General features: G+C 40.0%; 1 protein-coding gene across 1 annotated transcript; it reads left to right on the forward strand.

Annotated features, from left to right (window-relative positions):
- Positions 1-6,538: 6,538 nt before the first annotated feature.
- Positions 6,539-58,487, forward strand: LOC149287219 (phosphatidylinositol 5-phosphate 4-kinase type-2 alpha-like). The gene is made up of 10 exons (XM_089493156.1): positions 6,539-6,679; positions 39,218-39,315; positions 42,355-42,451; positions 48,478-48,630; positions 51,083-51,229; positions 52,348-52,386; positions 55,905-56,018; positions 56,678-56,921; positions 57,287-57,390; positions 58,407-58,487. Exons 1-10 carry the CDS (start codon positions 6,539-6,541, stop codon positions 58,485-58,487), a joined length of 1,218 nt encoding a protein of 405 aa, XP_089349282.1.
- Positions 58,488-68,343: the final 9,856 nt, after the last annotated feature.

The raw sequence follows: 68,343 nt of genomic DNA on the forward strand, positions 1-68,343 counted from the left end.
TCGGATAAGGGATCATTTCGGATAATGGATTTGGTTTGCCAGTGTCGGAGTATGATGGGCATATATTATAGTTTTCCTCTCTCTGGCCAGTCGTACAGGGCACAGCGTCACGGCAGAGAAGTCGAAGAGGTGGTGGGGAAAGGCGCTACGGGCTACAGAAAAAGTCAAGACACCAGCAACAGGAGCTGAAGATCGTATCTTTTGAGTGAATCCTGTTGATAACAATTTGATCTGTTTATTAAAAGCTAAGTTGGCCAGAGGAGACCCCAAGTTCAACTCCTAAGTCAACTCAACATTGATGGACTCAGCTCTGGAATACTCAGGAACTGCCGGAGCTCATGAGAGCAGAGGGTAGGTTAAGACAAGAAAATTGTCATGTATTGAACAGATGTCTAGTTGTCCTGATTCAGTGGCTGGTTGGCTTGGGGTAATGAGATTGTCAGAGCAACAACAGCCAGAGTGGCACAAATGCCCAGCTGTGCATAATGTGGCCATTGACATCCAACACATATCAGCTGCAAACAAAAATGCTGTTGAGTTCTTTGGAAATATGTTCTGTAAGAACCATCTGTGGCAACTGGCTCCTTCGACAGGTGCTGATCTAATCTTTGCAAAGTCTGGCGAAGATTTTAACCCACGACTGGAAGAGGACAGAATTTCCTTTAGTAGGGACATATTTTCTTACTCTGAAGTGATATATCTTTGTTGTAGGACATGCTTTCTATAATGTAACCCAAGATTTAGCTGGACAGCAGCTCAAGACACCAAGCAGCAGGAACCAACATACAATGCCCTGCTATTGTATGTATACAAGTGGAGACTGTTAAGGTTTCCAATCTCTCTCTCCTTTTATTGGTTAAATAAAACCAGAATGTTTAACCCAATAAATGCTTATAATAAATAGTACTATATGTTTAAAAACAGAGTATGTTAAAACGCCACTAATCCTTTTATAACATACAACTCTCCTTTGTTGTACATCCTATTAAAGGGCCTATTTAAGCTAAATTGCTAGCAAATATGCAAGTGGCATGTTAGTGTTGTTTACCATTTGTTTTTATTTTACCAAGAGGGAGGTAGATAAATGGAACAGCTTCTCATAGGAAGTGGTAGGAGCTAATACAATAAGGGAATTTAAACATGTATGGGATAGGCATAAAGCTATCCTGAATCTAAGATTGATTAAGGTCTAGGTCACTACATCAGGACAAGTAGGTCGATTAGATGGGCCAAATGGTTCTTATCTCCTGTCAAATGCTATGGTTCTATGTTTTTATCTCAGTCAAGTCTTGGTTACTTTTCATAAGATCCTACTCATTTATTAAATCAATCATTTTCACTGATTTACCTTGACTTGTGAACTGCTCCTCACGTGGCCATCCTAATCTAGACCCCTACTGTAGCTTTGCATATGTATAGCTGGCATCTATAATGTTACATTTTGTATACCAATGGATCAGGGTACATTTGCATGATGCTTGCTTTAACTAGAGGTTTGTGGTTTATGCAAACACTTCACTGTTGCTCTCGACGCATTTTCTTAGAATGGTTATTAGAAGACTCTTCAAGGTAGGCCTAAAAGACATGCAAAGTGGTCATCCCCAAACTGACTCAATTTAATCAATTTCATATTTATAGTTAGCATTTCTTCATACCTACGGTGGAAATGATGCTGATGTTTAAGCATTGTAAATATATACTGGAATACTTCTTTGTATACGAATTCCATATAATTCCATTTAATATAAACTGAAATATGCATTTTATTAAAATAATATATGAGTTGCTTTCCATGTATCTCAGAAGGACCTCCATTCACCTTTCCTTGAAGACCTTGCATTTGAACCCTGATCTATGAGCCCAAAACCAAGCTCCAGAAAACAATAATTTACTCTTGGTTTCTTGAGGCTCTTGTAGTTGACGGTTTTAGATGGTGGACAGATGATAGTAGCGCTACCATGCCTTTACACCAATCTATTAGACTCGGTAGATGGTATTTTCTGGCATCTCTCCACTTTAAACAGAACATCCTTTCATTTGCCATTGGGTGCATTCTCTCATAGAATGTAGAACTAATTCCATGTTCCTTGAAGCCACACTCCCATATGCTTTTCTGATTCGCAACGCACTTTCTTTGAAAGTGGATAAACTGTTTGCAAGAGTTTCTTGCAGACATGTCACATACCCGTACCGGCAAAGTTTGCAAGCTACAAAGACATACTACCAATGCACCCTGTGTTTCCACAAAAAATGCTGGAAATGACATGTTATGACTTTAATTGGTTCAGCTTAATCTCATAAAGGGCTTTTTGATGTTGGTACATGACTGAGTATATTAGTCCCCTGCAAATTCTAAAGACCAAAGGAATTTAAAAAGACACATTTTTTGTATATTTGCATTTTTTGTCCCTGCTAAAACAAACCCCACTAAACACCCTAAATCCACCATATCTTCCCACACCATAAGAGAAATGTTTATATATATTTCACTACACAAGCCACCAAAACACCCAACTCTTAAATCGACTCACAAACCTACATCCCACAAAAATCCAGATTATTCCTATTGTTTACATCACAGCACGGAATGTCATTTTGCATTAACTGGTTAATGTAGGGAACACTAAGAAATTATAGAAATTACTATTTTTTTCTGATGTCAATTAAGTTGTCAAATTCAGAAATAACTTTGTTTTTTAACTAATATATAAGTATATTCCTAAAATTGTTTTTTAATGCATATTTGATGCAATTAAATGCATGCAATCCGCGGCACCCAACAAGTTCCACCAGCCAACGAGAATGGGCTGCTCTGCAATGAGTTAGCCGCAATTTTACTTAGTAAATAGTCCCATGCGAGGCCATACTTATCTAACCACTGCCATTTCCCAAACATGTTTAGCATTATTGTTTAAATCTACTAAACAAAGAGATCAGGGGTCAGAAATCAAATTGTTAAAGTTAACTGTATTAACATCACATGAAACATCAACCTCAGCTTAAGGCTGACATATTAACCTTATTAACAGAAATGATATTAATACAAAATTATGTCAGCACTAGCTAATAGAAAAGGCAGGTTATCCACAAAATGGATTTCATCTTAAATCTACTCTAACGTGCATTATAAAAACAATTGTGGGTCTAGACTGTTCCTTTATATAAAGAATTATCTCACAAAGATATTGGATAAAATAAATAGTCTACTAATGAGATTGTCATTCCCTCTACTTTTTTCAATGGTTTTATCAGCAACAGGAGCTTATTTCATTTGTTTAATATGGAATTTAATATGGAAGGGTGGCTAAACGGACAACATAGAATTCACACAATTCTGCTTTCTTGCGGTTGTGGAATGTTATTTTTAAAATTTTTTAGGCATTAATAGCAAACAGATTCTGTACAGACGTTTGAATTAAAAACATGCAAAACATATTGCATTTAAAGGCACTTTTCTGCTGGCAATGCAAAGAGAGTCTGGGACAAACTTCAAGCCATACAGGGGAGGGAAGTTCTCAGAATCGATCCCTGTGCTCAGCCATTGAAGCAGATTCTGGTAGGAAAAAACAAACCCTAAAATGGTCAATTGACTGCTATTCTCTGCAAAACAAAACAGATGAATTCTTATTCCAGCAGAAACTTCTCTATGTACTCATAATAGGGAACTATAGAGTCGCTTGCACGGCCCTTTAACTCCAGACAGCGAACCTACGGATTTCCGCTCCCATTATCTAAGCAGCATCGCAGGGGTTAACGGGGGCGGAAATCCGTAGGTTCGCTGTCAGGAGTTAAAGGGCCATTAGAACTACTTTATTGGTCGCCGGCAGGGGCCTACTCTATCATAAACCAATTGGTTGATGCCAGAGGAGGCCCCTGCAGGCGACCAATAGAGTCGCTCGCACGGCCCTTTAACTCCTGATGGCGAACCTACGGATTTCCGCTCCCACATACACATTATGCTCACACACAGACATATACCCCAATGCTCACACACACATACACATCCAACCTCAAAAATACACACCCATACTCACACACACACACATGCTCAGACATACACATTCATGCTCACATACCTACACATCCATGCTCATACACAAACACACATCTAAGCTCACACACAAACACTTACAAATCCATGCTCATACACACATATACACATCCATGTTCACACATACACATTAATGCTCACATACTTACACATCCATGCTCATACACAAACGTACATCTATGCTCACACACACATATACAAATCCATGCTTATACACACACATACACATCCATGTTCACATACACACATCCATGCTCACTCATCAACATTTACACATCTATACTGACATGCAAACACTTACACATACACATCCATGCTGACACATTTACCCATACAAATTTGTGCTTACACACACTTAAACATCTATGCTCACACTTACATCCACATATGCATGCATACTCCCTCACTAATCACCTCATCCGCAGCTTTCTTTCTGTGAGCAGGATCGCGTCTTAACTGCGGGGTGGCCACATAACCTCCTGCCTCCCTGGTTTCCCCACAGTACATCCCTGCTCCTGGTGCACTTCCACAAAAGGGAGGAGCTTCTGGGGAAACCCTCTTCCCTGAATGGAGGAACAAGGGAAAGGCTGCCCCCATGGCTCCACTTTTTTGCGGAAGCGCACAAGAGGCCAGAATAGATAGATTTGTGGAGAAGCAGAGCTGGACAGAGCCTTATAGAACTTTTAATCTTCCCGAATGTTTATTATCACCTCTTCAATTTGCTTTCTCAACCTTTTGTGATTTAAAAATCTTATTGCATATATAATAAATTATTGTTCACCAGACTGGGCCCAGCTGATCCAAATTGGTGTGGTTGTTACATTTGCTGCTGCCATCCAAACTGACACAATATTAATAAAATGAAACCGGAACCATCATGTGACACAAAGACAAAACCGAGGATTGATAGGGTTTGAGGTTTCTAGAGCAGGAAGAAATGGCCAGACTAGATTGGCTGAAGGGTTCTAATCAACTGTCAAGCTGTAATTTCTATAGAACTCTTAGCTAACTAACTTATTCCTATTGTGTTATCACGCCATATTATTGTCTTGGAAATAGATCGCTTACATTTAAGAGATTTTTTCCCTCTAGAAAGCATTCAGCGGCGGTTGCGTGAGTTTAAGGTCCAACTGATCACCTTCACTATGCATAATGAAGGGCAATCCCTGATAACAGAGTTGACGCTGCATAGTAAATCCGTGTACATTCTATGTAGTACTGCGCATTGCAGTAGGCCAGTGTCTGTAGTAGGGACTGCCCCTCCAGGGACACTTTGATGGAATGCCATCATACTTTTATTGTCAAACTGCATACGATTGCATCCAATTTAACTAGTTTTTAAATTAAAGGGCTAGTTTTTTGGATGCCAATTATTTTGTACACAGGAATGGCTCGCAGCCCCACTCGCTACACCTAGTCTTGGAGAGCTGATGTCTTCTGCTGGTCGTTCTAAGCAGCAGCCTGGGTTAGACATTGTTGGGTTTTAGTTGAGGTTCTCAGTCCCAAAGTTGAGAAGAGCCCTCGCAGTTTGCAGTAAAACACATGTGAAAGTATTTTTAGAGGATGCGGAAGCACAGAAGTCTCCTGCCCCAAAGACAAATCACGTCTAAGTGACAAGTTACACGAGTGGAACAGGGAAATTCCTTTTGCACGCCCTCCCGCACGTATTTTGCCCGAGGCGCTGGCTGATGAAACCAAGAAACCCTGCGCTTTAGCTTGCAAGGGGCCGGGCCCGACCGCCCCGCCTTCATCCTCTCCCTCCTCCTCTCATGCTGTCACTCAAGCCACAGAAGCTGCAGCCGGCCGGAAGCGCTGGGAAGATGCAGCCAGCAACCCAAGCAGCAGGGGCTGCTGGAGAGGGGGCATCAGATACATAGAGAAGACTTCTGGTAAGGCAGGGCATGGGAGGGGTGGCTGTGAGTCTCTTGCGTGCTTTGCAGGGAGGGCTCTGGCTGCAGTAGGAGGGAGAGGGTGTTCAAGCCCAGGCTGTGCCATCATCATCAGATCATCAGCAGTCTATCTGTCTCTGTTTTGCAGCATCTGCAGCATCCGTCCATCCCTTGCTGGCAGCTCTCTAATTAGATGGACGGGATCCCCTCCTGGGCAGAGGAGGGAGAAGAGAAGGGCATTTAAATCAAAGCGATTGCTTGGCATGAAGAGGAAGGCGAGAAGGAGAAGAAGAAGAAGGGGCCAGATCTGAAGTAGATGTGGGAGAAAGATAGAGGGAAACGCCTACATAGCAAGGAGATCACACACATCTCTCCCCGAAGAGTCCTTCCTCCCTGGGCTGGGTTTAAAGCCCTCCCTGACAATTTGCTGGTCTGGATTGAGTGAGTTTATTCCTCCCCATCTATGCATCAGTAGGAAACTTTCCAGGATCTTTATGTTTTTAGTGGGGTTAGATTGAGGGGAGGGGGTGCAGATACCCCACACCTCCATTACTTTGCGGTGGATATTGAAGGTGGTGGTGGGGAGTCTTGTGTAACCATGGCTGCAGTTAACACCACTTCGTCCGGAATGGCCAGTAAGACCAAGACTAAGAAGAAACACTTCGTGGCTCAGAAAGTCAAGCTCTTTCGTTCCAGCGACCCCGTGCTCAGCGTCCTGATGTGGGGCATTAACCACTCGGTAAGAGAATGAAGCAGCTTTTTAACGGGGGGGGGGGTTAAAATCATTACGCTTGCTATATGCAGCAGCAACACATCTGGCAGGGAAAGGGTTAAAAGCTCTGCTTGTTGTGTCTGCCTGGCTGTGTGGCTCTGCATCGTGCTGACAGTATGCTGCAGAGCCTCTGACGGCCGCGTGTGCTTCGATCTGATGGACCGTCAGCTGTTCTGTAGGTTGGATGCTGGTCGGGGTGCCCTGACTTAGTATCCCCCCGCCGGCCACATACACGGGGCATCTCCCGCTGCTTGTGCGATCTGTTATCCGTCACTGAGACGTGGCTTGGCAGGGATCGCTCTTACCTGCCTCCTGTCAACTGGGAAGGGATCAGCAGCTGGGACCGATCGAGTGATCTGTGGGTCTGCTGCTTGGTTTTGTCATTCTGTTGGCTGGATAATGATGGACAAAACCAGCCTGTTGCATTATGCCTGTCCATGAAACATTTCATCATGCTAAAATACACATGTGTATATGTCTGTGTGTATATATATATAAGTATGTGTGTATATATATATATATATATATATATATAATGTGTGTGTATATGTATATGTGTGCTTATATATATATATGTGTGCATGTGTTTATGTATATATATATATATATATATATATATATATATATACATAAATTACAGCAGTTTCTGCATAGCATGGTGTTTCAGAAATTGAAAAGCCATTAGAAGCTTACACGAGTCGCTCTTTTTCCTTGCAGAAAATCTGTGTGGTGTGTGTGTTAATAAATTGTTATTTTGCGTAGGATTGTAGAAACATTCGTGTTGTGGTTTGTCATGTGTCCAGAATGTTCGTGGTTCGGGTGAAATGGGAAAGCTTAGAGGACATGCTGGTAAAGGTTTCAATGGTTTTAGCCAATATTGGAGGTCATTCATGCAGCAGCGAGGTCGGCTTGGAAAGCCAATGGCTTCCGTGACCATTAAAATCATTTAAAATCTACTACTGGAAACGGGGATTGACTGGATATACATTTCATGCGTGTGTCAGGCTGAATGTCTGATATGTGGAATAATAAGTTAAATGACTTGTTTCTCATCCCAAGAGTCCAAATGTAGAGCTCCCCTCTCCAATATCATCCACTATGCTTCTGCAGGATCTAAGGGTTAAATGTTGCTCCTTAAAATGCCAAAATCAGACTGTAGGATGTTCAGATATATCAGCTCTGGAGTATTTGTTAATCAGCCATTCTCCAATAAATATGTGATAGAGAAACCCTACTTTTAAACGGAAGACCCCTCAGTGCCCTGCGCGTCTTCTCTTTGAATAAGATGCGTCTTTGTGGCCCTATATCACGCTTTTCTGTAGGTCTAGTGGAGGTAGGTTCTAGGTAAGATGCATATATCAGCCAACGCTTATATCCAACCTTGAATCCCATCAGGATGTATTCCAGGGGGAATCTTTTCATGCTGATCGGGTTACGGAATTATTTATGAAATCCTCTTAAACGTAAATGAGAGGTTAGATAAATATCGCCCTCCGAATAACCGATGATGGGAGCAATCCAAGAAAGACAAAAGGTTGATCACCGGCATTCGCAGGGTTAAATGTCCGCCAGTGCTGATGTCATCGCTTGCATCTGTTTCTTGGTAGTGCAGCCCTGCAGGGCATCTTTTGTCCGTGTTGGTGCAGAAAGCGATGTAAAACCTAATCAAAAACAATCATTTATCTGGTACCATCCTGACAACAGTCAAGGGTCCTATTTCAACAGCCTGTGTGTGATCATTTTCCATTGCGCTCCTGTCTAATCCGAAACCGCTGCAACTCCTGGAGTGTTACCCGTGTAATTTTAATCTGATTAGTGGATAGAAGGAAATATGATCGCTCTCTGTAGATGGCTGAGCCATGAAAGTTTAAATATCTCCGCAGAATTTTTTTTTTTCTCTCCTGCACAGTTGCTTATGAAATGCTTATTTTCTTTTAAACTCAATTTCATCATGTTGTGAACGATTCTTAAATGCGGCAGATGTCGTCTGGTCTAAAGAGACATAATTAGCCCCTGTTTTGTTTTTTCTTTCCATGACATTTATCTTAAATTACGAAATTAAGGGTTGTACGTTTTTCCATTTCAAAGACTGATTGTATGTATATTTTTATATAAAATAAACTATTATGCATTATTTACTGAAAGAAATAGATAGAAACAGTAACATTTTCAAAGCAATGATTGTATCCAATCCCTGTAGTCTGGTGGTATATTGAAGTCCTACAGAGGTGAGAAGCATATTGTGGAAAGGGTTAATGTTGTGAAGCATTACGCTGATCTCTCCATAAATGTCGAATGTTTCCCATTGTTCTGTAAAATGCATTATTTTTTATTGGAGAAACAATTTGTACCATAAGATTCTGTGCAGAAACTTGCTTTGATTGTTACATCCATTACTTATTCATGATATGACATTAACGCTACGGTGCATTCCCGTTATTGGCGGAAATATATAGTAAGCTTGTAGCCTGAGCGCCCCCCTGCATGTAATTTGCCAAATGCCTCAATATAATGTTCAAAGGGTTAATTTTTGTTTTACAAATTCTAGCATCATGTATAAATTAACGCAAAGTATTTCAGGAGGAATAACTCTGTGATCACATATGTCCCCCTATTTTAACAGCGCTATGGAACCTGCAGGCGCTATATACAGTAAATAAATGTAATGGATTTCTTCACCCTGCACAATGCTTTATTGAATACAGAGCTCTCTTCACCTAATGTACCAGGTCTTAGTCTGTCAGTTCTAGTTCCGTCAGACTCTTTGTATATATGTATTGCAAGAAGAGCGGTATTGTTGGCGCTAAATAAATAGAAGATATGAATACTATTAATGGTTATACTATCACTATTATTACTACTAATATCAAGCATAGTCATGTGGGGTTATTCCTGCATTTTAATTTATTTCACCTTTTGCCAGAATTCACCAAGCGCCGATGCAGAATCCTCTGTTGGCTGCAACTTTAGTGTCTTGGGCCAATCTGTGTGTCTGGTGATGGCTTCCTACCATATATTGCTGTACTGCGCCCTTAGTCTGGCATTTGTACCCATGTTTAACCCTTTGTGTGCGGAGTAAGATGCTGTCTACTCTGCCTTCACCCATAGCATTTACTTGCAGTTTTACTTGCTATTTCTGTTATATTCCTCCTCTGTTCTGCTCCCTGTCCTTCTCTTCTGGTCATCATGGAAGCTCCAGTTTTTAAGATTAGTCCACCTGCCATAAGTACCTTCCAGTATCGTCTGTAATATTACTGCTGATGATTCTGGCTGACATAGTGGTAAAGACAAAGTCTTTCTAAAACTTTGAGTCTCAGATGGTCTTCTAGGGTTTGTTTGGGAGTAGAGTTGCAGTAGAACTGTCTTGGTTTCATCTAGCTTATTGTCATTGATTCAAGTATTATTGAGGTTTTTTTTAAGTGTGTTTAAGGCTGACCACAGAGTATTTGCCTCTTTTAATTTTGATCCCAGAAATTATTTTTCTTTCATGGCAGAAATTGACCACTAGACGGAGAAGGGGTAAGAAACCCTTGCTAAATCTCTCCTTAGGGTATCACCAAGACCAGAAGGTCTTTTATGAATAATTGGATTTCTGGGATGTCCCACCAACATAAATTCTGAAGATGGATATAATGTATATTATGGGTTTTTACAACCCAGAGGATTTAACTTGTGTTTAATGAGAAGTAAGTGATAAATTAATTGTAGGCGCCCATGGAAGCCCTGCTGTAGGCAAGCGCTTTTCTTTATTGTAGCCGGATATTATGGGTCTTCAGTGCCCTGTTTCTTTTCTCTCTAGAAAGGAAGTGGTTTGTCTTCTAGAACATTTTGTGCATGGCAACAATATAACCTCCATAATATTTACACAACTGAGGAGTTATTTTTTGGTGCAATTTATAATCCGTTGTGTCATGAGATTGAGTCATGATGACACTAGACGCTGAGATTATGTGTCTGTTATGTGTTTGCGTTTGAAGATATCATATCGAAAATGTTTTAAGGTCTGTCTGGAAGCTGAGCAACACTTTGGTAATCTCGTGTTCAATATTCGAGCGGGGAGTTACTATTTTTTTCCGGTTTTCAAGTTCTGTAGAACCCCTCCAAACGAATTTGCCCCTTTTTCCCATATTTTCTGGGCATGAGATGTGTTATACTTTTTCTTCCTTGCTATATATGTCTGTTGCTTTTCATTTTTAATCCCTTGCTTTTCTGCCCCACTTGTTATGTTTTTTTTAAAATATATATATATGTGTATGCAATGCTGTTAAAATGATAAATTGTTTAAATACAGAGGTGGCTACTAAGTCATTGAGGCATAAAGTGATTTATCTGCTAAATATTCTACTTTCAGGCTTTTGCAAGTTAAACAACTGCATTAAATGACGGAATTACCTGATAACTGGATATTTGAAAGATTAGAACTTGATATTCTGGATTTTGTGGGAGACGCTCTAAGCATAAATCCCTCGACTAGTGAAAGGATGGCACCTGGAAGGCGAAATGAAAAGTATAAAACCCAAAGAAACACGTACGTTTGTGACTTTCTTTGGAATTTCGAAGACATTAAACCTAAACAGATGCCCCGGGTCATGGAGGGATTGGCACAGAAGCCAAACAAATGCGCAAGGAATAGGTCTAGAACCGGTAATAGAGCCGCGGGAATAGGGTTATGTCTTAGAACAGTGGCGCTCCGGCTCTGGAGGGTTGCAATTGTTGTATTACATCACTTGCTTTCGGGCAAGAATATACATAATTCCTGGTCTGTTTGTAGACCACGAGGCGTGGAATTGCACCCCACTGGAGTAGAACGTCACTTTCTATCTCTGTAACATCCTATGCATGTTTAAAGTCCCTTACTGTATTATTCTCTACTACCACATCTGCTGGGAGCCTGTTCCACCATACACAGAGAGTAAAATAAAAATAAAAAATTACCGTACACCTAAGCCTTGGACCCTCTAGTTTTAGATTATCATCCGTTGTTCTAACATTTCTACTCCTATGGAATAAACGACCCTCCTGTACTTTGTTAAATCCATTGTGTAAATGTTTCTACTACATCTCTCCTCCAAGCTAAAGAGGTCCCTTAGTGTTTCCTGCTATTTTTTATTCTGCAAACCTCCTCTGAACTCTCTCCAACATGTCAGTATCCTTCTGGAGATGGGGTCCTCCACAATTATCTAGGTGAGGTCTGACCGGAGATCTGTAAGGCGGCAGAAGCACCTCTCTCTCGCTCTCTCGCTCTCTCTCTCTCTCGCTCTCTCGCTCGCTCTCTCTCTCTCTCTCTCGCTCGCTCTCGCTCTCTCTCTCTCGCTCTATCTCTCTCGCTCTCTCTCGCTCTCTCTCTCTCGCTCTATCTCTCTCGCTCTCTCTCGCTCTCTCGCTCTATCTCTCTCGCTCTCTCTCGCTCTCTCGCTCTCTCGCTCTATCTCTCTCGCTCGCTCTCGCTCTCTCTCTCTCGCTCTATCTCTCTCGCTCTCTCTCGCTCTCTCTCTCTCTCGCTCTCTCGCTCTCTCTCTCGCTCTCTCTCTCTCATTAATGCCACTAGCCTAACAACCCAGCACCCTGGCTGCTTTTCCCAATGCTTTGTTGGATTGTAAAGTAGCGTGTTAATGAGCTAATTACACTGGGGATATGTGGTTGTTAAGAGCATTTCTGCTCCCAGGGATTTGCTGACCTTCTATATCATAATAAAGTACATCAAATGATTGTGAAACAAATAATGTGTCTTTAGTTTTTGTCGCCAGCGCAGAATATTCCCAGTTTTAACCATGGAGCTTTCAGAGATCATTGCAGGTCAGAAGTGCATGACTTTTATTCTGTGATCTTAAGTGCAAACTTGGGGCTTTATCCACACCTGACATATCGGTCTCTTCCCTTCTAGAAAGGCTAGACCTGTTTTTAAATGCAGGTTTGAACACATTCAGAATTCGCTTATCCTAGATTTCAGATCAGTCACAAATTAAAGAGCAAAGACGCGGAAGACGCGTTCGTCTGGGAACATAAATGTATGAAAATAAATCAAGTTGTTCACAAATTGATATTTTCTAAATGAATGGTAGCTCTATATACAAGGCCGTGTTTTTCAAAATGCATGTTTTTTTATGATTTCACATATTTTGTTATTTATTTGTTAATACCTGATGCCAGGGGGTACATTTGCCTCAACTTGCTCCGGCGTTGCCAGCATCCGAGCATTCCAGTCTCCTGCCTCGTGTTCCTATGAGACACATTGCTCATATTTAACTCAACCCAGACATTAATCTTTTTACCTGTCACGTCCTTTCACGGTTACTGTGATCCATTACAAGTCGCCCTACCTGTCAGATGACTCCACCGCCTCCAATTTCTGATAAGTGCCCCTGCCAGAGCCCTCCAACTCACTCGTCAATCGTCATTGGTCTCTCCACCTCAATCCTATCGTTAAAAATATATAAATAAAATCTGTAATACTGAACCATCAGCGCCAGATCTATAGAATTTATAAAAAAAACAAACCCTGAATGTGATGGCGTGTAAGAGCCACCCGGTCCTTGTCTGCCATTTGTGATGCATGACAGAATAACCCCTTTCCTTTCCAATGTTTGCTTAAATCAAATCACTGTGTAAACTTCTACCCTCTCTGCTGGCAGGCAGTTCCAGTTATACATCTCTGTCTTGCTTTCCTACATAACACCTTGTTAAATTATATGCTCTTAATCGGTAAAGCGGAACAAAAGAATTGAAGGGTCAACGGGATTAGCAGCATATATAGCGTGCCGATTGGCAGGCGCACATGCACGGTATTAGGGCAGATCTCACAAGGATTTGGCTATTTATGAGGATACCTTTCTAATTACGACACTATATATTAGAGCTATTACGTTGCTTGGCTTGGGGAAACAGGGGGTATTACGCTGGCGACATGGATCATTATAATCTCTCCCTAGAGGGATATATATATATATATATATATATATATATATATGTGTATATATAATTATATGCAGCTTCTTCCTTTTTCTATATATATATATATATATATGTGACAGTAGTGTCATTAACACAAAACAGGTGAATTAGCATTGCCTCCAATAGGTGAATTCTGACAGATTTACCTGTTTTGGGCTGTATTCACTAAATTGAGCTTGCCTAGCATAATGTATGGCCATTGAGATTTCTTTGAAGTCCGTTATACAAGACCAGCTCAGTCCTTCATGCTTTTAGGCAGTTTAATAACTAAACCCCATGTTATATACATACCTGGGAAAAATGTAAATTCATAAAAATTGGAAAATTCTCATTACGTCGAGTAACTTTTTTTCAGCACAAATATAAGTCTACACCTCCTTTGAAAGCATTATAATATCAGCAATAATAATACTATGGCTGTAGTAAGTATTTAACAACGAGCGTCTTATCAATGGATCCCGAGTCTTGTGTTCACGTCATATTCTTTTGCAGTGGGAGCAGCTGTTTTGTATCAGCTCTGAAGCAAGCAGCTTAAAGGAAATATGTTCTATATTAAGCCGAGGCGACATGTCTTTCCATATCCTGCTTTCACTGCTCTATAACATATTGGTCTGTCACGGCACCCAACCCCCTCTGCTCTCGTCGAAGGGAGGTTTGTTGATTGAGTGTCATCCTTTGTCATATTCCTAGACTATTCCATTGATTGCGCATTCCAGCTTGAAATTGTGTTTCCTTGATTCCGTTTCATCTGGATGTGTGAAATGTGTAGCGTTGAGCTATTTACTCGATCTCCCATGGGGCAAATGCCTGGGGACAACACCTGTTGGCAACCCAAAATCCCAGTCCTGAAAACCAGTTATATCTCAGGACTCTCAATGGGGTTTGGTCCCTTGAGTAGGAGTTGGCCAGGGCATTGGTAGGAGAGCTGAAGCTTCAACTCATTGACTTCTCATCATGCATTATGGTCAATTGATTGAGCGTTTGCCACAAGAAGAGCTTGGCTGGCCCAGTACAATGCATAGTTAAATCGGAGGGACCTCTTCTGCTAAGTCCTTCTGACAAGGCAATGTTGCCAGGGATGACCTTTTGATGGTGAAATTGGTAAGGGCTCTCAAACCAGCTGCCACTTTAGTAAATATACCCCACGGTGCTCGCGTCACTCATTTAGCTTTCTGCATTTACATTGCGGCACAAGGCCGAGAATCCTTGTGTATCCTTGGTAGTATATGTGGAAGGATCTGCCGCCAGGCTGCTGTGCTGTTGACTGTTGTGCGGCTTTTGATCTGTTTACAGTAACTGGACATTTCTATGTCATATTGATATATTTCCCACTACTGAAAGATAACCCTTTTGCATCCTCATGGTACCCACACCATGTCAGTCTGCTTTAATGAATGAAACTGGATTTTCATTTGTTAACCCTTTGAGAGACAGACAAGCAATGCAGCAAATACACCCTTGCAATCTGATTTTTAATCATGTGCATCACCATATTTATTTATAATTTCCTGATTTAATTTAAGTATACTCCTTATTTCAAGTCCCCACATTTAGAAATTGATCGATTAATGTATCCTTTCCTAGCTCTTTTCTGTTATATAACAAATGAGATATTTATATTTCTTAACACTCGTTATCAAACAAGGGTCTATGTTAACATTACACATTAGTTTCTTTATATAAGTAATGTATAAAGGCACATCTATATTCACAAACCTATTATTGTTCTCTAAAAAAGAAATGTTTCATTTTATCCATAGACTGCGGTGTTTGTAGGACTGTATACATTATCAGTCATTTCTGTGATCGTGCTTCACATGTATGCAAGCCGCAAAAGTATCTGAATTATAAACCAACGATGAACATAATCAGCTAAGGTTTAACTTCTGCTAATTAAATAACAAATGCTAAGAAACCCCGTCTTTCAGGTGGCTGTACACAAAAGTGTGATAAAGAGCTAAGACTCTGAGAAAGCTGCTCTTTGAAGTCGAAGAGTTCATCATCAAAGCCCAGCTGCAGTGAAAACGTTGACTTTCAGTGACCATTCTGCAGGAAAACAGTTCCCGAGTTAGGAGTTTATTAACTAAACCATGGGCTGCATGTGAGTTGAGGTAGAACGAAACCTTTCATCCAGTACCAGACTGAAATCGTAAAATTGACTCCGACACTTTAATGCCAGCGGCTGATAAATCGCATCCGTGTGGCCGTAAAACTACATTTGTCCCGTGTGCCGGTCGGCCTCTCTTGCTTACTTTGATGATACCACCTAATGCGGGGCCGATCACGGAGAGCTTTTCCTGTAAGAAGGGATGATATGGCCCTCCACAATATCTACTCAAGCCTGTGAGAAGAAATGTTTTCTCATCTTCTTTTTACCGGCGCGAGTCCAGTGATCGGACCATGATATGTCCCAGCGGTGGAACACTGGAATGGCGTCTTTGGATAGCTCTTTGTGTTTTGTTCATCAGCTAACCCATAGAACTCATGTCCACTCGTGACACGTTTTTGTCACTGTGACCAAATTACAGAAACTTATTCTGCACGGCCATTACAGCTTAGCGTATAACGCCATGCTGAACCAAGGAACCAAGAGAAGGTCAGATACCAGCACGAAGCATACATTGCGATTGCTGGCGCGGTTATAAAGAAACTGTTACCGCACGTGAATCTTTTCCTTATAACATTGTTTCATTATTGGCAGACATTTCTTTTATGTAAGAAGAATAAGCATGACATCATGTATCATGGGTTAACTGTCTGGGTGAAGAGGTAATCCGTATAGATATATATATATACGATAGGTCCAGATGTTACTGTTTTTAACGTTGACATAAATTTGATTGACGTCTTATTAATAAAACGGCTCCATCTGTGCCATTATCGTATTGCAATGGCTTTGAATAGTCAACTCGCTATTACAGCTGCCCGAAACCATTGGACCAAACGACCGAAATATATATTACTGCCAACGTTGTTTTGTGCCAGGTCACATATTGTAGACGTCAACACATCAACAATATTTCACTAGAGCCTGGTGCCGGACTGAAATTTCCACTTCAATTTTCTCTTAAAATACTTTTATTACATGACTTATAGATTAATTGTACATGTATGTTCCAGATCCTATTACTGGAGAAAAAGATGTGTCTCGGGTAAAAATTCAATTCACCAATTACTAATGCTAAATTGTGTGTCTGTGTAACAGACTCCAGCACCTTGTTGGTTATTATGCCTTGCTTGGGGGGGTTAAGAGAAGGGGTTAATGCTGAAGTAAAGGAAATGTGCTGCTTGCATTTACAGACCAGAGATAAGACCTTTTTTCCAGGCCAACGACCAAACCTTGCTTCTCTTTTCTTAGTAATGGAAAGTGCTGTTCCTCATTTACTTTACTCACTAAATACAGCTATGAATGTTCGTCACGTTGGTAGAAATACGGAACCGCAATTGACAACCAACACAGAAGAGAGATTATTATAGCCATTTACATGCCTAGTTCCATGACCCCTTCTGTTCTCGGGATTCGCTGCCTCCCTTGGCAAACTAATTTAGCCCCTTGGCTTACAGCAGCACCTTTATGCCAATGGCTCCCAGATCCTCCTTTCTTCTACTTGTCGCTCTCCTTCGCTCTTTGCCTCTGTTTCTAAATGGACGTCTGCTTGAGTCTCCCTACAAATAAACTGCTTGAGCGTCTTCTTATTATTACTGTTAGATTTATATAGCACCATCATATTCTATAGCGCTGTACAATGGGTAAACAGGACAGTTTAGCACATAGCAATTTGGATTTATGGAAACCAAATTATTTCCTATAATATTGACATTAAATTGGCAGCAGTAAAACCCCCGAGCTCGACTCCTCCGCCTTAATGTTGACTCCGACTCCCATTCGCCCCTCACACTCAGTCCTTGTTTTTCCAGATCATACACTTATCTCGTTGTTTAGGAATTATTGTGAAGCTATATCCAAGAAGATGTTAAGTTTTAGGGCTGTATATGCTCTTTCAATCCCATGATACAATGTAATCCAATGCAAGAAACAAGGTACCATAGGTACCAATACAGTTTATTTTGTATGACATGTAGGACCTGTGCACTGGATGCGGTATACGCTGTGTAGACCGTGTGTGTGAGTGTGTGGTGCTAGCGTGTTTGTTACAGTATGGCATTAGCCTGAGTGTGTATGTAAGCATATAGTGTTAGAGTGTGTGTATGGTGTTAGAATTTTAACATGTGTTACTGTGAGCGTAAGATGTTGCTTGTCTCTGTTAATAAAAGCATGATTGGGGAAGAAAAAAAGTCTGGCTCCTAACTTTTTTGACTGGCTCCTGAATACAAACCAAATTTTGGACCCCCGATTTATTCCCTCAGTGTCCCTTTAGTATAACAATGGAGTAAGCTACTTCTCCTTACACATTTTACTTTCACCCCTCTTCTCCCCCATCGCACTGTTTCTCTCTCCCCCCTTGGTCTTTTTCCATTCTCACTTCCAAGATGTGTTTCCTGTTTCTGTAATGGGTTATTTGATCACAACGCTGAAACATGAATTCATACAAGACAGAGACACATAACAAAGCTTAGAACATGCTTCCACATTATGATCATCTGAAAGTCAATTAAAAATCAAGTTTAAATCAGTTGCACAAAATACAATACATCGTAAAGAAAGACAGGAGCCAACGTGAACATCTTTTATTACGTGGTCAATATTTATTTAAAAAATCTTTAAAAGCCGCTGTAAAGGACACGTCATACTCTCCGCTCTCGTGATAAACTTACTGCAACTCCAGTGCTGGCTTGTTCAGACCCCCCCCCCAATGCGGATGCGCTGCAAGCACTCCCCTTGATTTTAATAGGAGCACTTTCCTGCCACTGGTGTTGGACCATGGAGGAAGAGGGCAGCTGCAGTAATAGGGCTGCAGCTTCCAGGTCGGGTATTTCATTTATTTAATTTCGAAGAATGCATATTAAACTACTCACAGAGTACTTTAGTATCCATTCTTCTTTAATGGGACGTTAAACTTTTCCTTTAAGCTGCTGAAACAGAGTTTGGGGACCTCGCATCACACGTTTTTTTACTGTTGGCTGGAACTTTGCAAAAACTAAAATATTAGCCAAGAGCATAGGGTGGCTGGAATAATTCACTGTTATTTGTACGATAATCCCTGAAAGAGAAAGCCTTGTAGATACTGGAACAACACTATTGTGTACCTTGGAAAGTAACTGTAGGCGAGGCCAAGATAAACATTGTTCATGTTTAGTGATCTAAATGAAGCATCAGATCGGTTTAGTGCTTCATGCCTTAAATCTAGCACCGTAAGCTCAAGAATTCACTTAGAACATTCTATATAATGTTAAGCGGTGCAGTGAGATTTTTCCTTTTTTGTTTAGTGTCCAATTACCATAAATAAAATGTTTTTTAGTATTTTGCTCCTTGAGCGGTGTTCTTCTTGTGCTTGTTATTGTTTATTATGTTGCTCGGCCTTTTCTGTACGTCTGTATTAAATGTCAGCCTAATGTGTAGGTAAATGGTAGATGAAGCCTATTTTAAAGGGACAGTTTAGTGTGCCTGACGGCACTGCTAAAGAAAAATGAATATTAAACTACGTGTGGTAGAAACTGCAGCCCTCCTTGGTGGTCTGACGATTTATGCCACAGATTGGCTGCTTCAGGCAGCCAATCAGTGGCAGGGAAAGCTCTACCTTTGAAATCAATGGAGGCTCTTTCCATGAATAGACCCCAAGGCGTTCTCCAAGTAAGCGCTGGAGATGGCTGGATCACGTCTTCTGGACAGCTACTAGCTGGAGTGTGGGGAGAGGGGTGAATGCATATGAGGGGTTTCCCAATACATTTGCACAAGGGGAACCACGGAAACTTAAGAGGCCACACACCTATGAGGGCTGGAGTGTCCCTTTAAAACTGCCAAAGAGCGTGGGGCATATTTTTGCGGCATAGACTAGAGATTAAAATGCTAGAGTTCTGGAAGCAATTAAACAATAATGTGATGTAAAAAAGTCTAAGGATTACTCAGTCAGGCTGTGGATCATCAAACAGACAATGATGACAACGTCTGACATTAAGTTTAAAGACTTAAGTTTACATATTAGGTAACTAAATATGACCCACAGGCTCACTAGACAGTCCAGTTGAGTTAATAACTGTTGTCAGTAAAACAATAACTCCTAAATCAGACCCCCAGACCAGGAGTTGCTTCATTGTGTTGCCATAGCGATAGCTATTAAAAATCCATGTTGCGTCTTGGGGAATGGTTTGGCAACATGGTCTGCACCACCTAAATTTGGAAGAACAAGTCCCTACTATAGTATAGCGAAATTCAATGATAAAAGAATTTTCGGCGGCGGATATGGAGTGTGTAGAGGAATTTTTTAATCTTAGCTTAATATACTTTCCAAGGAGTTTGAAAAGGATGAGTGCATGTAGGCTCGGCATGCGAAAAAACATGCGGTGTTGTCACGTCCTATTGCATAGTTCACCAACGATGATGGAAATATGCATCGGAGATACTCCTGCTGGCACAGTTTCACCCCATCTCCCCCATCTACGCACCTGCCACCGGGTATCTCAGTCCAAGGGCGCAGTGCTTGGTGGTAGAGCAGAAGGGGATCAGTTTTTGGCTCTCTGTAATACTTTAACTGATGAAGAGGACGCAAGAGGAGCAGATTTCACCGCACACACAGGCCAGGGATGGGGAGCTTCTCGGCCCCTTGGGGCCTGCTCACAGCTGTCGCCCTTGCTGGCACGCTTCTGCCTTCAAAAATTCCCACTAAAACATGGCTGGGAAATATACTGCAGCTGTCGCTGAAGCTCCTCTCATACGTTATGTCAGCAGCTAAGCTCTGCTCTTACATTAGCAGTCCAGGAGTGAAATAGTTAACACAATTATTATTAATAAAATATGTAGAATATATGCTTCTGGAAATTTAACTTTTCAAACGTTAGTTATTGGTCCCTAACCATTAAAAGAACGCGCTGTCTGACCACATTGGACTAAGCCCTCTTGATATACATTAATGACCCCTTTCTCATATAGGAGGAACATGATAGTATGTGTTTGGTGGGTATTTTTCCGGCTAATTCCATATAGAAACGGTAGATATGGACCATTCAGCTCATCTAGTCTCCTCGTTAGAGACTTAGACCTGAATCAACCCTTGGTCTAGTCTTAGATTCAGGATAGCTTTATGTATGTTTAAGTTCCCTTACTGTATTACCGTGTACCATTTCTGCTGGGAGGCTGTTCCATTCATCCAACAGCCTCTCGGTAAAATAGAATGCATAGATATATATTTTATCATGTCCTTGTAATGATTAATATTGTAAATGACATAAGAGGCAACTAAAAATGTCTTGCAGAAGACCTGGTAACGTTCTAGGTCCACCAGACTTCTTAGGAGCTGTTGCTGTATACCCCAGAGACGGCTCGTCTGGACGGTTTTGTACATACTAACAAACTGTCTCCTTACACAAACACATACTGTCCAGAAGGATCATTTCAAAAGCTTTTGTTTATCTTCAGAGAAGTAAAATCAGATTTACAAGACTACATTAAAAACATTGTGGCAAAAGTGTAGCTATTGGTGATCATTTTCAGTAACTTTACCATGGCATCCTTTGGCATGTGCAGTAAAAGCACTGCAAACACTGCAGAAATATGTCTGTGTCACAGAGAGAGCTGCAGCTTCACATTCACACAAACTTGGCTCGGTGTATTTCCTATTTCCATGTGCTTTTTGGACACTTTCATACATTGCATTCCTAAGAATTATGCATTAAAGATACAGATACTTTAGCGGGACTCTTTCCTCCTGCTCGGAAATCAGATTCTGAAATTAATAAATGTTAATTTGTTGTTTTTTTTAACCCTTTAACTATCAGAGGCAAATGTTTTCATTGAATTTTAGCCCCAGCTTGCAGCCTAAATGTGCCCAAACATTAAAACTACAGATTAAGGGGTTAAACCTCTAGATTGTAAACTCTTTTGAGCAAGGCCCTCCTCACCTGTTGTTTCTGTAGGCCAAGTTGTTATTTTATACATATTATGTCTACCCTTTGTACAGCGCTACAGAATATGATGACACTATATAAAACAATAAGTAATAATAATGGCCCTGGAGGGTGCCAACTCATTATTTTACCATGTTTATTGTGATACACAATCTAAATTGTTTAAAATACAGAAGGATCGCGACACTGTGAGTTCCCCTAGTGAGTTCTCTTATAGGTAAAATATAACTTCTCTAATTAATAGCAAAAAAACCAAGAATTTCGTAAACAGACCCCTGATGTAATTGGTTTGAAAAAAATATTTGATAAAATGTGAGTGCAGTGCTTAGATGAGAAATGTGACTGATGTTTTTTTGACCCTTTGGGTGCCAGCAAATCAATGCACATTGTCCACCGGCACTCGGAAGGTTAAATAGTCCCATAGATTCTGGTCATGCATTGCATGGTTTGTGTCAAATTTAGATTTTGCTTTGTTTTTTCAAGGCCTTGTTTGGATTAGTTTTCAAACTCTATCAAAATCATACATTCCTACCTAAATCTTAAATGCCAACAAAGTTAAAGGAAATATCAACTCTAAAGAGTTCCAGATAGCAATCATTTGTTGCAAACGTGCAGAATATTTTTGGTTTCACTTTTTATTTTTTATTTTTTTTGAAGCATAGAATTTGGAGATAAAAGCAGTTTAAAGCAGGGGTGGCTAACAGCCCCCTCTCCAGCTGGCGCTGGCCGACATTGAGCCTTAATGATCCTTAGCCAATGTTGGCTAAAGGACTTGCAAGAATCATGGTGGCCGCCGTTGACCCACAGCTAAAAGACATGTTATTTTAGTCTTTTGTTCTATACATTATGTACAACCAGGAATATCTTATGTGGCAATTTAATGGTCAGTAGTTTGCTCTGGAAATGTTTGCTTTACTGTTCATAAAACTGTTTCCCTGACCCTTATAAGACACTCAGCGCCGGTTAATTACAGATAAAGCCTCCTCAACAAATAATGGATATTAAAGTACTATGTAAGTACTTAAAATGCATTTATTAAACCCGAAATCATATAAAGTAATTCACAGAGCTCCAGTTGTGCTCGAATGTTTCGTGCTTGATGCAGCCAATCAGTGGCAGGAAAGCTCTACCAAAAGAAGAACTTGGTGCGCACGGGAATCTCATTAGAGCCCCGGCTTGAACCCTTCCTGGGCCAGCGCTGGTGCTAACTGGTGATGAACATATTACATGTTTGCTGAACGTACCTCCTGCTAGCCAAGCGATATGGGGCAGCAGGGTGCGAGCCGGGCTCTCTCCACCTAATGTATCGGTTTGTCTTAGTCCTGTTAATTCTCGTCTTGTCAGACCCCTTGAACATATGTATTGTATATAAATAAAACATAATAATAATAGTATTGGGGGGATTCTGAAGAATCTCTCTATGCATTTGGATATGAAATGAAGTGCATATGATGGCCGGGGTGTTCCTTTAATATAAATCACGTTGCCTTTTTATGGATCTTAGAATCAAGTCTCTCCATTTGGCTCCTTTTGAGGCTTTAGGTTTTTCCCCTTCTCTGTGCCCGTAACATTTCCAAAGTTTGGTTTTATTGAGTTCAAATGTGAATCAAACACAAATGTTGGATTGAAAAGGTCTTTAACTATACAACTTTGAGGAAGGACCCAAGATTTCCTACATAGCATCTGGGGTGTTTTTATTGTGTCTTTTGATGTCATAAAGGCACAGCTATATTGGGCTAATAAAACAATGCTGCCCCGGGGAATCATGGAGCTTGTGAGCTATACAGTGAATTTAACTATTTAACTATTTTCCAGCTATGAAGACTGTAGCTTGAGTTTGTAAATGTTAAAGCTGTAGTAAAGAATGATGTCCTACACAGTGTATTTATGTTTATACTGCCGTGCGGAATATGGTGGTGCTATATAAATCACAATCATCTGTTTTCTTCTCTTTTATTAGGAGATAGGTGACTCTACAATGACAATAAAAATATCAAGGATACATTACATCTGCACTCATACCCTATGTTCTGGGCAGCAGCAAGACATGGAATATAGCAAATTGTCCTTCTTTATATATAAAAAAATAGCTCCTGGCAGATATCTGCTATGATGAAACAAAAAATGATGAAAAGAGTTGACCACTTATTCTCATACCGGGAAACTTTTGGCCTGCGGCTCCATGGAGCCTTCCCTTGCGGGACGCGGCCAGGACTGCCTGCTGATGTCGGGGGCGGTCCCGCTGACATCAGCAGGAAACACCCCTAATTCAAGGGAAAATGGCCGGGGAGAGGGGCGTGTCAAGACCCCACTCCCGCAACCCAGAGTATTCGGGTCCTGACCCGGGGAAGCGGTGCTTCACCCAGCAATCTCCGTGTCAAACCTGGAAAGTTCCCTTATTCTGTCCTAAGGGCTAGATTTCAAATTAACCCTGGGAGTCATTTTACCTGGAAACAACTGCTTATGATGGGTTCTGATGTCCGTTTCCATCTGTGACCAATGATAGTGTTATAGGAACCTTCATGGGCATGTCGGGGTCCTCCAAAAACTGTTTCTGTGTACAGTTGTCCAGGCGTGACCTGTATTCTCCTCGATGAAAGACTATAGGTGCTGGAAATGTCATAGTAGGTTCTCCAAACCTTTAATAAGACAATATTTGCACTTCTACAACTTTGAGCAACTATTTAGAGCCTTGGATTCTACCCATCAATATCCTAACATGTGCCACAATACACAACAGAGAGGCTATTCTAATGCATTCAGGTCACTGTCCTTTCTTGTGCTACAGCAATTGATACCTTTTCAATGGCTAGTACCTCCAGTGACACAACTTTAAGAGGTTAAACTAATCCCATTTTCTTGTCTCCTTTCGCTCGTTGCAATTTCAGCAAACTAACCACACAGAACATTCTTCTGCCATGTCTTCTTCAAGGACATTGACTTTTCAATAAGGTCTAACTTCACAGATTTTATTTTCCCAGGCAAGGGCAATTTTTAAATAACTATGATTTATTAAAGAATCTGTCTCAGGAATTTTAAGAAAAAGGAAATTGACTTTCAGATTTTCTAAATTGTTTAGTTTAGATTTGTCATTGAAATAGCTTTTTTCTTAAACCGGAAGCTATTTGGAAGCTTCTGCTTTTCTTCTTCCGTTTGTTTGCCCTAGATTATAGCATTACCTGCTATTTTCAGTTGCCTTTCTGTAAATTAATATATATTATGTGACTTTTTATAGGGGTTAAATGGTATTTATTGTCTGTTATTTAGCTAATATCATAGTTTTTATATTGTAATCCCCATAATGTTAGTTGCTTTTTTCATTGATTGACAAAATCTGAGCATCGGCGCAAAGAACATTTATTAAGAGAAGAAGAAACAGGTTGTTTCTCCTGTGAGTGATGGCCCATTGAATCATTTAAACTCCCCAGATTAACTGTGAACACTGAGCCTACCTGCTGGGTTTTCCTGTAAGAAGAGCCACATTGGATCATAATTATCAGAGCGATTACCCTCATAATATAGGCAGAGTCGGACTGGCACTTTGAGACCAGTGGCCGTCTGATAACACCGACTGGATACGCTCAGGCAGCATGCGGTGAGGAGTATCCAGCCCATGGGTACACTCTGCGGCACCTGATGGCCAGTCTGGGCCTGAATATGGGGCTATCTTGGTTCTTGTTTTTAGCCAAATTCATCAGGGATGGTCCTTCATAATGTGTAGAGGAGTCAGTGAGTTGAAATTCACCTACAAACTCCTACATTGAATAAAATCATAAGCTGGTGAACGATGAACATATATTTTTAAAAAGGTTACAACGCAAGTTCTTAATCTTGGTGTCCTACACTAACATGATCAGTTCTCTGCTTGATGCGATATGATCACAATATGCTGGTCAGTTTTCTTGCCTTTGAGCCTTGGTTGGCGATGACATTCTGTGAAGAGCTGTGTTGTTCCACCGGTCTGCTTGCAGGGTAGTTATAATATTGTAGAATAACCCCATGAAGGACGTGATTGTTTGGCATGTTCTAAATGAGAACGTGGTTGGGTTACCCCTTACATTTTAGCTGTTCTGTCCAATGCATTTCTAACGAGGCACACATCATTTTTCAATGTAGGAGTCTGTTAGTGTTCCCTATCTGGCATTAAGTGCAGGCTTGCTTTGTATTACTTTCTGATTTGGAGCGCAATTCGGTGGTATAAATTACATAATGGCTTAAGGCCATCAGACAAGCAGCTGGGCCACCTCTGATTACCTTACAACAGTAATGTAACTGAACACCTCGTTCACCTTCTGTCAACCTATATCTGGAATCTGATGCCTTAACTATTTTAAATATAAACATATGCCACTCGTTCAAGCAATGTCAAGGTCATCTCCCCACCAGTGGACCATATTTAACCTCTTTGTAACGATTCAAAAGCAATTCTTAAAGCACAAAGGTGTCTTCTTACTTACTGTGATTTACTGATAAAAGCATGCAATCAATGAACCTTTTATTGTAAATATCTGAACCTCTACTTTGAAACGTTTCTTAAGTGCAAGATTAAGGGAATGACACATTCATGCACACGTATTACATTGATATTGTGTACACAGGTTTTTTACCCTGAACTGTGAATTGCATTATGAAGAGCCATTGTAAGGAGGGTTGAACTTGCCCTGTATAATGTATAGGAAAAATTATTATTGTCTCCTCCGTTCAGCCATACATTGACTGCGGTACTGCATATATCTATACACCAGTTCCCTGCTAGTTTATTTTCATGCAGAGGGTCAGTCTGTTCTTTTTTGTTGACAGATATTATTCAATTAATTGTCGGTTGTGTTCTGTGGCCAGTTTACTATACATTAGCTCGTTACACTTTTCAAATGTAATTTATTATCATGGTATTTCCTCTCCGTGATTGTAAGCTTGTTTTGAGCAGGAGCCTCCTTTTTTTATTTCTGTAAATATTACGTGATGTACTACTTGTTATGTTCTGTTTATCCATTGGTGAGCAATAAGGAATCTGATGGCGCTATATAAATCAGACAATAATTTTATCATGCATAACGCTAAGCCTTCTTGGCACCCCCTTGCTATAGAAACATCACTCGTGCAGGTCATTCATAATGCGCAGCGACAAAACACCTATAAACCCCCATATAAGCAATGTTTGAGCCCTTTGAGTGCCAGGAATACATGAGCTATGTAAATCAGCTATAGGCTCTTGGTGGCTATGTTCTAAATCCCTAGAGATGGGCAAGCCTTTCCATGATCCCATCAGCAGACGCATGATGCCCTTCTTCAGAAGGATATGACAAGGACATAGGTTAGGCTATACTTTCAGCATCCAGCTTTAACTCCCTCCAGTCATACAAGGCTTATATATAATATAGCATCAATTAATAGTTGTGTATGAACCGAAGAAAGCCCGATGAGTGGTGGTGCATAACATGGGGCATATAGGAGGTCACTAATGGTCAGTGAGTCCGTGGTCAGAGTAATTCTGCTCACCACAGAAACCAGTAGAATGTCTCTGCCTCTTGGTCCACATTGAAAAGATTTTGCTCTCTATAGACAATCTCCTTTGTAATCCTAGTCTTGCAGCTCAGCAGAAGAGATCCCCATTTTGTTCACGCACCAGGGCTCCGTATAGATCCCTGACAGCTCACTATCCTTCGATGAAACATTTCTTCATTCTCTGTTTTAGTCGCTTCAATCATACCGCTCCAGAATGATGATTTACATACTTCATCTATTACAGAATAATTGACACATTTTCTCCCTATCTCTTGGCCTCTTTAAATAAATCTTTAATGGCAAGATTTTAATATGGCTTTTAATAAAAGAAAAAAAAAAGAAAAAAATTCCCTGTGTTTCTCTGCTATAAATCCATGTTGGAGATTATTTGTGTTTTGCTAATTAGTGTAATTACATTTTAAAGAATGTAATTAATCACTGCATGGGAAAAGCACCAGCAGAGATACAGCTGCTGCAGGATTGGCAAAGTTGGGAGTTTTAGAGAGGAGTCCAGGACAATTTTATTGAATTCTCTTGCTAGCTGTACAAGAAGCGACGTTTTCGACATGACAGATTTATTTGAGAGACCTGACATCGCTGCCAGCGTTTGCTGCAAATGGAAAAAACAAGACAGCTCTTCAGGTGACTTATGTCTGAATAATTAATGTTTTTATCAACCGGGGAATTAGATGTGATGCAAGATTTGTTAACTATAATAGCAATTAAAGCTGTGCAGCCATCAGGTCCTGGAATCATTGTGAAATGTGTATTTATAAAACAAAGAGGTTTATCAAGACTTAGAGGAGATCTAATTAAACTAAATAAGCCTATTGAATGATGTCTACAGATTAAAATGAGCTATATGTTAATTAAAAAAACACCTTATGTTTGTACCAACTTGTGTTCTTATGAATAATACATATTCTTCCCCCTCTCCCACCTTATGTTAAGTTGCTGATTGCGGTTGATTGGTTCAGGCTAGGGTAACCCCATTTTATTTCTACCATTCAAGACCACAGTATGGAGCGGATGAGATTACACACAGGCATAAATTATACACACTGATTCACATATGCACACACTGACACATACACATAAAATACGTTTAATATTATATAAGTTATTAGGAAACGTTGGGAACAATGTTGATTTTAGGTTTAATATATGTATATTAGAATATATATACAGCCATTATCAGGCATAAGCAGTTTAAGAATGAACCCCTCTTATTACTAGACATGAGCAGTTTCAAAGAATTAACCCCTTTTTTACCAGACATTAGCAGCTTCAGAGAATGTACCCCTCCATTACCAGACATTACATAAACACACAAACAAACACAGTCACATACATGCACAGTCTCACACAGTGGGTTTCTTACTCATTGCTAGCTGCAGCGTGCACTGGGCTCTGTGTGAATGAGAAATCTCTCCTGACTGATTGAGACCTCATTCACCCAGAGCTTTCATTCCAGGGCAATGCATTGTCCTAGATTGAGGCATTGAAACTTGTGCCTTCAGGAGAAAAAAAACAACTTTATGTGATAGATATGGAGGTCATAGAAACATAAAATGTGATGACAGATTTCCTGACTCGGGTGCTAATCAGTCCTTAATCTTTTTGATGCCTATCCTATACCTGTTCCATGACTGTATTAGCATCTACAACTCCTGACGGGAGGCTGTTCCATTTATCTACCACGCTCTAAATAAAGTGAAACTTCCATACATTACATCTACGCCTCTGACCGTCTAGTTTTAGATTCTGACATCTTGTGCTAACATTTTCTCTCCTTTGACATAAACTTTCCTCACACTTGGTTTTTACTTTATAACCACCAGGCCCACTGAAAACCCTGTCCTTTCTACTACATAATGTCTGAAGGAGATCTGTTCCACCCAAGATAATGGTGTCTCTTCTCCGAGGACAAAACAGGTTAAGGATGTGACATCCTGCCTTATGTTGTTGTGGTTTTTCACTCTTGCAAAAAATAGGCCGACACTATTGGGACTCTATGAATAACATTTATATTTTCAAATATTTGTCTTTAACAAAAGAATGTAGAATCTGTCACAGTGCTAATTATATAATACCTGTGTAAAAATAAAATGCTAGTTTTTGACAATACAATATCTTTCAATGATAAGTAAAACAATACCAGATGGTTCGTCTTTCGTTCTGCCAACAACAGAGAAACCCAGAGAGTCTGTTTGCAAGATCTTCCAATCTCATTCACCAAAGAATTTAATTAAAATGAGCCGACCAGTCACCGTACTGCAAATGTAATATTCACTCCTAAACTAGTCAAAGTCAGGACAGGCAGCAGCATATAGAGGGGTTTATTCACTAAAAGGAGTGTTGACGTCTTCTGGAAGGAGCTTGGCTGACCCTGTTGAAAGCGTTGTATCAGTGAGATTTCTCCAAAGTCTCCATCACTTATTGAATTATGCATTATACAGGGCCAGCTCAACCATTCTTGCTGGGTATATGTGCCATAGTTTGCTATTAATAGTCTATGGTGACATGAGGGGGGTTGAAACTACCACTGTCCTGCTTCAGATACGAGGACTTGAGGCATTTATAGACTTTGTATACATACTAATACGCACAAGGTTAGCCTGACAGGCCGTGCTTCTGGGGGCAAGTGTGACATCTCTAAGTAAAGCTACGCCAAGTGATTGGCAAGGTTCCAGGTGCCACTAAGTTTAGCCCTCACGTTGTAAGAATCTTGGGTTCTCTTTCTCCTAAATCAATAAACTCCTTGATGACTTAGTATTTACCACTGCCAGGCCTCTCACTTGCCACTGAGCTTTGGTCCTGAACTTGGCTGTTGGCACGTGGCCTCGGCATGTCCATAGTCCAAGTTCAAGTTATTCTGAGCTATGTTTCTTGGCTTTTGCAAAATAGCAATACTAATAATATGCATTGTATTACCAAATCTGCAGAATTTAATTCTGCAGGATTTAATCCGACAAGGAATAAGACAAAGCGAGGAACAGAAAACACATGTTCGGTTTTGCCTTTTAAACAGTAATTAAATAGACCGTGATTGTAAATAGTTCTCACCTTCATTGTCTGATAGGTACTTCCCGAAAGGAACGTAGTACTTGAAGCCCCACATATGGGAACAGTGTTACTCAAATATTAACGGTATTACTCTATTGCCTCCGCATTATGGGCGACATATAAAAAACATGCTTCCGGGAGACATGCACCCAGTTCCAGAGCTTGTATGTCTGCCGAACGCTGCGAGAACCCGGTCTCTAAGCCAGGATATGTCTACTCGCTACACTTACTGTTTGCTCACATATCACTCACGTTAGGTCGAGAACCACATATGTGAACGTTAGAATTGTTTTTAACTTGAGAAATTAATAGAGTTTGTTTAATATTTTAGTTTACATTTAAAGAGGATTGCTAACATGACACCAAAAGGCACAGAAAAAGGTACAAACCGCTAGTCCGCTGCCCGTTTACTAATATTCCAAAGTATACAATATAATCAACACATTCAGAAAAGGAATCGGATATCCTTACTGGCAATAATATGTTACAAACTTAAGTTAATCTTCTTGTGAACATTTTATTAGTTGCTTAAAATATTTGGTATAATGGTAATATTTGTATTTTCTCTGTGAATTTAATTTTTATCTTTACATAGATTGTCTAAAAACCAAAGTTTGCGGTTTTTCTGTTGAGGCCACACGTTTCACTTCACACAGGGCGCTAGTAAGCTGACCCTGCCTCCGTTAATTATGCTTCCGCATCTCGCATTATTTCTCACCGGCCATTAAAATTTACACAACAATACCTGGTGGTTTACACATAGTTCCCCTTACCCCATAGTTCAAACTTTATCAGACTGACGAGGTTGTATGAACTGCATACGTATTCCCAGTGACATTTGCTTAGAATCAATAAGATAAGTGGATATAGGAATATCCTTTGAGCATCCTATAGATCTGTCAATCACTGAATCCTATACTTGGCAGTCTCTGCACAGACTCATTGACCACTCAGAGACCGAAGCAACAGATGGATGAGAATTTCAAGTTCCTTTAAAGTTCCAAGTTCCTCTTCCAGTCGCTCCATTCCATTGGCTGTTCATGTTTTTTCGCACTTGGTTTCCAGTTTGTCTTGTAAGCTAGTATAATTATATTAAAGTGGACAGCTAAGAACAATCACCCTTTTCTCATTTATTTTAACTGGAAGCAGGACAGAGTAATTGTAGCCGCGAGGGTACAGCTATAATTAAGCACATGTCAACACCATAATCGCTTATGTTAAATAAACGCATTAGCTGTAAGACCTTAAATGCACTCCTAATAATTTGGAAGTCTTCAGATATACCGTATTGGCTCGAATATAGGCTGCACTTTTTTCCCCCACTTTAAGTCTTTAAAGTGGGGGTGCGGCCTATATTTGCATGTCCCGGGCGTCGGGCGCTAGACCCCGAATATAGGCCAAATTATTAGGAGTGCATTTAAGGTCTGACATGTGCTTAATTATAGCTGTACCCTCGCGGCTACAATTACTCTGTCCTGCTTCCAGGCAGGCAGCGGGGTTAGGATACAGATCCCCCGCAGCGGTGCAGGGGACCTGCATCCTACTCCCCGATACGCTCAGACAGCCTCCCCTGCCAGCACTTCCCACGTTTTACCTCTGCCCCCCCCCGACTTACCGGAGCAGACTCCCGAGTGTCTTGCGGGGCCGGCGGGGGACATCTACGCAATACACGTATACAACTTCCGGTGCCGGCACATCCGCTGAGTGCCGGCACCGGAAGTTGTATACGCGTATTGCGTAGATGTCCCCCGCCGGCCCCGCAAGACACCCGGGAGTCTGCTCCGGTAAGTCAGGGGGGGGGCAGAGGAGGACAGTGGCAGCATATTCCGGGGGGGGGGAGGAGGACAGTGGCAGCATATCTCGGGTGGAGGACAGTGGTAGCATATCTCGGGGGGGGGGAGGACAGTGGCAGCATATCTCGGGGGGGGGAGGAGGACAGTGGTAGCATATCTCGGGGGGGGAGGGAGGACAGTGGCAGCATATCTCGGTTAAAAATAACTTTTAGGGTGCGGCCTATATACGGGGGCGGCCTATATCCGAGCCAATACGGTAAAAAGGAACCCCTCACCTAAACAATGTTCATCCTGCTCAATGTAGGCCATAAACACCATATACACACGTTGAGCTACAAAATTAATACACAAAGGAAACAGCAGTTAATGTAAAGTGGCCCTTCTCCCTTTTTTGACACCATTATAATGTTTATTTCTGTAAATGAGCAGCTGCAGGCAAGAAAAATTAATTTGCACGTGAGGCAGAATTTTCAAAGAAGTGAATGGAGCCCATTTTATACCCTCCTCCAAACCTATGCATTAACTTCTCCAGAGCCATGGATGGAGCCTGGTAAACCCAACACTGGCGAGGTCATTACTAGAAACCACAGGGCCTTGGTGTACAAATTGCCCCAGGGACGCTCAACGTCACCAAGCAACATTTTCCTTTGCCCCAAATAGCTTGGGTGCCATCTCCATCTCTCACCACTTACAGATACATGCACACACACAAAGACTTACACATACACATCTACATTCACATACATACAAACATACTTACCCCTCACCTCTCCTGCTGATGTCGCTCCAGTTCTCACACACTGTGTGAACAGCCTCAGTTTCACTGTGGGGTCAGAACTTGACCCTGCTGCCTTTCTGTCTCCCAGTGCCAGTTCAAAATAGTTTAGAAAGGGCCCTTCCGACCTTATAAGACGGTACAAAGAGACAGGGACAAGTGGTTGCAGGAGTTGCCTGGGCCCCCTAGAGAGACGGGTCCCGTTGCAGTTGCGACCCCTGTTGTTACGCCACTTATTATAATTATTTGAATGATGATAGGGTATTTTGCTGATTGTTTTATGCAGGCCTGACTTGTTTCTAATAGGCTTGTCCTGTATTCCTTAAAAAAGATTGTAAGCTTGTGACCAGAGCCCTTTCTAATGTATCGATTGTCTTTACACTGTCAGTTCTAGTTTTGTCATTCTCTTTCAACGTATGGACTGTAGTAGGGCTGCAACAACTAATCGATAATAATCGATAATGAAAATAGTTGCCAACGAATTTCATTATCGATTAGTTTAATCGATTTTTATCGATTATAAAATGAGGGTTTTTTCAGAGCAAACGCTCTGAAAAATATCCCTCGTTTTATAATCCGTTTAGTGTCTGACTCACAGCAGCAGCTCCCACTTACAGTTCCTCCCTGCAGTCACTGCCGATTGGCCCGCCCACTTCCTTTTTCCAGTCCCTCCCTGCAGTCACTGCCGATTGGCTGCATGGAGGGACAGTGGGAAAGGGGCGGGGCCAATTGGCAGTGACTGCAGGGAGGGACAGGGAGAAAGAAAGGGGTGGGGACAAAGTGCCTATTGGCCCCGCCCATTTCATATACCCTCGACATGGTTCAAGAACTCACTGGTGAGTATAACATTTATATTTGGGCTGCTGAAAGTTAGGGGCAGTTATAGGTAGTGGGGTGTTTAGGGTTAATTTAGGGGCAGTTATAGTTGGGTGTTTAGGGTTAATTTAGAGGGAGTTATAGTTAGGGGGTTTAGGGTTAATTTAGGGGCAGTTATAATTAGTTGGGTGTTTAGGGTTAATTGTGGTTGATGGGGTGTTTAGGGTTAATTTAGGGGCAGTTGTGGTTGATGGGGTGTTTAGGGTTAATTTAAGGGCAGTTGTGGTTGATGGGGTATTTAGGGTTAATTTAGGGGCAGTTGTTATTAAATAAAGTTAATGTAAGGTGCAGTTAGAGCTAAAGAGGGGAAAACTGAGGGGAATCTAAATCCTGGGGGCAGTGAAGATTAACCCAGTACTTATTTATAAAAGTATTGTCTGTGAACCAGTCTGCAAATCTATGAGGGCACTATGGCATATGGGGGTATACGGCATACCTTGGGAGGACGGAGTGACATATCTGGGGGTATAAGGCATATAGGCTATATAAGGCATGCCTGGGAGGGCAGTGTGGCAAGCCTGGGCTCAAATGTGCATAACTGGGTGGGGGGGGGCAGGTTGGGAAATAAAAACAAGAAATGCATTGTTATCAGTTTTTTTATTCTGCTGTTTGTTTCTTACATCCTACGCTACTTTATTCAATTATTTTAAATAAATGAAAATTTTAAATTTTTTTATCCGATTAATGGAAAAAATAATCGGCCAACTAATCGTTACTTACAGCCCTAGACTGTAGGAACCACCACAGAAATAAGATTTATCAACTAAAAGGCTCCTTTGGGGTTGTTCGGTAATTCTTAGTTCATTCAGTAGACCGCTATGGCTGACTGGCACGTTATTTGCTAGCGATTTAGATACACAGAGTAACGCAATTACTGACCGGTCAGGAGACTTTTACAGTCAAGCACAAGAACCAACATCTCAATGAGAGCTTAAAGTTCATTTTAAGTGCCAGGTACTTCTTCCATTTGCTATCATCCTGTAACAGGGCTTGGCTATCACTTAGGAAGGCTATCCAATATAGTTTCCATTGCTAATCTGATATCTTCTTTCATTACTGAATTGAAAACTTGTAGCAAAAGGGGAATGCTTTTCATTTAATTGTTTCAAGGCTCTGGAATGAAAACATGTTCTATTGGAAAATCTCCCTCTCACGCTCTCTTTCTTTCTTTTTTTTCCCTCCCCTCTTAACCCCTTAAGGACAATGAGCGGTCCCTAAACCCATTGAAAACAATGCATTTTGAGCCTGTACATGTACGGGCTTTGTCATTAAGGGGTTAAAGAAGTAGTAGGATGCAGGGTTTATATTGCTACATTTTCATTTTTTGGTTTATACATAATGTTCCTTTTCACTTTGAGAATACAGAAACTTTTGAACACATCTGGAGCCAAATCCTTAATAGGGTGATAAAAAGGGTGTCCTTTACATGGCTATAATTAGGACACCACATTAAGACTGAGCTCAGCATTCACTATGTTTCAAAATGCCAAAAGCCCTAAAGAGATCATCCAGCTTCGGAGTCCTAAGTACTAAGGAGGCAGTTGCGATGCTGTGAGTGAATACGTTTAGTATATTTCTAAACTATTTTCCCCCATTCCTTGCTGCATACTTTTGGACAGTTGGCGATAAATGTCATATTCCAGATTGCATTCACTTTGAGGACCCCTTCACATTCATACTTTGTATATGTTTTACATGTTTTTTTGACAGAGGCAGCCAGGGAGGAGATAAAATGACAGAAGATTAATTTTCTAGCTCTAATAATTTAAATAACTATTAAAATGCAAAAAAAAAATGCATTGGTATTCATGGAAAACACATTAAAAAAAAGAAGTTTTAAAACAAGACTGTTCCTTTAAAGGTGAAGTTTTTCGGGGAAAAAAATATTTTTCTCCTTGAGTATAAAATACAGTACTGTACACAGTTATATTGGTAACATTGACAAAAACCCTGTTGTGTTTCATTTTGTTCCAATAAACATTCTTATCTGAAGACGTGGAGGCTGCCATTGTTTTCAGTAATCTGATATTTTGGATGACTTTCCCTGTGATTTACCGCACTGAGCTGATTCTTTATGGCAATGCTAATGAAGTCCATTCCTTCTGTTAGTCATAATGTGTGCCTGAGTGATTTCTTAATTACTCTTAATCCTCTTGGATTACAACATCAATAAAAATGTGTTTCAGGTTACATTATAAAGCAACTGCTTTTCAGTTGCAACCACGTCTTCGGGGCACCCAGCACATATATGTTGCATATTCTCTAATGTATATTTACCGGGAATCTATACATTTTGGACCTTAAAGGGACAGTCTACTGCCCCACACAGCTTCACCATCACCATCATTTTAATATGCATTCTTTTCCACCCCCCAGGGGGAGAGCCCTACGTAGTGAGATCATTAGACCCCCTGGAACTCTCGCAGTAGCCAGCTTTTTAGTTGGCTGGCTGTAAGTACGCCCGCATGCACGCTTCTGCACATGAGATATGCTTGGCCAAATACAATGCTCCAATGTTAATAATTTGCTGACTTGAAAAGAGAGCAACTGCATAAAGAGGGTTCTCATGAATCACTAAGTACATGGCAAACCCTGTTATTTTAATAATTTAAAGTCATCGTATGCATTAACGTGGACACGATAACTGGATTGCGCCTTTAATTAGTAGATATATAGATATATAGGTCTTCAGGTTCCATACTACAACTATGTTAAGTACCATTATTAAATGTCACTTCTTTTTAAAACCAATATGTTTAGCTTCCTTTTGCACTGAAGAGTAGCGACTTTTAACACAATTTTTATTTTGTTTTGGGTTTTTTTAGCAATGACCATAATCATTGTTTTTGGCTCTTGAAGTACATTATAGCGAACATTTCTGGCATCCTGAGATATTAAGGAAACACACAATTTTGGAGTTATTTTATTGCATCCTGTTTATCTTTGCAACTAAGAGATGACCAGTAAGTACTATGAAAGCGGGCATCTCACTCAAAGAAAGAAAGCCTCTTCCTTTTACCAGCTGAAAAATGTTGCTACATTTACACTAGGTTTTTAATGACAATTTGATATTGTGTAGATCTGTTTTTATTTATTTATATATTCTAACAGCTAGCAGCGGGATACTGATTGTCGTTCTCCCTGCTGGTCTGTGGCATAATTTTACTATGACATCATAAACTAATGACTGAAACAGCAAAAAAAGAAAAGTTTACCTAACAGATCAATGTTCATGAAATATTTATTTGCAGCCAGCCACCTGTTCTTGTTTAAACCCCTTAATGACAAAGCCCATACATGTACGGGCTCAAAATGCATTGTTTTCAATGGGTTTAGGGACCACCCATTGTCCTTAAGGGGTTAATATTATATTATTCTGCAATTGTCAAGTAGGAACGCTATTACACTAGCAGAGAAGTATTTTATTGGGTGCCCTTCTGTCTTTTTAATAAGCAACCAACACTAGCAGGAACTTGATGGTAACAAGAGAATGTCTATTGGATTGTGAACGAATGAGGCTCCTTGGGCTTGATTCTATTGTTGGAGATGAACTGTAACCCAGATTTTTATGACCACTCTGTTGCAGTGTACTGGATAATTGATATTCAGTATTACTGTCGCACAATGTACCACTTAGAATCACTGCTTGTTACTTGGCTAAAGGTTGCCGGCGGGCATAATGCCAGCGCAACCACGTGCATAACAGTGGTTGCCGCTGGTGCATTCATTCACACACAGAAACATGGAAGCAGGAGGCTTAAGTTTATTCATATTTCTTATTTTTCTTTGGTCAGAAATATATCTTTATAGGACCCTCTAAAGTGTGGGTTTCTCTTTGCCAGTTCTATTTTTGCCATACCCTTGAATGTATGTGTTGTAAGAAGCCCTGCGTAAATTGTTTGCCCTATATGAGAATAAGAAGGTACACACTGCAGTTTAGATTCTGCTTACATACGTAAGGGGGTGGGGAGGGTGTTTGAATGAGTGTGTGATTGAGGGAATGAATCTGTGAATGAATGATTATATGAATAAATGAGTGTGTGTGTGTGTGTGATAGCATGGATGTGTAAGTGCTGGAACCTAGGCATGATGGGACTGTGATTGCTGTTAGCAATCACACTCCTATCATGCCAAGTCAGCCAGTACATGCTGAAACCTGGCTAGCTGCCCCCCTTGTGTAGTGATGCTGCCAGCAGTATGGTGTCTGCACATCACTTACAGCCACCCTGTACCAGCATGTACTGGCTGACTTGTTATGATAGGAGTGTGATTGCTAACAGCGAGCACAGTCCCATCATGCCTAGGTACCAGCATTTACTGGTTGCCTGGGTATGATAGGAGTGTGATTGCTGTTAGCAATCACACTCCTATCATGCCAAGTCATATTGCTAATTTTGTCCAATTGTGTGTTACCTACTTTTATTAAACATGTGAGTTTTTATTATTATTTTTAAAGGTGGGGGTCATTTTCGGTTTTGGCTAAGTGAACCCTGAATGTTTTGGTCCAGAATTTTCATTTTAGTTCATCCCTAGAATAAATCTAGGGAATCCTGAATTTGTAGTCGCAAAACTTTCAAGGCCCAGAAATCAGTGAGAGGAAGAGTAAAGGTTTTGTGTAATTTTACTTTATTTGAATCTGCATATTTTATTAAAGGCCATATTTTTTGTCACAGTGAAAAATGAGTGCGGCCTGCGCACGTATACAATTCTGATGAAGTGGCCCACTGCAGAAAAAACTTGGACACCCCTGGATTATGCCCTTTGTACATGCGCCCCTTTTTCTTTGATTTTTTTACAGATATGATTCAATATGTAAATTGAATTTGTTGAATTTGTTGAAAAAAAAATGTTGGGTAAAAATCATGTTTTTTGGGGGGTGAGGGGGTGGGGGGGCCCTTAACAGATTCTCGCACCCGGGCCCTGAGGCGTCTAGTTACGCCCCTGAGATGAGGCATTGTTGGGTCGGGTAGGGGAGATCCTTTTCATCTCTCTACCCAGCCCATGTTGACTGCTCACAGCAGGGCAGTTGGAAGGTTTGCTGCTGAGTGTTTGCAAATAGAATCCTTGCTATTGTCAGACAAGCTAGAATAAAAAATTGCTTTGCTTCCGAATGTTTGCTGGCGTACACCCCTGCTGTGTTGCTCTACTGCCGCTCCCATTAACTTCCCACCAAGCTACTCTAAAATCTAGGGCATCTTGTGGTGTTGAAAGCAAGGTCTCACGTCTTTTATGTACGTATATGAATTCTCAGTGCACTCTGGTATACGGTAGTTCATGCACATTGAGACATTACTGTCCGTTACATGTGACGTTTTAACCATTACTTATTGAAATATAAATAGGGAAGCAGTTGTTTGCATCAAATCTCTGTCTGTCTGCTGCTGAGCTCTTGAACCTTTTGTACGCACATTGTAGGCTTTGGTACCAGTTTATAACATAATTTGAAGTGTTCTTGTATGATATTAAAGATCTGTTGGTTCCCCTCCTGAATATTTATCTTTTTTCACTTTATTCTAGATTATCGAACTCAGTCATGTTCAGATTCCCATTATGTTGATGCCAGATGACTTCAAGGCTTATTCCAAAATCAAGGTGGACAATCACCTTTTCAACAAGTGAGTCATATAACCGTCTGCATTATTCCACCTTCTTATTTTGCCGGAGGCAGATGTAAAAAGAAAGTGCATTTGGACCGCAATTCAGCAGAAACTATAATAAGAACTATTTTGGTATCCTTACACTTTTCAGGACTCTTGTTTCAATATTCATAAAAAAATGTAGCAATAAAACTGTTTAATATACTTGGTTTTCTTATAAAGGATACTTTATTGCCAACACAATGTTACACAGTGTACAAGAAGTCATTTTTCCAGGGAGAAGGTCTTAGACTTGGTATGAATGAGAGCAGATCAGACAGTGAAGCGGCTAATAATCACACAGACTTTTAACTTTTGGCTAACAAACTATTAACCCTTCGCAGCCCTTTTATACAAAGGGGGCTCTTGCTTCCAGCACCTTGAGGATTGGCCATTAGTGAAGTGCCACTTCTAGAAATATCATTAATGTACAGAATGATTGCGTTCTGGAGAGAAAAAAGTCACCTTTTCATTCATTACATTTACATTACATTTACTTCAAAAGCCAAAGCATGTTGGAGAGCCCTGGCAGGGAGCCCATTTATAAAACTACTTGTAAAAAGGTTTCACGTGCATATTTCCACTCGTCTTTATTCCTTATTCAAATGTTCTTTTGTATTTCATACTTTAGTCTTATAGCTGTCGATACAACCACAACTCTTTGATTAAGGGGATATTGTATTAAATTAAATGAGAAAATGGATTTTTTATGTGTTCTAGAAGTCATTATGAGCCTCTTGAACTTAACCAAGAGCGAGTCCAAAAGACTTTACCCAAGTGCAGAACATATGTAATAAATAATTTACTAGATTTTTGCTATCGGAACCTTGGTTTGAGAGCGAGGATCTAAACACCTTTCTCTTCTTCAGAATAAAAGGTCAGAGTCCACAGTGGGCATTTAGTGGAGATTATTGATGAAAGCCCTCTGGTGCCGTAGGTGCTTCATCCATAGAAGAAGCCTTCATACATTTCATCTATTTATTTAGTCTTCTCGCTGAACTCAAAAGCAAATAAAAGAAATTCCAAAAGCTAACCTACTGTTAGTGACCTGAGAAGAATCATATTACTTCGGTAAATGACTATCGATGAGTCAACCAGCATTTTTTAACCCTAGACAAGCTGCCTGGTTGGAGTATTACTTAGCTCACCCTAGGCTGACTTATCATTTTAAGGTTATTTTGGAGGATATACACTAAATCCTGACCTATGACACTGTATATATAATTATGACTGGATAAGATTGGCATGAAGTGTGAGTTATTTGCTGAAAAGTTCTGTTGAACTCCTTACATCTCCAAATGGGCTGGATTATAGTTAAGGCTGTTCTCTTACAGCATTTCAGACCCAAAGAAAAGTGAAAATTGCAACCCTGGAGTTCAGTGAGCTATTAACTTATGCCCAGCAAACGCTCAAGTAGTTAAGTCCCTTACCTTGGTAGTAAATTGACGTATGTGGCGGATTTGACATATTTTTTAATGATTTAGGCATGAGCAGCTTATATTATAAAGCACTCTTGGCTACTCAAAACATTTCTATCAAATCTATAAAGAATGCCCCTACTTTGTCTCTGTCTGTACTTTTTTTTTTTTTTATTTCTTTATTAATCGGGAAAGTGTTACTTGAAATAACAGTAGTAATGTGCAATACGACTACAATCAGCATTACAAATCAATACAATCCATAGATGGAACATGAGTAAAGACATCAATATCACGTCAGACACAAATAAATGAATGACAATGAAAAACAGAATAATTTGCGTCAGTAGATAAAGAAATGAGGTAAACAGGAAAAATTAAACAGAAGGCTCTCCACCTCCATAGCCGGACCTCCATAGCCGGACTCCCCTGGACCATCACAAAATTCCCTGCCCTAGCGCGATCATCCCTGGAATCAGCCCCAAAGACCTGGATGCAGCTCACAGTCCGTGTACTTTTACATCTATGGGGCTGATGCTCAAACAACAAGTAAGAGGCTTAGTGCGTTCAAAGCATAAAAAAAAGGAAAAATGTTGCATTTCTGTGTCTCAAGTGACAACTCTTCCCATCTTGTCTTCATTTTGGGAAGCCCATTCTTTGATCTCACGATCAGAGCTGTATCTTTCAGCTTCTAACAGTTTGCTCAGAGGCCAGAACTGACAACAGCTTAAATTGCATTCATCTCTGCCTGGTTCATCACCCAGCTTTACAAGACTCTTCCCTGCCGCAGATTCCAGGTCTTAAGGAGTTTAAGGATCTTAAGGGTTCCTTCATTAGTTCCACGTACAAATACAAACTTGGTATTATTGTTTTTTAATAAATATATCTTTAAGAACTTCTGTTTAGGTAAGCAAGATTCTGTGTTGTCACAGCTGATATTTCGATGAGTTGTGTACCCCTGCTTTACAAGCTTTACAACAACGACCTATTATGAAAACCTGCACCTTAAGAAAATGCCCTGGTTTTCTTCTGGTTTCTCACACACGTTGCCTTGTGTTATTTGTATCAATGTACAATAGACAGCCTGTTTGTTACTTCCTATGTGTCTCTGTTGGGACAATAAAAGACCTTACAAATACATGACTTGTACACACAGTGAGAATGGTGTTACCGCACAAACACCCAACTATTTGTTTTCTTCCTAGATTAATCCTCATTTTATATTTGTCCTTGTTTTTTTGGCATATCTTTAAGGAACAGTCAATACCAGGCATTAATCCCCCAGATCCGCCCATCACTTAATGGCCACCCTCCATATTGTCTTCTGCTACGGTGAACATCTCTGGCCTCTTCCAATATTTACCTTCCTTGTTAGTATTAAGCGTGGCTGCTGTTGATAATCTTCTGTAAATTTTTCAAAATCTCACTTTATGTTTAAAGGATTTTTGTGGATTTGAGAGATTTGCAGGTTAGCATCATGTTAACCTTTAGGGCAGGTGACTTTTAGGTGTCACCTAAGATAGAAACATCCTTCTTTAACTGTAAAAACCATCAGATCATCTAGAATACTTAGCTAATTCTACTTTTTTTCCTGTTGCAGAGAAAACATGCCAAGTCACTTTAAATTCAAGGAATATTGTCCCATGGTCTTCCGAAATCTGAGGGAGAGGTTTGGAATAGATGATCAAGATTTCCAGGTAGGACGCTTTTCTATTGCATTTCTGTTTTCTCTTTAGTGCAAAAACTGTGCTCACGCGGGCCGCTTAAGTATTAAAGACCCTCAAACGGCAAAAGCCAGCACCCCCCTTTGGGTAGCAGGCCCTTACGAGTTGGAGACTGTACTTGGGATATCGCCTGTAACTCCTCTACATTGGATATTTGTATGATTTTTTTCTATATGATTTAAAATTTTTGGTAAATCATCTAATTTGAAAGCTCAGTAAACGTGCCTTTGTGTTTATATATTTAGGCATCTTACGTTATTAATATGAGCTGTAACAATTAAAGGTGACGGCTGCTCAGAATTAGCTGCCGTTTCAGCATTCGCTTATCTCCCTGTGTTCTCTGGAAATCGGGTTTCGTTTCCTGTATAAACAGCAGGAAGAGAGAATAAAAGGGGTCGCATCGCATTTTACCAGGTTTCTGGCTATAACGATGGAGCCGTTTGTGGTGACCAAGCGTACCCGTGAATGGAACCATCGCCTATGGGGTTTATTCACTTAGCATGACATTATGCAGAGTTGTGGTTTCAACTTTATTTCACTATTCCTTGGGGCCAACACTAGCAGTTTTCTCCAACAAGAAGGGCCAAGCTGGCCCTGTATAATGCATAATTCAAATGGTTAGGAGACAAGCAATCTCCATGATTCATTATACAGGGGCTGTCAAGACCTTCTGGAAGCAGATGTTCCCTGGCGATGGACCTTCATAATATACCGTATTGTCCGCTTTTTTCATGTGGCCTATAATCGGGGTTTTAGTCCCATTGGAGGAACGGAGGAGAGGCTGTCCGCAAAAAGAGCGAGTCACGGGGACAGCCTCTCCTCCTTTCCTCCAATCGGGGGGAGCAGATGTGCGGCGGGGGTGGAGACTGAACACATGGGGACGAGCGGTAGACAGCGGATAAGGTAGGGGACAGTAAATACTGTTTTAGCTTCCTAGTAATGTCTTTTTTATTATTAAATAAAGTTTAAACTTTAGGTGTGTGGCATTTAATTCGGACGATACTGTATAGTGAAGTGACATTTGAGAATGAAATGTATGCCCTTTCTATATATAATTGCTTGATCGTGCATACATTTCCCAAAATAATAGTTTCTTCCTATTGAAACAGAAAAATCTATTTACAAATTTGTGTTGAATGTGTTTAAACCTTTAATAGAAAAGAAGAGAAAGCTCAAATAATATTTCCTCTAAGTGGGGAAAGCACTGCTACCTGTGTATAAAGGAAACTCGATAATAAACTATCATTTTCACATAACCGACCTAGACGTCGTAAAAATGTCCCCGATTTAATTCCAAGACAAGCATGTTCTCAGACAATTGCCCGGTGAGTCACGCTTGACTCATGATTTTCAGGCTGGCAGCTCTGCCTCCGGTTGTATTACGGAGCGTTTATCCTGTTAGACTGACATCGTGAGATTCGTATCTCTGTCTAAATCCCTGCAGGCTTTGTGACAACTGAATTAAACGTGACCTTTTACACAAAACCTAAACTTACGGATATTTATTCATTAAACGTACCGAGCAAATGAGCAGGTAAACTGCCGGCGTGTGTGTAATAGGCTGTGTGTAAAACAACGGGCGTTCTACCGCAGAGCAGATATATTTGGCTAGTGCTTTAAGGCAACATCGATACACACTACCATTCAAAAGTTTGGGGTCGCTTAGCTGTTTTCATGGAAAGCAAGAACATTTTGAGCTGTAACATAATTGCAAAAGGGTTTTCTAACCATCAATTAGCCTTTTAAACCTAAACTTGGATTAGTGAACACAACACAGGCGTGATGGAAGTAATGAAAGGCCTCTGTACGCCTATGGAGATATTCCATTAAAAGGCTTATATCTTGAAACCCTTCCAAACAACTTGTGGTGAGTTAAATGATGTCAGATTGTAGTTGTGGGGACTTTCTGACCCCAAGACGCAACTAACTTCTGCAATTCTCCAGCCATGAGACTATTTGGCCGCTCAAATCATCTTCTTTACAGTGCCTTGAGACAATACGGACTGACGTCCTCTTCCAGGTTAATTCATAACATTTCCAGTTGACTGGAATTATGGCCCTGATGGTGGAAAATTCCTTGGTCTTACCCATTGTGATGAATGACTGAGGGAATTTGTGTTGTTTTCGATGCCAGTTCCGTTTTTGTTCATCACCAATTTTCAATGTTCGGTTACAATTCGGCGGCTATCAACGAAAAGTTTGAATTCACTTAGTGTTATTAAAAGTCGGCTTTTTAAGTTGAGCTGATATATTCAAGGCGCTTGGTTTGAATATATACAGCTTTCCCACAATTTATGCCAGGGATCACAGGGAGACGGGAGTGTTTCTGGAGATGGTAATTAAAGTCTAATTGAACCGTGACTCATATTTCAGATGAGAAGAGACTTTATTTCTCATGCTAAATTAATCCTATTACAATGTATGTTAAAGAATTCCAACCTCATCTTATTTTTGTGTTTCATGTATCATTATCTCAGTCCGTTCACAAGACACGCAGTGTAGAAAAATGCTTTATTACGAGTGATTTGGAGCTTGTAGATTTTTTTCTGTTTCCACTGGGCGTTGTTCCCTGATAACCACAAAATAGTTTCTTTTAAATGTGTCATGAAGGTGTAACAGGTCAGCGGAAGACGCTTGCTAGAAAGAAACCACACATTTTAGAATTTGAATAAAATACAGCACTAGATCAGAGTCTATTCACTAAAGGGAGAGCTGGCAGGAGAGCTGTGCTTCAGCTCGTTGACTTCACTATACGCTATGACATCCAACAACAGTGAGCTTCTGCTTCATGGCGAGCTTGGCTGGTCCTGGATAATATGTCGTTAAGTCTCCGCATCCCGTTGAATTATACATTATACGGGGCCAGCTCTGCTCTTCCTGCTGGAAAAACCAGCTGTGTTCGCCCTTCATAATAGTGAGAAAAAGGAGTTTAAACTACAACTCTCCTGTAAACTGCCCTCACAACTCTCCCTTTAGTGATTAAACCCCACATACATTATTAAATGCCACAATGTATATTGGCTTCTCCCGGGAGGCCTTTCTTGCCCCAGTTGGCAGTAAGGTATTATTTCATAGTGTTCCCCACTTTTACCAGCTTCACTATTACACAATGTCGCTGGCAGTTATACATGGCAGGGAATTCGCCCAGTGACGTGGATTCCATAAGCCCCAGAGCGTTAGAATGTGCAGCTCTATATTATACGAACCTGGTAAAGAACATGGCGCATGTTGAGAGTGTTCTCATTTAACCATTACTTTGCGGGAGAGTTGAGCATTTCATTTCAATCACTACTTTATGCATCATTAAGGATCAACCCCAATAAGCTTATCCTACGAGAGAGCTGAATTGGCCCTTCACAATGCATAGTTAAATCGGTGAAACGTCTTCCCCGAGATCATCCCGTATTAAAGAACCCTCCAGCCGTGGCGTGCATTCAGTATGTTGGCTGGAGTGTCCATTTAACATCGTATTCATTCTATATCATGGACTGTGCAAACAAAATGCTTTTCAATGGAACGTCCCTCCTGTCCTTGGAAAGCATAAGAAACAAGCAATAAAAAGCTCATGTTACTAGAGTGTAAAGAAAATCGTCAGGAAAGGGTTAACTTGTATTTCCTGATCTGGCTGCTTGTAGAGAGGCAGTTGTATTTTGGCTTTGATTAGGGCCGTTCTATGCCTGCCTTGGGATGATGGTCTTTACGTGATGTGACTCCGGGTCACTGGGTGTCTGTTCTTCTTCTTCGTCGCTGCGTGTGTTATCACGCTCGATAGATGTCAGGCAGATCAATATGTGCTGGGCTGGTTATTACATCCTGTATGTTGGGCTTCTGGTTAAATCCATTAAGTGTTTCTATCAGCGTATGCCTTATCTGTATGTACAGAGCCGGTATACTGTGTGCGTCCAGATGGCAGCCCTGTGCAGTGATGAATCTGTAGAGCACAGAATACGTGTACGTTCTGTTATATATAAAATGATTGAATGTGCTTCAGTCCCCTAGTCCAACTTCCCCGATGATTTGCAGTCAGCTGAGAACTCCGTTCTTAAACGTTTCTCTGTTTCTTGGCAATTAAACCTTCAGAAAGAGGAACAAAAATGGCAGATCTAGAGAAATGAAAAACCCCAGATTTACAAGAACTGAGAATCGCAGAGTTTTCTGATAACATGCAAGCTGTAAATATATGCATGGCTAATATATATTTTCCAGAAAAAGTGTCAACCCTACTCTGGAATAAATAAGGTTCTGGTTCTACTATGAGTAATGTTGGTTGAAAATTCTTAGATCTAAGTCCATCAAGTTCAACCCTTCTACATATCCTTCCTGCTTTTGATCCCAGTTAAGCATTTTTCTTATTTTGCCACTTAAGAGAGAAGAAAATCCTTCTTGGCTCCAAAAGGCAATCAGATTTCTCCTGGGATCGAGAAGCTCTAAAATAATACAGTTTATTCTATCATTTATAGCCCTGGCTCATATAGTACAGAATCGTTACAAAAGCGGACCTAGATAGTCTCTATTTGACTTGTTAGCCAATAAATGTATCATTCTTGCCAAATCAACTCTTTTTACGGCTAACATGGGACAGCTCTATACCTTTTTTTAAAAAAAACACAAAAACCCTGTATGTTTATACATCACTCACCGTAGTGTTCAGTGACATTTCAGATATATATATATATTTTACTAGAACATAAAGTAATCAGATAAAAATGTTGTATTTAAGCAGAAAATGATGTCATGCACGGTCCTTTAATTTTTTTTGGTGCCCACACGCCACCTGCTGGACATTTCTTGTACATCTGCGAGTTTTTGGTTTCCCCTCCCCCACACACCTCCCCAGAGACCAGCCCTTTCTATAATATGGTAGCGCAGAAAGGAATGTTTATGTAGCACTTAAAGGCATATGAATATTTATGAAACGATTAATGCAGCCTTCAATTTAAGATGATTATACGGTAAAATAATGGCATCACATCTGGAATATAGCAAAGCAGGGATTAAATTAAATGTTTGTCCACTCGCAGCCACGCACCATCAATTTTTATTGGGTACTTAATGATAGAGTAGAAATGTTCGCATCATGATTAAATGAAATATCACGACTAGAGAAGATATTTGACGGAATGCAAATAGTTAAAGTATGCATGGATTTTTCATGAATGGAAACATTGGAATTCCCGTTGTTTCTATGGATTTGTTTTATTGGGGCTCAGATTCTTGTAGTAAAAGCGGAAATCCCATGAAAAGTAATCGCTGAGCATTAAATACAGTGCCATATACAGTAATGCAGATTATCTGCATGCGGGTAGGCGGTCCCGCTGATTGTGGTGGGCGGTCCCTCTGGTGTGGCGGGACACACGCCATTGTTGGAGGGGGAGTGGGGCGGGGAGTGGGACGTGCCGCGGCCTGGAGGTTTCCCGTAGTGCCCTGGAGACCCTGAGAAGCGGCTTCACCTGGAGTCTCTGGGCAAAATCCAGAGTGTTCCCAGGTATGGAGAACATAGGGCTGAAACCACAATTCTCCTGCAAACCCCTGTTTGATGAATAGACCTATAAGCCATTTAATAAGCTTTTTTTTTTTTTTACTGATATCTTATTTCATTAAATGAGCATATTTTAAGCACATTTACTGCCATATAAGCACATATTAATGTGCGTTTTATTCCAGCAGAGGTTATCTTAAAATCAGTAAAAATATGAAAACCGACAGGGGAAACTTTTGGAATTTTGAGATACGTGTTCAGTGTATTTGCCATTTGTCGAGCTCCCCTTCGTTTTGTGACCATAGATTTTGAATAATAATAGTCAAATATGGGGCTGTTACAGGACGTCTCTGATGCAAAGTCTACTAACTGAGGCCTGCATTTCTACACCTCAAGCCCACTGAGTGTGATGGGAGTTGTAGTGCTGCGGAAGCCTGGGGGGGTACAGATTGTGTGTTTCGGAATATTTAGCGGTTTTGTGTCCCGTGTTTCGGCATACTTTGCGGTTTTTATCTTGCAGAACTCCCTGACGAGATGTGCCCCTCTAGCTAACGATTCACAAGCCCGGAGCGGCGCGAGGTTCCACACCTCCTGTGATAAGAGGTACATCATCAAAACCATTACAAGCGAAGACGTCGCCGAGATGCACAACATATTGAAGAAATACCACCAGGTAAATTAAACCAACAAACTGCTTTTATAGGCAAAAAATAATTCCTAAAACATGTGTTTATCTGTTAATTGTTTTCATACTTCATAAACTATATAAAGCATGTCGTTATTTACTCCTGGTGTATAAATAAATGATAATACCATTAATAATAATAGTGATAATTACAATAATACCGGGCCTGAAGAGAGCGTCATCTATGGTACGGAATGACTGTAAGAGGGTCACCATCAGAAAGGTGCAGCCAGTTGTATGGGGGTCCAACCTGTGGGGTCCCCACTTTAATCCCATGAAATGCATTTTTAGAGATTAACATGATGGGATGGCAGCCGGGCCCTAAATTAATACTGGGACCTTACAATTTCTGGCGTCCGCCCTGCCCACTGACGTATTTTGATAAGTTAGAATGATTGTGGCTACCGGGGTGCCCAGCATCGCAGTATAAATAGAGCATAAAGTATATATTGTAATTTAAAATATGAATCTGGTGCAATGCATGGAGCCAGTGGATTGCATGAGACAGCAGCAAATAGATAAATGGACCTGGACATCTTATTGGTTATATCTAGGGCTGCAACTAACGATTATTTTCATAATCGATTAGTTGGCCGATTATTTTTTCGATTAATCGGTTAATCGGGTAAAAAAAACCAATATGCACATTTTTCGTTTATTTAAAATAAAAACGTATAATTTACAATGGCATTTCACGATTAAAGCTCTATTTTAACAAGAACCCCCAAAATAGCAAAAAAGCTTTACTAGTAAATATTCATGTAAACTATTTTTGCCCAGTTTTGCCCAGCTTGCCTCTCTGTCCCAGAAATGCCTTATACCCCCTATATGCTACTCTGCCCCTATATATGCCTTATACCCTCCTATATGTCAGAAATGTCACTGTGCCCCCTTATACCCCCCTATATGCTACTCTGCCCCTATATATGCCTTATACCCTCCTATATGTCAGAAATGTCACTGTGCCCCCTTATACCCCCTATATGCCACTCTGTCCCCTTATGCTGCCCTCCTTTCCCTTTGCATTAGCTGAATGTTATACGGTGTACTTTAGCGGAAATCCTTAGACTTAACAAAAATTCCGATGTGTTTATTCTGGAGTGAAGGATCTACACACATATAATGCTGTCATACTGTAGTAATTGTAGTTAGGAACTATTTAATTAAACCAGATGTATGGGCAGAAAGTATACTTCCTGCCCATGCTCAGTAGCATTCCCATGAAGGTCAATCGGTAAGGTCAAATCAGTATGTGTGCTAGCAGAACACCAGTGTTCAGGTATCCATTGACTAAACAGGAAGTGCCACTGAGCACGTGCAGGAAGTGTACTGAAGAATGCTCCCTGCTTTCACTGGAGGCAGCTGGGGGAGGAGTTAAGTGGTTTGTGGCGGACATTCTGTGTCGTCCTTTGTGATGATCACCACTGTCTGATGAGAGTCCAGTCTCCCCTCTGTCAGCAAGCATCACCGGCACTCAGCTAACAGAGAGAATATATCAGCGACATTGTTTAAATGCCTGGATGAACATTTGGCCGTTTGTTTCCTGCTGGGTCACAGCTGACACGGCAAAGAACATTCTGGTGCCACATAAAGCTGCGCTCAGCAGAGTGGGCGGAACAGCACTGTTTGAAACAGCTGAAGAAATATGCGGAAATGGTTATGTTTTTTTCTTGTATTATTTTCCCTTGCGATATGTTTGTCGCATGTGAAATGAATCTGCATTTCCAAAGCCACTAAGCTTAATAAGTGAAGATCTGTGCTTCGCCTTCATAAACTCTCACTGCTCCTTGAGGCACATTTCGGCTGAGTGTGGGTTCATCATCTCCACGCTGGTCAGCTGCCAGCTATGGTATGAGAAACACAGGTTTGGATCACGCCGCAGGTTATCACGTTAAAGGTTTAACAGCACACACATGTCTGCGTTTAATGACTGCGTTTGTATTACGCCTTGTTTGCCGGTGCATAATTTAACGCAGGAGAAGCACTTTCTCTGTGGAGAGATGCACTGGGTCAAGGAAGGGACACCCGCAAACCTCTGTACGATCTAATAAGAAATAGAGATGGGTTTAATACACTGAATATATCATACCAATAGAAATGCTCTTCCATAGCGGAGTAAGTCGCTCTAAACATCGAAACATGGAATTTGATCAGAACCATTAGGCCCATCTAGTCTGCCCATTTTTCCCGATCTAAAGACTCAGATCTTAATCAGTCTTGTCTTAGATTCAGGAGAGCTTTATGTCTATCCCATTCATGTTTAAATTCCCTCACTGTGTTAGCCTCTACCACTTCTGCTGGGAGGTTGTTCTGTCAATCTACCACCCGCTAGGATTCAAAGCGTTGTATGTGTGTTGTGAACGTGAAGTTATTCTCCATAAACATATTTCTTTGGGTTGCTCATCGGTTAATTATTGTGACTTTCTGTATATTCTTGCAGTTTATAGTGGAATGCCATGGGAACACGCTGCTCCCGCAGTTTTTGGGCATGTACCGGCTAAATGTCGATGGATTAGAGACATACATGATTGTTACGAGGAATGTGTTCAGCCACCGCCTCTCCGTCTATAGAAAATACGATTTAAAGGTAAGAAACCATCCCCACGTTACCATATTTTTGGATTATATGCAAATTGCTATTTCCAGCCAAAAACAAAATAAATAGAATTTTATGGATTTTTGGGATCAGATTTCAGCATGCAGGGAATTCAACTTAAATTTCTCATTTTTCTTAATTAAACAATGTTGTTAACATGTCCTTTGTTGAGTCGCCTGTAATAAATCCGGTGGGTTTTTTATATCACACTATTTATTTATAATTTCTAGGTAAAAAAAGCATTAAATCACATTTAATGAGATATTAATTGTGAATTGGAGTTAAATCCAGATAAGAATTCAGACACACATTATATTTCTGTTTATATAAGCATTGGTAATAAAAAAGATGCATGATCAAGGTCCCCGCTCGGGGTATGTCACCAGACCAAGGGGGAATATGCCGTCCATGTGGGCCGCTGTAGCCATTTCTCCATCAGCACTATGGAGTCACCATTCCTTCCCCGGAATTCCTGAGCAGAGGATCGTCGCTGAATGATCTTGTCCGTACAAACGCATGTAAAGAGGATTTGCCTTCATGATTTAGCAGACAGCGCTCTCCATCTCTCTGGTCATCATAACGTAGCTTCATGATTTTTCGCACGAGCGCCCCGTAACTCATGGATACAAAGCTGCCTTGGGCAGAAAAAAAAGGGAAAAAGTGGTTAAAAAATAGCCTAAAATTCCAAGCTTTTAAAATCCAATCAGCGGATTCATTAAGCCTTCCGTGTTCTGTATGATATGCCGTCTGTTTTAGAAACCGAGTGCCTGAATCCCAGTGTAAATGAACTAAAACTGAAACAATGCAAAATAAAATATAAAAAATAGCATTTTCTTCAAAGGATAGAAACTAAAATAGCCTATGTTATTAACAATAAATACTTTTGGACATGTAATACATTTAATGTAATCTAAACTGATAAGAAACTACTTTCCCAGACGCATCGAGTAAATTTGAGATAATGACTAATGAACCCATTGGCACATATATTTACATGAAAAAGCTTAATTGTTTTAATCTAATTTACATGTATTTAATTGTTTTTATAAATAGCAACAATGCATCACATTTTTTTTTTAATGTTAAGTAATTTCCTTTCTGTTTCCCAGGGCTCCACCGTAGCTAGAGAAGCCAGCGACAAAGAAAAGGTACTGGGGAATTTTATTCATTTTAATAGAAATTATTTTTGTATGTGTTTTTATGTAATTCCAACTGCATGTGGCCTGTGATTGGAGAAATTCTTGGAATTTGGAATAATTTTATATTTGTTTAATCATATCTGTTGTGGAGATGCTAGAAAATAATGTTATGAGATAAAATTGCTGAGGAACTGAAATCTACAGAGTACAAAGTTCCTGATGAAGTCACCATTGCAATTAAAGTGTTTTAAGGATGGAAGTAGAATATGAACATGTCTTCACGTAAGGAGCAAAAACCAGACTCGCCATACGATCTATTGCTTTAAATACAAAAGGCGGCTTTTAGGCTAGGTTTCCACTTGGGTTTTTTCTGCTAAAAACGCCCATAATAACGCCAATTCAGCCAGATGTTAGCTGTTCTTCAATAGGAAATCGCACAATGCCATATCCACTTGGCGTTTTTCTGTTTGGCGTTTTTTCTGTCCTCTTTGGCGTTTTTCTGCTTTTTTGGGCTCTGTGGCAGTTTTTCAGAATCGCAGGTTGTTGACGCTCTGGCGTTTTTTGCAAGGAAATCTTGGCGTTTTTCTCCAATAGAAGTCTATGGGAGAGAAAAAAAACGCCATGAAAAAGCCATGTGGGTTTTGCCTTGGCGTTTTTTATGGCGTTTTTTTCCACAGTTACAATGCAGAGGATGGACCCAGTATCTGTGTGTCCTACGAGAAATAGGCTGGAAACAAACAGTTTCACACAAAACAAAGTTCATATTGAATTTTACACCATTTGGAACAAACATGCCATTACAAACAAACATACGCGACGCATCAACTGGATCCTGCCTGCCAAAAGCAACAGCAAACAATTTGCACCATCATTTGGGGCCAATCTTCCTAGAGGAGCAGACATTCGGAATAAAGCATGCCTTACAAACCACAGAAAAGAGACAAAAGGGTCCGCCGGGGCGTGTAAGTAGAACTCTACCAAGGAAATGACATCAGGAGGGGGCAGATACTTCCAACGTGTAAAGGCTGGAAAAACTGCTTAAGGTCAAAAAAGCAATTTCCACAGAAAGGCTAAAACGCCAGAAAAAACTCCAGAAAAAACGCCAAAACGCAGGAGAATGCAGTGGCAGTTTTCCTGGCGTTTTTCTTGGCGTTTTTTATCAAGAAAATAACGCAGGACAAAAACCCATGTGGAAACCTAGCCTTAAAATAACAATTACTTGTATAAATCTGAAGCAACATTTTAAAGGTGCTGTCCTACTGAGACAGAACACTAATGTTAGCAGAGTGATCTAGGCAGTTATACAAATTAAAGTAACCAGATGTCTAATTTCATAATTTCTTCAATAGTTTTAAACATTTAATAACTATGTAGACCCAATATGTGCCGCTACAGCAACAAAACATTTAGACTTATCATTTTCCTTTCACTGTGTCACATGACTGCAGGTGTAAAATATTATTATTATTATTTATTGTTTTATATAGCGCCATCATATTATCAATATGTTTTCATAATGTGTGAAGCAGGAGAGTTGCTGCCATATAAAGGGGGGAAGGAGTGAGGCACAGATTCTCTATCGTTAATATTACCCCTTCTGCTGTGTTTGGGAGGTGGCAGTACCCGCTGGTCACGTGATACATCTCTCTCGTTATCACGTACACGTCACGTACATCTCTCTCGTTACGGAATAGCATTTTTTGATTCTCCCTGATGTGATTTTCACATTCACAGATTTTTATATATATAATCAAAGCCACAATTGCAGACTTCGGCAAACTCTGGCCTACGTTTGAGACTCAATAAAAAGTTTGAAACTAAAGGGACCATTCAGTTATCATATTCATTAAAGTGCATGGAGTGACCACTTAAGAAATATAGTGTTTGTTATAATGTGAAAAAATGCAATAAATTGACTTTACATAGATTATGATACTGATTTTCAGGGCTCGTCATTATATTGCATTAGGACAAAAAATGTCATTTCTAATATAAGAATTTGAGTGATTTTTCCGAGGCGGTTCTTAGTATGTGTCCCCGGCATTGTGGCCAAAACACAATGTTCCCATACGTGATTTATATATGAGTACAGAAAATGACAAGGGAATCTGGCAAATGCTAAGCAATGTCTATAGAAATGTATCCTAAAAACAAAGGTGTAATTGGTAGGAATTGCCAGCGTTTGGAGACTTGAGAGGCAGTTTATGTTCTCAGTAGATTGGGAAGAAGCCATAGCCTCCGGACACGTTCGTATTCTTTCGCTAGATATCTTGTTTAGTTTGGCAAATGCAGCATTTCTTGCATGTTTATTTTTGGGGGGGGATGAAATCTCTGTAGTGGAAGGCAGAGACGTGGCTCTGCAGGAGAAGCATCAGGACATTCTACAACAGATGTCTTCTGGGCTTCTGAAATGACATTGACCAGTTGTCACATTCTTGCATCTGTTTTGACTTTCTTCTTCCCGCAGACGATTTCTTTGATAGAACAAATCTCAGGAATCCATGGCAGATTCTGTCTCTCCAAAGCATGATAGGGAAGCATTTAGCATCCCTGGTGGCCTGCCTGGTGGTGTAGTTCCAATGCAGTATAAAATTAGAGGTTATCGTTCAAGTTACTTCTTCTTTAGTACTGACAGTCTGGGCAGACAGCCAGAATTTAGGAAGTGTGGAGCTCAGTAGGCAATTAAGTAAGAAGGGGAAAGGGAAAAAAGATGACTGCCGACAGGTTAGAGACTGAACATTGTGCTAAATGGATTTTTTTTTTCAAACAAATATTATTTAGCGCACAGTGTCCATTGTTACATCTGTTACAAATGTGTTCCTGTTATAAAACCAATGCATGTCACTGGTGATGTTTAGGATCCAGGTACTTGTTCAGCTATCGTGGACACAGATCTAGCATAGACAGTCGGAATATTACTCCTACTATGATCAGATCTGATTAGAGTGATCTAGAACATGGGAGCAATAATATCACAACACCAAAAAATATTGAATTGACTGCTATGGTAGCCATAACATATGTTAGGTAATGCTGATAAACATTTTTTAATTGGTTTGAATCATTCATTTTAAAACCTTTTATCGGACCCATTTAGAAAAAGATCTAAAGTTACATATGGTCTTCTTTAGATCAAATAAAGAAGAGACCTCTGAGATCCTAAAAGGTTATGGATAGGTACAGCAATTAAAAGGGCCAACTTAAATATTTTTTTTCTAATACAGCTACATCCACGTTTTAAAAAATTAACCTAAAATGTATCAAGCGTACATTTTCTTACAAAAATGTCTTCAGATAGAACCAATAGTATATGGTCATAGTATCAGGTCCCTACCTGAAGCCATGTGTTCATAGTTGTCCTTAAACACTACAGATGCAACGCTGCCCCTACCTCACGTCTCCTATGACCGTGTACATTGTGCTTTGCTATTATTATTACCATTAAAACCATCAACTTGCACGTATTTGGTCATTTTTATTCGATGGCCTGTATTCTTCTATACTCATGTTTGCTTGTTTCCTTTAAGGCCAAAGAACTGCCAACTTACAAAGATAATGATTTCATAAATGATGGCCAGAAGATCTGTATCGACGAGAACAACAAAAAGATGTTTCGTGAAAAACTCAAGAAAGACGTGGAGGTAATTTCTTCAGTTGTAGACCATGGGTTGGCTTTTACTGGACTATTCAGAATATATTCTTCATACTCGGAAAAGTAATGTGTTTATTTGAAACAGAAGCCTGTAATGAGCTGATTGTTTTGTTTACTGGAATTCTGGAAACCACACTTTAAAAAAAATAAATAAAAAAAAAATCAACAATAGTCATTTAATTTCAAAGAATAGTTACTTCCGCTCTTACAGACTACAGCAATGACGTGTCCAAAAAAAACATCCCCTGGTGGGGTTTCCAGGCAAGATCAGATTGGCAGGCTTTTTGTTGAGGTGCATATAATAAGGTTTACAGTTTTGACCCAAGGTCACCACCCTATATTTATTATTCCATTTTAGGCCAGGGTATATTAAAATATATGAATTATAGGCATAGGAGTAATTGCCAGCTCAATCACACAAGCAGAAATTGGGAACATTGGCAGTTACCTACTAATAGGGACAAATCATCATCACAAATCATAGCATCCTCCATAATAAATAATGATGCATAAAGGGATGTTGCTTTAATTGGTCTCATCCTTGTCCTCATTTTTTTGTTTTTCATTTATGTTTTATTCTTTTCTTCTTTGAGTGTGCCAACACATTCTAGATACATCATAACGATGTTGACTTCTGATGAACTTTAGTTTTTAGCTCAGTTGAAGCTGATGGACTACAGTCTGCTCGTGGGAATTCATGACGTGGAAAGAGCTGAGCAAGAGGAGGTTGAGAGCGAAGACAACGAGGGTGAAGATGAAGGAGAAAGCGATGGGACACATCCCATTGGCACTCCACCAGACAGCCCTGGGAACACGCTGAACAGCACAAGACCCCTAGCTCCAGGGGAGTTTGATCCAACAATAGATGTGTATGGAATTAAAAGCCATGACAGTACGTTGCACCTTTGTGCCACCTATTAATGTGTGTTTTACATTTATTTAGCTATAAGTAGTAAGACAGAAGTATTGTAGGTAACATCCACAATTACACTAAAAATCAAAAAGGTCATGTGATCTCAAACACTCACACTCAGTTTTGGGTCAAAAGATACTACTGTAAGGACTTAGTCCATATCATTACATGTTGATCACAGTTTATGGAAGAATGGAGAAAAACATTTTTAATTTGTATATGACCACATATTATGAAATATAAAAGTATTAGAATGCCAGATCGGACTTTTCTGTACTTGGCTAACTCCAGCAGCGTACAATTATATAATACTGAGTTAATCTTTTTTTTTTTTCTTTCTCCAGATGCACCAAGGAAAGAAGTCTACTTCATGGCCATTATAGATATATTAACTCACTACGATGCTAAAAAGAAAGCAGCTCACGCAGCAAAAACTGTAAAACATGGTGTAAGTATTGATGCTTTCACAGCTCTCGGTTGTAGGTCAGCAGCGATCCTTCTCTAGGACTTTGTAGGTTTGTAATGTTTCTGGAAATCAAAGTTGCTTTTGTGGTGTGCCCATGCAGATTATATATTGTGTTTTCAAGGACAGAGGGGGCATTTTCTTATACCATACAGACTGTAGTCAATCATTTATTTATTTTTTATTTTCTTTTTTAAGATTTGTATTTATTATATGTTTGAAAGAGAGAATATTTGATCTCTGTTGCAGCTGATTGCACAGTGATCAGGAAGCGGGGTCCTATAGCACTTTACTAACACTGTTACCTCTTTGGTAGCCTCCATTTACTACTAAGCCGAGTCATGACTACCCCTTCTACTAGCCTTAAAGATTGTGACTGCAAGTTACCCTTAAGAGAAGAGCGCCACAATTAGACATGAAATCTGTGTACGTTGTCTCTCCTTTGCCCAATGTCTGTCCAACTCTGCTTTTTCATATAACCTTTACTTTCCTTCTCCCTTACCCCGAGCCAGTTCTCTTCATTCAAGCCGCCTCTCCCCTCGAATACACCCCCTCTGATCTTACCTGGTCTCTATCATCCACTTTTGTGCCAACCCTAACTTACATGTTGTGTAAATCCCTCTGCACTGGATCCTTCAGGTCTTCAAAAAGCCATCCCTGAACCCTACTTGCTGGTCAGACTACAGCCATATCTCTCTACTTTCTCTCACCGCCAATGGCTTGTGTATAGCCGGCTGAATGACTGAACTGGCTTATTTAATGAAAAAAGTCCCTTGATGAAATCATAAAGCTCAGTATTGCCGGATATAGGAATCACTGTTTCCCATCGTAATCTGTTATTTCACGTATGTGCAGATTTGCCTAATTTACTGCTGAAGCCAACTGATTTTGGAATAAAGTATAATATTAAATATATTATAAAATATATAAATCAGGCTAAAAGAAATGTGCAAACTTTCTTTCTGTTGTGTCGATTAACTTAAGTATATTTTCATTTTTAGGCAGGTGCAGAGATTTCCACTGTTAACCCCGAACAGTATTCTAAACGCTTCTTGGACTTTATTAACAACATTCTGACGTAACCTCTCCTGTTACCAATGAAACATCGTAGAAGGAAGAAAAGATACCGATGCAACGTGGGTGGATAGATCAACAGAACTCTCTGTATCTAACGCTCGCCATACACTGAGGATCCCCAATAACTTGCATCTTCTGGCAAAGATGGTACTCGCAGGGATTACAAATCTCAGTCGCTTCCTACTTACCTTTTGACTCGATCACGTTTCAGAAAAGAAAGATAAACCAACTCTACAACGCGAGTTGCGTGAAAGCAAATGCACAGACTGTAACGATATTACAGACAGATGAAGAATTTCTTATCCAGCAACACAAATGCATGTTTATTAAACCGGTTTAATGCGATAAACTGTAGATCAGTTTATTTTATTTTTTAACCTAGAGTGGTGAGGGTGGTATTTCATTACAGAGAAGAAGAGAAAAGAAAAAAAGTTGGAATTGTACTTTTTTTCCAATCTGCTTTTTTCTCCTCTCACCGCAATTCAAACTCTTCACATTTAAGTATAGCTTTCTGAACGCTATCCAGAAATCAGAGGCAGGGTTACTGAGGACTACAACCACGGACGCTTCAAACTTCATTTCTACTCTTTTTGGACTCATCAGTGCTATAATAACGCCTTGTTACACGTCTGCACTCTTTTCAGCGTAATAATCTGCACTCAGACTTCGGCCATAACGTATTTGGTCTTAAGGAGGCTGTCGGTCCCGGTCTGTGTTACGAGAGCTTTAAGCTTGTGTAGTTTTAGGCAATACTAATAACCCAGAAATGTAATAGTTTGGAAAATGGCAATGGGACATAAAGGGTTATTTTTTTAATGAAATGTAGGAATGGCTGAATTTCTTCTTCATATTTTTCCAGCCTCAGAGCTGTTCCCCTTGTAAAACGCCCCGGCGGTTAAGGGGCTCATGGACAGGGGGTAAGGAAAGATTTTTTTTGAGATTATTGTTTACATTGTTAGAACTAGGGCATTTTATTAATATTTCCAGTGTGATGCCTAAATGTCTGTATAAAACGTAACCGTGTTGCAGTAGAAAACACATGGACACGCATAACACAAAGAACAAACACGTCAGGGGTCACTGATATTTTACTGTTCTATCATTTTGTTTTCTGTCCATTTTTGTATGGGGGCGACCCTAACAGCGCTTGGAATCTGTGAACACACTTTTATGTGGGTCGAAAAAGTATCCCGCATTGCTATGAACCCCTGATAGCGGGCATTTTGTTCGGACCTACTTAATTGCGTAGGGGATCTGTTCCATATGTGACATACATGTTGCTCTGTTGTATTTCTCATGCCGTTGGTGTTCAAAATGTTAAATAAAGCCCTGCGACCTTTCTTCAGAATTTAGCAGCTTGTTGCAGATTGGTGGTAGAAGTGGTAAATATGTGCCCATGAGCATACTGGGGTTAGTGGGAGTTATAGTGTAACAGCTGCATAGCCACAGTGCTGCTGGAAAGTCATGGAGACGTTTTCCATCTGTGTACCGATGTAAGTCCTGCGCCCTTTATATATAACATTTGGTAGTCAGAACTTGAGCGCTGCATGACTGCCTTTTACAGAGCACAGGTTTGATGTGTCATTTGTGATATTTCAATCACATAAAATAATAACCGTTTCATGTTTCTTGTTTAACTCTTAAAAACATCGCCATGTAAGCGTACAAGCCTTAGTTACTAAACTCCTGCATGCAGTGCGTCGTGGGACCGTTATGGGACCGTTATGGGACCGTTATGGTATATAGAGTGTGTGGGAACGTTTATGTCGTTAACATTTTCTAACATCTGTGGTATACTGAATTCTCTCAGAAGCAACGATCCGCTGCCCGCACCTAAAGCATAGTGAAATTCACAAAATGTTGTATTATGCCGTATAAAGAAATGCTTTGACTCCTTTATAACTCTCCGGGTGAGACAGGGCTTTGGCTTTAGTGATTTACAGTTTATAAAGCACCAAGTTCCCAAGGCAAATAGCTGATACGGAGTGGGCATTGCACGAAATAAGATTTATTGGCTGCTGGCAGAGGATCATGGGAGTTTCGGTACAACATCTGGACAGCTGCCGCCGATTTAAAGTCGTTTTTTGTCAATGCCGACCTACATCACTGTATACAGCGCTTTACATTATCCTCGAGGCATTAGTTTCCCCTGTAAAGGTATATATATAGAATACACGCTGAATTCTGCATCAGTTCCACCCATTTTACTGCATGAAAACATATACATGAGTTTGTTGGCAATCCTTATGTCTTATTTACCGCTCCTTTTGCCCTGAAGTGCCAGTGTTCAAAAGCCTCAGATTTCTACCCAAAAATTCAAGAAAATGCACTATAATCCATGCAAAACAGACTCCCAATGTACATAAAATATATACCCATTTAGGGGCTGTAGTGTTCCCTTAATCAAACAATTTGTCCCCTTGGCTTTATACATCCCAGGTACTGCAGCACTTTACATGTGTTGGGGGCAAGATTATTTACAATATGTGTCCTGAAACGAGCGTTGCGTGTATTTATACATGTGCACACGTGCTACTTGGTGTATTCACTAAACAATTAGAACTAGTGTACTGGTCCACTTCGGTAGACTTAAAGTTTTAGATAGATCTGTTGTGATTAAGAAACACATTGGCGCCCTTTCAATCTGAGCCCCCAATAAGATATTTGGCATCAAACATCCTACATATTCCGTAACGGAGCGCATCGGCGTTACCGATGACAATAAGCAAGAGTTTCCATGCCTGCATGTGTTTTTAAAGCTCGGGCTGACCGTATAGACCGGATCATTATTGGTGCGCACGTTTTAAACAAATTGTGGGTTTTAAAATCACTAAAGGAGTTAGTAGGAAAATTCATTATGCATTTTCAGGGTTCCCTTCTCTACAAGAATGGCAGGGCTGGCCCTGTTATAATGCATAGGTCAATCAAAGGTGACTTCCAAGAAATCTCTGATTTATAAATGCTTTATACAGGGTATTCAAGCTATTCTTGAAACTGTATCTCTCCTGCAAACTAAAGAAAACTGTTAAACATGCTAAAGGAGTAGACGCTCAGTTACTGAGGTTCTGTTCCCTACTCGAGGATCACGGACCCCCTTTTTGTGGTTTACCAATATACTGACAAACATGAGCAGTAGAACAAACCTATAGGGAAGGAAGTACCTATTTGACCTACATATAATGTTTATTGTGGCCAATATATATATGCGGTTTACGATTTTTCACTTCTTGCATTTTTGTCTGTGCAAAGCTCTGTTAGCCATTATTGTTCAACTTTGCTTAATTGGATGGAATGAGATAAACCCATGTTATATCTCTTAGTGCTCATCACAACCTCATACCAACGCAATGCTTTATTCAATAAAGCACCTTGATGATGACTTACAAGCAGTGTTCTTTTTTTTTGTTGTTTTGGTTTTTTTTTGTTTTTTTAAACATAACCCGTGCTAATTACTCTCATTTACCCTTTTGGTAGAAACAAAAGAATCTCCCGGCCACAAGGGGGAGGCAAGTTACTTATCCCTGAAACAATGGGTGTTTAGTGCCAATTTTCCTTTACGTTCTTTATCTCTCGTGTTAATAAGTAGCTCTGAGGTCCCAAAAACATATGTGACTCAACATTTTTTTTTTTTTATGTTGAATCAAGGCAGACTAAAAAAAAAAAACTAAATAATGCTGATAAAGGATCACAGTTACAGAAACAAATATTCCCTCCCTCCAGGTTTCTATCGTTTCCATACCAAGGATGGGGACCTGGTACCAGCCCATGGAGATGTCCGGTGGAAGATCTGATGACTGTAGCATAAAATAAGTAGATGTCCTTAACCTGTTTCTCTATGTCAGTGATTAGTACTTGGTATTATAACCATTGCTTTTCTTCGTCAGCTTTCTGATCTTTAATGCTCAATCCTCTGGTATAAGTCTTTTTATAGCTTTACATCACAAGCCATAAATGTGTCAGGTCCACAACAACTGATGAGAGATAAGATAACACCTTTTGTCTTGGATTCATCACATTAGAAGCTAATGTCTATTCAACAGTTTTATTGCTCAGATGTGACTCTTGACCACAGAAGATTTATATTTCAAGAGAAAAGTGAGCGTAGGTCAATAAGGCTGCCAACCATACAAAGAGTCTCTTTCATCTAATGAATTTACAAAAGCACCGATGTTGTGTTTTTGTTTTTCTATTTCTTTCACTGCACTTTTTCCCGTTTAAACAGCCACGTGTAATAATTAAAATGTTTCTACGATCCACGTTGGAAACACAATGGGGGAAACACACAGTAACATAGTTTATAGTTTAGAAAAAGTCCCACATTAATCATTTTAATCTATCGCACATCGCTGTTACTGTTGTGTAACTTTGTGTGGAAATTTTTGAAGTCGGCTTTAGGAGCATTTTTGAAATTCGTTAATTCCATGTAGATCTTTTTACTAGATTAAAAAATGCACAATATTTTTGGCCACTCGATTGCAGTCTAAGTTAGATCCAGGCTCACTTAGGTCTGAATCTGATCGAATCTCCATGGGCTTTGCATTGGTTTATCATTGTTTTCTTTTTACAGCTCATATAGCGTGGATTTACTTACTGTAGTTAGGACATTTCGATAGATAATATTCCCCCCCCTGTAATAACTGCATCAGAACATCACCTGCTCATAGAATATTACACAGACTGCGCATGCTCTTTTTTTGTTGGAAATATGGCACAAGGACAGCGAAAGTAGAGCAGTCTTTCCATGCTTAGGTAGTATTAGAAAGGGAGAAGAGCTCCCGAAAGCTTGTAATTCCAAAATTCTGTTAGTCCAATAAAAAAGGTATAATCACAAGATACTTATTCCATCTGTTATTTGATGGATATATATATATATATATATATATATATATACACACACACACACACACACACTAAAAGCATCTAATGGAATGAAAAAATTAAAATGTATTTGTTTGTTGTAACCGCCATTCAGATAAAGGTGATAAATAATCCATATATGCGCTAAATCATCGTATCTACTAAAGGTAAAGCTTCTCTGGTTATAAAGACAGGACAGCATTGTCCTCTCTTCTTGATGTCTTGGTTCCTCTTTGTCTGTCGGTTGTAGTTTTTTCAGAAGCTTTGAATATGTATTGTAAAAATCTCTGCCCATATTGTTGGTGCTGTAGAAAAGATAATAATAATTATTTTTAGAATGTCGTACCACTTGGAAAAACAGCCTACTGGAGTGTGAAAACGAGCCTGTCATGTTAAATTGTTTTGAGTGGCTAACATTAAAAATAATAGATAATAACGATGTTGAAAAGTTCCTACAACGCAGTATATAGAAAGGAATGCGTGGGGTCCATCTCCAAAAAACGCAAGCCCAGAGCCCACCAATGATAATCCCACACTATGTCAAACAGCTTCTGATTGGTGAGGAGGAGACCACAGTGCCCTCCCGGTAACCTCTGTGGATTTCCAGGCTGGTGGCATAAATCAAAAATGAAAGATTAGGGGTAGTTTACAGTTCATCGGTAGCTCAGCCATTCCACAACAAATGAGCGGTGTGATGAGAAAGCAAGGGACGCAACACAAAGTGTACCACTAACCTTCCAAAAGCCTTCACTTCAAGACAAATGGTATGCTTATCACGATTCAGTAGAAATTTATTATTTCTGGAATTAACAGGAAAAAAGTTCCCGATCGCCACTGTACGGTGCCAACCAAATCATATTGAGACTACGGGCTTCTTCAAAACTAACGAATCGCAGAGACGTAGAACAAAGTAAACAAGAAGCTAATCTGATGTGACTGCCAAAGAAACCAATAATATGATATATAAAACGTATTTTCGCCATAGCAACCAATTCAATGATCCAGTTACATACCTCCCAAACTTCTACCCCCTGCAAATCGGGACGCCGGGGACAGGTCCTGGAGCATCGGTGGCAGCACCGGGCACACATCCTGCATATTCACAGACATCGGAGAATGAATTCTGGACTACGGGATCGTGGTCCCAAATGCCGCTGTTATTCCAAGATCTACCTCGGTCCCAAATAGCGTGACAGCGGCAGGGCTCTGCAGGACAGCAGGGTATCGTTACAAACTGGGACTGTCCCGTGGAAATCGAATATTCCATTGGTTGCTTTCATGAGATGATGATCTACAAAGTTACACCAGCAACCCTTTTTACATGTATTATAATTGTTACTGATTCATATAGCGCCATCATATTCCACAGCCCTGTACAGTGAGTGAACCAGACATAATAGGTAATGCCAGAAGGTGAGGAGGGCCCTGCTACAAATGATCTTACAATCTAGAATAACTAACAATGTATCTGATTGCTTCAGATTTAGTACTTGGCCTCGTAATTATCTTGCCTTGATAATTGCCCCTTCTGGATTCCCAGGGAAAAGGAGCTACGGAGGCGTCCTACATGAATTTAACAGCCACTGTCTGCTTTTTAATAGCCCAGCACTGAAAGAAGTCTGAAAGATTTATTCACTGGAGAGTTGAGTAATGAAACCTCGGTGTATATCAGAATCCTTGCAGGACGTAGGAGAAAGTGTAATGTCATTAACAGGTTATCAGAAAGGCCATCTTGCTCCAAAGAACCTTCTTGAGGACCAATGTGTGGTTTCGGCCACCTATACCTTAAATTAGCGGTCCAAGAGCATAGACTTCGTTGGCCTGTTTAATGGGCTCTTAACGAGGTGTGAAAAAGAGATGGATCTCTGCTGATTGAGAATCCAGGTGGGAAAAAACACTCATATCCACAGCAAGAATGTCCTACATAGAAGGGATTAGGTAAAACTGGATAATCTGAAGTCAATATAAATATAATTTTCAGAATTAAAAAATGGGATTATAATGAAGTGAAACATGAAATAAACATACATTCATGTACATAGATAAAAGGGAATCTATATTATAATATTATATATTCCCACCTTCATCAGTAGGCATTAGAACGAATGTATTGTATTAGCATCACAGTGACATAAGTGTTATTAATGCAATGTTATTCTTTGGCGCTATCGCGCGGTAAATTTTCATTAGACCCTTTGATGAATCGGCTTAGTAAAATAGCGTATCACAAAGTAATGTTTTCGCAGCGGAGATAAAATAGCACCATTTGGGAAATGAAGGCATTTAAAGCCCATCAGCTGTGGAACAGATGTAAGTTCTAGGATTGGGGTGTTTAGGAGACACTTTCATTTGCATGTCAGAAGCCACTGGCTTGATTTGTTTATGTTCACTAACTGCCTAATTACTGATCATGAAAATGATTCCCACCATGGGCCTTTTCCTTTGAATGACCAGATGTGGAAAGACAAGTGCTGGGTGGTTTCAGCAATGTAAATTGAAGGGGTAATTTATCATTATACTGCCCCTTAACTGATCTAAAACCTAAAGGTGGGAGGTCAACAGCTTTATGGGAAAGAGACCTTGTTGATATTTGTGTTATACGCACGCAGAACATGGCAGGAATTCAGCGCATACCCAGCCAATACCATTCAAAAAACATGAATATTGGGGATTCCATCACACTATACGGCCGTATATTGCTTACCCCCCCACTAAGTCAAAGTACCCCAAGTTTGGCGAGTCCTATCTATTTTTTTCATGGCTATATTGCTTACCAAGGAGCTGAATCAGTGGGACTCCTCTGCCTTTAAACCCAAATCAAAGTCCACGTCTGGACTCACCTGGACCCCACCGACGAGGCCCATGAGCGACGAGACGCACATCTGGGGTTGTTTGTTCTTCTGTAGAGTAAATTTGACTCGCAGTCGGTTCTGCACTGGCCCCTGGAGCAGAATCAGACTGATTTGACATTTTTCCTCTGTAATGGCGCAAGAAAGCTAAAATTTGAGGCGCTCCGTAGGGTAGGTTATTAATTTCTGTTGTTGGTGAGTTAAATTAATATAATTTTAAATAACATATTTTATGTTATTACCCTGAATAACATGAGGGTTGTTATTAATTCCAAGGCAATGCATCTTTTTAAGAAATCCCAATGTTATTTGGGATTGTGCTGTCAATCACCACCATTAAGTATGATGGAATCTTTTTAATTCATTCCGAGTTATTGATTGGAAATGCAGGCAGACTGATGACGTTTTTATGTTATACTTTGTATTCTCTGATTTGGCTTCTAAAATCTACAATAGGAAGTTGTCTACATTATAACCGATGTGTGGGAAGAACTGTAAGTACAGCCTGTCTCCCTCCGCTCTGTTACTCCAAATCTTAATTACTTTTCAGGACAAACCCTTTTTATAAACAAATATATTTGGATCATGTTGTTCTGCATTCTTTTACTTAAACTAAATTGCAGCTAACAGCTTTTTTAAGTACCAAACACTGCAAATTATTTACAAGCTGAGGCAGGAGCCCTCAAAGGACTGGGATTTATTATAAAAGTTAACATTTCAGGGAACATGATTACAGTGAACTAAAACGTTGACATTATAATATAATTTATTGTCCACTGATTGGCTGCTTGAAACTGTCAATCAGTGGCAGGAAGACTTTGCACAAGCAGCTGTAAAAAATACCATATTTCATATACTTTGTCGTGCAACTCAAAAGACAAAAAAGGAACATTCACCGTTATAAATACTTCTATTTTTATAAACCTTTTTATTTACGCTCCTGTTTCCACCTACCCCGTATCACTCAGTGTCATACAATGCGAATACCATCGAAGTCTGAACAAGCATCCTGTATATGACATCAAAATAAGGGATCTCTATGAGTTTTGCTGAACCATAAATAATAAGTGGCTTGCTGCCCGCACAGCCTATTTTATAAGTGAACCTGTATTGTAACTTCATATTTATAAAAATGGCCACACAGATAGTGACGGCAGAATTTTTTTTTAATTCTTTAATCACATTTTTAACTTACACATTTCAAGCTTTTTAAAATTCTTTATAATAATTTTGTCGTCAGCACTGAATGTATTTTCCATGAATTTACCCCACTTTCTGTAAAGGATACTTTTCCCACCTTCTAACTTTAAATCATGCCTTTGTTCTGGCATTTTTTATTTTAAAGGCTTCTATTCCGTCTTCCCATGTGGTCTGCACGTTAAAATGTATTTGTCCGCAGAAAGCCTAAGACATATGATGTTAATAGTTGCCGGACTAACCTCAGGTGCTGACTGTTTCCAACGGGAGTTGTAACAAAAGCGTGATCGAAGGTCAATGTTGGGAGGCTTTTAGAATCACTATGGAGTAATTGTACATTCATCTTAAATGTTTACCTTCCTTACCCAGAGTTTATTATTTCACAGCATTGTATGGTATGTTTTATTATATATACCGCTAACTGCTTTGTGTTTTATTGACTCGGCTTTGGTTCAGACGTTCATTATCCCGGTAAGCCGTCAGGCAATGAGTTGGTGTTTATAACCTGATTGTCTTTATTTACAACACAGCCGACTGTTTTTACACCTATTGTATCAGCTGTCATTACTGACTGTAAATTATTGAAACCTCGACTGGTTTATAATATTTCAATGACAGGGTGGCCCTTACCGGGTATCCCGTGTATAGAAGACAACATTTACCAGCATACGTGTGGCTAATCAGTTTGCGTCTTCTTTTAAACCTTTGTTTCTGGTTCACTAATCATGAAAAAATAGGTCATAATTGGAATGTGTTACTAATAATGCCTTTAAAATTACTCAACGTATTAAAATAAACACCCTGTTTTGTTGGCTCTACCCACTAATACAATTTCTATTTTATTGTGCCAGGGTCACAATAACCATTCATTTTTCATATACTTTTATGTTTCATATAGCGCCATCAAACTCCGTAGCGCTGTACAATATACTTATGGTATACTATGAACTCTCATCCC

Source organism: Sceloporus occidentalis, unplaced genomic scaffold, assembly GCF_023333645.1.
Source record: "Sceloporus occidentalis isolate IW3139 unplaced genomic scaffold, rSceOcc1.0.p SCAF_63, whole genome shotgun sequence".
Taxonomy (NCBI): domain Eukaryota; kingdom Metazoa; phylum Chordata; class Lepidosauria; order Squamata; family Phrynosomatidae; genus Sceloporus; species Sceloporus occidentalis.

Bases quoted from the DNA above. Each gene is read 5' to 3' on its own strand.
- LOC149287219 (XM_089493156.1), top strand. From the start codon at position 6,539: ATGGCTGCAGTTAACACCACTTCGTCCGGAATGGCCAGTAAGACCAAG. The intron at 51,230-52,347 runs GTAAGAAACCAT...TCTGTTTCCCAG, and splicing joins ATAGAAAATACGATTTAAAG to GGCTCCACCGTAGCTAGAGA. The intron at 57,391-58,406 runs GTAAGTATTGAT...TTTCATTTTTAG, and splicing joins CAAAAACTGTAAAACATGGT to GCAGGTGCAGAGATTTCCAC.